Genomic DNA, 62,168 nt, shown 5'->3' with positions numbered 1-62,168 from the left:
TATATATATATATATATATATACACACACTTGATTCCAGATGTCTAGATCCAAGCTGGAATTAAATGGGGGTTTATTTTCTTTTTAAAGGGGTGGTAGTCAACCAACTCCCTGCTGTGTGCCATAGTGACTGCTCTGTAGTTTGAAGGTTCTGAAGTGACAATACAGTTAAGTGTTTTAACAGAGATGGCTTCTCATTTAAAATAGAGGTAATTATGGCACAGTGTAATGTGAACCGTAGTGTTACATGCAGGTAAGCAGTCCAGGAGGTTGCAAAAATTCAGCCAAGGTTTTTTGATAACCTTTGCTCAGTCTGAAATTGGACCTCAGGAGCTAACTTTTGCACTTAGGTCTTGCTCTGTGCAGTTTAAACTGAACCCTAAAAATGCAGTAAATGCAAAACTGTTGTGTAACAACTCTGAAGAAGTGGTTTTTTTGTTGTGGTTTTTTTTTTTTATTTCTGCAAGTTTGTACAAAGCCAAAGTGGGAGCTCATAATATAGCTATGCTGTCTAAAAAAAATGAATCTTTTCCACCTACTAGCATATTTTATCACTATTTGAAACAGCATTTGTGATTTTAGCAATACCTTTAGTTTCTGAAAAATGGGGATCTCACTCTTGTTATGCTTTATAGGAAAGAGGGTATATATTATAAGGAATATAACTGGAATCTGTAAATCCTGACATCTGGTTTATTCAGTCTGGATTGTATGATTTGCTTTGTCATTGTATAAAAAGTATGAGTGTACTGCGCTGTTTGAACTAGGATTTAATGTACACAAACTCAGATTTGACTCTGAGACTTGGCTCTGTGCTTTGCTGTGTGTTGCTTGCACAAATTCTCTCTGCTGTTTCATAAAATGACAGTTCTGTCCCTCAAAAATCTTGGCTGATGTTTTCATCTGATGCTAAAAATTGAGATAATGTGTTTTATCTAATGTATTAAGGGCTTGAACTGGAAAAAATATTATCTGCCAGCTTTTTTTCCCCTATCTCATCTTCAAATGCAAATATCTAGAAATGCAAACTGATTGCTGACACTTGGTAATTGAATTAAATATGAGAGCAAGCTCATCCAACTCTCTCACCGCACTAAACAGTTTAAGGGTTAAACTAAATCTCACTGAATGAAGCTTTTGTGTAGTTTTCTGTAGATATTTTACTAAAAAAGATTGAAATGATGTTGCTTGTTTGCTCAGTGCTCTCCACATGCATAAATTCAAGGAAAAAATGCAGAGATCGGTGCTCTGTCTTAGGAGAGACAGTAACTAAGTATGAAGGTCTAATAATAAAAACATGGTAAAACCACATTTGAAGTAGTTGTTCAAGTAGTCTGGGCCAATCTTTTTGTTAATCGTGAACTTGAAAATATAAGACTTTTTGACCATAAAGTGGTAGTTTTAGTTGGGAGGCAAATTGGTAAAATATTACCAGTTCATTTAGGAGCCCTCTGGTTTATTATTGACCTAAACAGCTTGTTCTAGAAGGACTTGGTGCCAGGACTAAGAAACAGGGAAAATGACCCTGATCAAAATATTTGTTGGCCTTGCTTTTTATGTCATGGACATCTCCTTGCAGATTTGGGGATGTAGTCCTAAAAAAGGAAACACAGGAAAACCGGCAAAAAAGCAGCAACATCCCATCTTTCTTAAACAGATTCATACAGTTTTCTCAGTGAACAGGCCTGGACCGCATTCTGATTAATTCCAAATTTCTCTGTTGGGAGAAGCAGCAAATAAATATTTTTGTTCTACTAATCCAGCTTCAGGAAATGTGTAACTTAAAAATGGAATGGATGTAAGAAATGAAAGCTTTCACACAAGAGCTTAACAAATACGTTGTTCCTAGTTCCCTGCAGCTGCAGAAGGGGACGTGTTCCTCAGGATTTCTGAAGTGGACAAGATCTGGTTCGAAAAGCCTCAATGTAATTTTTTTGGGAACTGAAATAAGTAACTAGCAAACCTGTGTTTATTATCCTAATCTCCGAATTTGCACGCCTTCTCGCTGCTTTCCTGACAGGATGTTTTGGAGGACGGTGTGTCCCTCCCTCGAGGTCAAGGCGGGACAGGGAGTAGATCCTCACCCTGAAGAACTGGAGCCACTTTAAACAATGATGCACCTTTGCAGTGGGACTGTCTGCAGAGAAGAGGGGCATCAGCTACAGCGCTTCCTCGTATTGTTGTGTGCTCAGGAACACGTCACCGCACAAGTCTGAAACCTTCACAAAGTCCACGTTGTAAACTGGAGCGTGCGCAAATCTGGAGTTTATGGAAGCTCAATGTCTTGAAGACCTTTGTACTAAGTGGTTTAAAACTCTACCCTTGCTTCGTAGATAGAGTTTAGCAGGTTGTTTTACTCCATGTGACACACTTGTTTTAAATGTATCGAGATAAAGTGTTGTGGTTTTGGTGGGTTTTGTAAGCTTGGTTTTCTTCCTTTTCTTTTTTCCCTTGGCTCTGCACCCCCAAATGATGGCGCTTAATTTGCATCCTTTGCATCTATATAGACTGACAGGAACTTTATAGTATGATTAGAAGGCTGGGACACTAGGGATTGGGTTTGTTGCTGCTTTGTTGGGTTTGTTTGTTTTTAGAGCTGTGTTTTCTGCTGGAAGTCTGCTCGTGAACTTTATTTTTTGTGGGTCAACTCCCTTCTGCCCTTATGGGGCTGTGAGTCAGTGTTAGGTGAGTGCTGCTGCTGGATTACTTGGATTATTGCTGCTCATTACGGATTACTTGGATTACTGTCACTCATTACGTAGGTTTCCCAATTTGAAGGAGTGCCACTAGTTTAATTTCAGTGGCATGGATGTAACATGTCAAGAACTACTTGACACACGGAATGCAGGAGGTGTCACGCCAGCTAATGAAGATCAGGTTTATTTGCTCACTGGCCTGCACGGTAAATTCTGAAGCAGCAGTTTAATGTTGGGTTGGATTTTTTTCCCCAGGTGTGGCACTCAGTTTACGGGAGTGCTGGTCTAGAAAATTTGTCCTGAAAGTGTTCTCCAAAAAAGGTGAAGCCCATTTGCTGGTGACATAGGACGTACTTTCAGAGGAATGCAAAGGAGCTGGCTTTGTAGGTGAAAATGGAATTCTGAAGGGGTGTGTGTCCGTTGTTCCACGTTGTTGTTTTCCCCCTAAGATCTGAACGTAAATCTAATCTTTGGTTGCAACTGAAAGAGCTGCCAGAAGATCTAGTGCAGCGGTTTAAGTGGTTAGCTCTTTTGGGAGGAGGCTTGGGAATGAATATCAGTTTTCATAAGAGGTTTGATTTTTCGTGTTTAAAAAAGAAAAAAAGCTGCTCTATTCAGGCAATAGACTCTGCTGACCAGAATGCCCTTTAAAACATAATCATTGTTTATACAAAGCTGTAGCTTGCTTTAGGAGAAAAGTTTTAGGTATTGAACCTTGCTAGGAATTTTAGGATTTAACTGCAGAAAGCCAGGTGCCAATTTAAGCTAAATATGTAGAATTCTAACAGAAAAATTACGGAATCAGTAATAGCACCTAGCAGTTCTATCAAGCATTATGATTGTTTTGTAGTTCTAAGCAAACTGGACATAACTTTGGTGCACTAATGGCAGCTGTAAAGCAAATTTCTGTAAGGGGGGTGGAAGATGGAAAAAGGCTAGGAGAGGAAATCACAGGAGGCAGGGTGGGTAGGCTGCTTGGGTTAGAGTTAATTTTCACACATAGTGGTGTGTTGACTACTGTGATGAAAACTTTCTATTAGTACCTTCATGAAGATGGGGAAGAGGGGATTATAGCTGTGACTTTCCTGCGGAGAGTCTTTAATTTTGGTTTTTACAGAAATGAAGAGGAAAATTGTCCGCTGCCAAGCCTTCCTGAATATAAATGTGACAGTGCCTTTCACTTACTGGATTGATACTATGGGTTGGGTTTTATTTAGTTAATTTAGTGGGTTTTTTTAAGCTGAGAAGTGCTTTCTTTCCTCTACTGTTTTGAACAGCACAGCAAATGGAGACGAAAAGGCATGAATTCTCCTTGAGGCTGGAGTTTGCAGAGAGGCCCTTTGGTCTGTGCCTCCTCTTGGCGTGGGTTGCTGAGGATGGACATGGCTGGGGGCAGCGGGACAGCCCACTCAGGAACCTGCAGGTCCCCGAACACCCTTATCCTCGCTGTACAAAGTACCTAAAGTACATGTCCGTGTTCTTCTGTAACCCCTCATCCCAAGCATAGTAGTGGTTTGGATTGATTTAATGCAGGAAGCATTTTTGTGTGTGGATGTAGGGAGTGAGATAAGACCAAGACCCCAGTGTTACCCTGCGGTGAAACTTTATTTTTTGTTATTAATATTAGGACTTTATTTTGTCCTTTGGTTACCTGAAATCTGTTGGAAAGATGCTTTATCCCACTCCCCTCGCATTTACCTATAGGATATTACACTATGAGTGAACATGTTCAAAACAGAACACTTTGGGATATGTTTACGGAGTAATTGATGTTGGGGGTGGGTATTTCCTGATACTTAATGATAGTTTAGAAGAGTTAGTCATCATTGGCCAGGAAATACCAACTGATTAGATCAGGTTCAGTTATCTAAAAGATATTTCGGTGTCCATCTGAAGGTGGTAGGTTGTCAGAGACATTGTATTTGTATTAGCATCTTGTTTTGGTGTTTAATTATAGAATAAGTAGTGGTATGTGGGTTCTGTGTGTTATAAATATGTCATCTTGTAGTTGCTGCCTCTGCTGGCCCAGGTTTTGGGAAGTGGTCAGTTGGTGTTGCATAAAACTCGGCTTAAATTCTGTAACTGTGTAAGAATTGCTTTTGAATTCTCAAATGAAAGAGTACTTGCTACTTCTCATCCTCCCTGGACAACCACAGTTGGTGCCTCTGTAAACTGTACAGTATGACTTCAGTTTGGGATTAAAACTGCATCTTATCAGATTGATCACGTTCCCTTCCACTTTTCAGTGGGGACTTTGTGAATCTTTAGGAAGCATTTTTTTCCCCTCAAGAGTCTTACGAGTTGCTTTATTCCCCAATGATGTTTGCATCAACCTATATTCTTCATTTTACAGACCGACTTGGTGCATGTGTGTGTACATTTTCCATGTCATTGGCAGAAAATTCAAGCGTTGGATTTTCACAGAAGCTCATCAAACTTTTCTCCAAGGTGAATTACCAGTCTTTGATAGGGTTAAGCAGATGCCAAGATAAACTTTAGATCACTATTTAAGAGATCCCGAGAGATAAAATACCGGTAAGGCTGAGTAACGTTTCCTTTTTAATCCCATTCATCCTGCTTAGTTTAGATAAAGATGTGCCTCCTCCTTGCAGGAAAGGGTGCAGATGTGATAAAGCCTTTTGTATGAGCCATTAAACTGGACTGGTAAGATAAACTAGATGTGGAGTGTACAGAAATGGTACGTAATGAACTTTAGCTTTGGTTATCTAGAAACAAAACAACCCCCAAACTGCTGATCATCTCCATAGTAAATATATCTTGTTACTGTATAACTTGTGCATTTTTAATGCTGTTTTTTTCAATATTGCGAACTCTCTCAAGGGCTTGAAATTCCAGATGTAATTTATCACCTCGTGTAACGCTATCTGAAAGCACTTCCCAAATTTTTTTTGTGTGCGAGTATAAATAATGATGGTGTTACTCTTCTGTGGTTAGGTAGTCAGTTTGGAACTTGTCATATCCTTCTCCTAGTTTAAGAAAAAAAAAAAGGAGCAAGCATATGTTGGCAAAAAAATCATTGTTCAATGTTAAGATTGGGCTCTTAATCTTAAAATAAGAATGAGATATTGCATTTAAGGCACCTTACAAAATATTAGATACGGTTACAATGCAAAAATCACCCTGCCAATTACAGCTATACCGTTCTCCTGACTTGAGGCTCTTTAATGCCTTAATGTGCACGTGCAATTGAAAAGGGATGTGATATTTTATGGAAAATACCTAGAAAAAGACATGTGTATATTACAGTGAACTTCTTTTGTCTTGCAACAGTGCGTTTAGTAAGGGTGGTGCATCTTGGTGGATGGCAGCAGCATGTTGCTCCCTACGGTGACGGGGCTGCTGTGTGCTCTCTTTGGTGAAGCAGGCTCTCTGCAGCTGGGTGGTCTCTGATTTTCAGGTGGTTAATTAGTCCCCGCTCTTCTAGGACGTGGGCGTCTTACTACTTGATCTCTCTAAACCCAGTACCAGCTCATACAGGGTTCATGCAGTCACCCAGGGTTTGCAGCCTGCACTTTTAATCCAGAGTACAAGCATTAGCTTGTACTTGACCTGATGCAATAAGTAAGTTTATTTAAGAAAATAAAAATGCAAAGACTGGCATGTACCAATATCAAATAACCCAGATAGTTATGATCAAATATTGTTTGGGGTTTTTTTTTCTGACATTAAAAAACAAAATAAAAGGTATTTGTAAGTATTTGCAGACCCCTTTTCCAGAGACATATAGTGCAGATATTTGCTCCAGTCTTTACTGTCTAGGTAAACCGTACTAACTGAATATTTGTGGGGGGACAAGGTGGGATAAAAACCACCAGTGGCTTTTGTAACTCAGGGCTGAAGTGAGAAAGTCTGGGAATATCTTCCTGGCTGTCTCACTCTTTCTTCTGCCTTTTGGCTTCTTTCCTTTTTCAGGACAGATGAATTTTCTCCAGCTGTAATCTTGTAAAACTGTATATTGAGACTTAACTGTAATTGTAGGCCTCTGTGCTTCCCTCAGGTATTATGCTCCTTTGAACGAGGCTGGAAATTCTTGCTGTCTAAGCTTGTAACTGTCTTATTAGTACACCTAGAGATCCTTTTTTCTCCGCAGTTATTTTTATAGGTGTGTGCTGAAGCGTAAAGTAGCTCTGTCAATCAGACGACAAACTTGGACACCGCAAGCGAAAGCAGGATTCACGAATAAAACTTGATTCAGTTCATAGAACTAAACGTGCTCGGCAGTTTACATCCAGGGGAACTGATTTAGAATGCTTAGTTCTGGACATTACCCTGCTCCTTGCTGGTTTGTTTTTGGCGTGCAGGTTTTGCTAGGCTATGAGTTAGAGCTGGCTCAGCTCTGCACAGGTCTTGAAGGTGCAGAAGGAAATGAGGCGTCTCCTGCAGAGAGCAAGGGTGGTCTGTCCCACAGAGGCGAGTGCTCTGGCTTTGCAGAAAAGGCATCGCGTCGCTGAAGGTCTCACTTAAGTTGTCCCATCCAAGTGGAGGATAAAAACCACCGGTTTCCGTTCTCTGCTATGGAAGGATGGACTTTATGAACATGTTAACTACCAAACAAAAAAATCAGTAGGCTTATATTTTTAATTTTTCTGTAGGCTTATTGTATGTTTTCAATTTACGTCAGTGCTGCTTCTAGTGGAACGTGATAAATAGCACCCGCGGTTAGCTGTGCTGCTTTCTGTAGCAGGAGGACACAACTACTGCTTCTAATAGCGATGTCCCCATGCGCTGTGGCTGTAGTGGTCCCTCCCAGAATACTTGCTTGCGAATCGAGTGTCTCGGAACTGGTGCAGGTGCTACCAAAAGCCGTGAAAAACCAGGCGGCAGATGATGGCTTCGGTCTGCGGGCACCACCGCGCATCCCAGTTGGGCACCTCAGTCGTAGCCCCTATTTTGATCCGAGGCCACGTCTGGTTTGTTTGGGTTTCCCAGAAGCGTTTCGGGGTACCCGACCCAGGACTGAGGCTGCCCGAGCCCGCCCTGCTGCCTGTCGCATCCGCACCCAGCGCCGAGGGGTGTGGGCGGCGAAGACAGTTCGCAGGGAGTGTCTCGGGGGCACGAAGCCCGCGCCGCAGCTGCCTTCCCGCCTCATGCTTTGCCTTCTCGTGCTCTGAATTTCAGAGAATTATATCATCTGGACTTATTCATGTGTAGTGCAGCTGGTCAGGTCTGTGCAGGTAGTAATTGGTGGACTTCTTAAACAAACTTTTTTTTTTTAGTGGTGTTTTGTTTTTTTCTTTCAAATGGTGTCTTAAGTGCTGTGGAACCCAAAATCTTAATTCTATAGATAGAAGTGTTTTGTAGGAGCCTTTTTTTTCCCTCAAATCCTGGATGAGCAAATTCAAATTATTAAGAGGTATTTGTTAGCACTTCTTGCTGAATTAGGTACCATAATACATGAGTCGGTTCTGCTTTCTTTGACCACTTGAGTAATGTGTTTGTTCCCTTAACTAAACTTGTGAACTTCCCCTTTATTTCTTAAAACTGGAATACCACGTCTTTTTACCTTAAGATTTTCTGAGTTTTAAATTTGAGAGATTCTATGAAAGATTGTAAATGAATTATGAGGTGTATTCCGGAAGCTTTTTCCTTTTTAGAATGTGCATCCTAATGTCACCAAGAACATTGTGAAGAAGTGCTTTTCAAGTCCTCTGAATTCATCTCTACCAAAACCTTTAAATTTAGTGAGATTTTAAAATAATGTTTGTAACTGTGCTCACAGTGGGAGTCATTAACCACTTACAGTAGATTCAATAAAATTAGTTACTAGTTGAAACAGTTTGAACCTTTGAAATGTACTGAATAAACACTGGAGGTTTTTACATAATATACATAGTAGATAAATTGGAATATTTCTTTAGTTTGAAGACTTGAGTCTTGCTTGGATTTGCTTTTAAGAATCATGTTCAATAAGCTGACAATGCTATTTATATTCAGATTTCCTACTCAAAATCTCTCTCTTCCATGATACCTATCAATAGTCAGCCACCTTAAAATTCAGGTAAGGTGCTTCTTAGCAGTAGCTGTGCTAATGATGAAGTAATTTCTTGTTACTCATGTTTTAGTCCTTATTTCCTCTTTTTTTTTTTTTCTCTCCTGAGACCTAGGACATAATACGTAGTCAGTGATACTGACACACATTGCCTGCTCCTGTAACCTGTGGGTAACTGTATCTTCAAAAAGCACATTGTTTCTTCTTTTCGCCATTCCCAAGATAATCTTGTGAAGGAGAATTGGAGCCAGAGGACTTGGTTCCGATTTTGCGCCGGGGTGAGCGTGGATTGACGTTACGTCATGTCCATCACCCTCGGGTGCTGAGGTTTTACAGAGGTGCTCGGTCATCTCTCTTGGGAGAGGTGGGAGAAGGGGAGCTTCACATGCTGCAGCTGTTTTAATTTTACCAATATAACCATTTTTATGAGCGACATAATATAGTGATCTGGCAGGAAGTAGAGCCTCCTGCTGCGAACCTCGAGACTCCAGTATTTTAGGAATGCTTTCTAACATACTGTCCAGTGCCAGGAAAATCGGTATGTCAAATATCCCTGTCTTGCATGATCCCCACCCTCCTACCCCTTTAAGAAAAAAAATTTACAAGCTTGCTTTTGATGTCCTGTGAAATGTAAGGTGTTCTTTTTAAAATTTATTAAGATCTTAATTGTTTTATAAGTCTAGGGTGGCTTCCAGAAGAGCACCTTATAGTAAAATGTACAAAAAAACCCCACCTCCTTCTTAGTAGAAAAGTCACTTAACAACAGAGAATATTATGAAAAGTAAAAATATTCTTAGTAGAACAACTCCCTCCCAATTAAAAAAAAAACAAACCCAAACCAAATAAAACCATGAAAAGCCTGGAGTAAAAGCAGTAAAACTGCAAAAAATGGAGAAAATTGTGTGTATGTTCATCTATGAATGTGATCTTCAGCATGGGCAGATTTTAGGCATGTTCGGTGAAGCTGATTTACCTGGTCATTCAAATCTTTTGGGATCTGTTGCCTTATTAGGCAATAAAGCAGGCTGGAACTGGCTTGTCTGTGCAGCTCTGCTGTCCGAGTTTTAACTCATGCTCTTTGAAATACTGAAGTTTTAAAAGATTAATCTCAATTACTCAGGAAGTTACCACTAGATGAGGAATTATAGAAGTTGATTTTAACAAAACCGCACTTGATCTGAACATGTTGCCGAGTCGGTAACCTATATTAGGATTTTTCACTGCAGAAGCGGGACAGGAACGAGGCGGAGCAGCTGCAGGTCTTACAGCCCTTCTCGGAGACAGAAAACACAGAAATGCCGCTTGCAGCAGAGCTGGGTTTGCGGCACGAGACTCGGTTGTCTGGGCTAGCTCCTTAGGCTAGCCCAGCCCTCTGTCAGACACACTCCTGTCTCATCTTCATCCTTACCTCCTGCGTTACAGGGCAGTCACCTACCAGTTAATGTAGTTTATTTTTTTTTTTTCCACGCAGACTTTACTTGGCTTGCCTAGAAAAGATAAATGCAGTAAGGGGTTTGTATGCATCAGTATGTAATATTCAGGGGAATTTGTATCCCCTAACCCTGATTTTCTTCCACAGCCTTCTCTCTTGGTTGCTGTGTTTCCATGAGGATTCAGAGCGCGTGGGCCGTGTGCCTTCAAGTGGGCTGCTTCCTCAGTCTCCCCTTCTTCCTTAATTTTATGTTGCTGAAACTTTACTTGGTGTCTAATTAGTATTTGGGTCTCCTACATATGGCTCTGATCCCCTCCCCTCTCTACAAAACGAGATATTTATAGCAGACCTGCCTAAATTTATTATTCCAGCGGTGATGAAACCAATTTGCGTGCGCGTTGCGATTCCTCCCGCATTGGTGACCAACTGTTGAGTTTTGGCATGTGTTGTGTTCCACAATCCGAGGTAGCCTCAGTTATCTTGGCTTTGTTACAGCAGCCTGTCGCAGTTCAGAGGTCCACAAAAAGCATTTAATTCCAGACTGCAAAGTTATTTTGTCACTTTCATCTTTTAGTTCTTGTTTTGTGAGGGAGAGGGAAGTTAAATGAATAATAAGACAGGCTGAGTGTAGTTCACAGATTCAATACATTTTTAAAATGTTGTGAGTCATGGGAATAAAAGTTTCGATAGTTGTGGTTGTTTTTCATTTTGGGGATTTAGAATCCTGGGTACACTGTATTTTTTTTTTTTCCTATTCTTTCTGCTATAGATTCAGGGTTAAGGAGGTTTTATCTTTTAACACTAGCAAGTCTGCTTCCAGCCAGCATGACTATAATGTTTAATCTTGAGAAGCTTCTAAAATGCAAGTTGACTGACCAAGACAGGTCTCAGCCGTGAGTTAAGGTTGAACACAGAAGGACTAAGTAGGGGAAAGAAAACGAAGACCAAACATGGGAAAAGAAAACCTAGAGTAGCTGTCAGGCATGACATGTGGACTGCAGCCTCTTCTTGTGACAAGAACTCCCAACAGGCAATGTGAATATGAGTGTACCGGAAACTGTTGTCGCTTACTAGCGTTGGCATTGCTCAATCTTAGGACTTGGAAAGGCTAAGAAAGTTCTGTTGTTTTGTATAGTCGGACAGTGTGTACTTCATAAAAATATTTCTATATAATCCCTGTGTAAACGGTGCTGGAGGTCAACTTCCAGTGGTCACATTTCACAACAGAGAGGCGTGGAAAAGGATAACCTGATTTTTGCAAATGTGTCCTCTGTCTTTATAGAGTATTTTTTCAGAGGCATCAAGGGGATGATAGGAATATAAAACTCATTTAAGAACTCTGAACTTGGTGAAATACTTCACCTCTCCTTAACAGGAAAGATGGAGTGACTAAAACTAGGTTGCTCCTACAAATTGTTATTACTTTCACAGCTTGATAAATTTTGTTGGAGAAGCCTTGTTTCTGTGAACTATTGAGCGCCAGTAACAGAAGAACATGTTACTGCATAGATGATTCACCTTTCTGGGTAATATTTGTGAGTTTATCAACTCTGCCTAACCACTGAGAAAATCAGTTTGGCGTAACTCTTACATACGCTTGGTATGAAATTTGAGGAAAGGTGGTTTATGGTTTCCAACAGTACTTTTTAAACCACATAATTCAAATCCCACTAGACGCTTGCATAATTTTACTGTCATGAGGCTAAATTGGCCAAGGAAGCATATGTAGTAACTTTTTCTTCTCCTAATTTCTATGAGCTCTGCGATGCTCCTCTTTCCGAGTAGGCATCCAACTTCTCAAGTCTTGATGCTCGGAAAACTGTGTGATAAAATGCTTTTATGTAGAGAGGAGGGCTTTATATAAATGGTTTCAGCATCTCTGTCTACAGTGGTAAGCTAGGCTGCTACAAATGTCCAAAGAAAGCTCTCATAGGGAAGGGTTCCGTATTTCTTGTCTGAGAGCCCTTTCCTTTTCCAGAAAATAATACAACTGCTGTGCAGGTGATCTCAGGAGGTGAATTTTGTGCTGGGAAGATACAGGACGAACCATAAGCAGAGTAGAAGGGTGGCACTCTGAGATAAGTAGCACCGGACAGACAACCAACTTTTGAAATGAAGTCTGCCCTTTAAGAAGTAACGTGAGGTGTTTGCACCCAGCAAGTGCTAGAAAATGAGTGTAGGGAGACCCTGCCTGTTCTGATGCAGACAGCCTTTGGTTTGTTAGTGCTGTGTTGATGTATGTTTGCAATCAGGTGTAGGGGTGAGGACTGCCCAGGCTGGTGGAGCAACAGTGCGCTTTGAGCGGGCTCCAGAAGTTCTGCCACGTGCACTAGTGTCTTCTGGCCAAGTGAAACATGTGGCTTTGGTAATCTCAAAGGGTCATAGGATGCTTGGACACCCCAGGGGTTGTGGTCAAGATCTGCTCTTGTGGGGCTTGCGGGCAAGAATGGATTATGCGACCTTCTTAGGAGATCTGATTTTCCTAGAGTGGGATAAGCTGACTTTCTATCTCAATTCTGCACCTATGTCAGTGAGTCACGATTTGCATCCCCTGCTCTTAAGTTCCATTCCTGTGAATGTAGTAAATAAGGTGAAGTTTAATGTGCATAGAGGAATTGTATGATAATTGAGAAACATGTAATTGATTCCCTGTGAAAGAAGGTGATGTTCTCCCACTTAATTTTAATGACATTTCTGAATGGCAGTATCCATATTATCAATGTCCTGTACACTACCTATTTTATAAGGGATGGCTGCACATTCTGTAAGGAATAGACTTCTTGTTTTAATCATTTCTGGACTTAGAAGGCAGACGACACTGGTAAGAATAGTGATCTATGAATGGAGCAGTTATGCTGCAGTCACCTGCCAGAATAACTGAGCTTATTCAAGGTGCTGCTTCAATCAGTGGACCCTGTGACTAATCACTGGGGCAGATAACACAGTTATGATTTTCATGGTTGTGTGAATCTGGCAGCACGAAATCCAGTATCCTTTGCGATGAGTCCCAATCACGCCTGCCCCGCTGCTGGGTGCCAGCTGTTACATACATTGCAGGCTTTTTTAGACTAATGCTTTCCTCTTCATCCTGTCTTCTGCTTCCAAGCTCAGTTGCCGCCCAAGTAAGCAGCTGTTTTTTGTGGAAGTAAGGTGATGTTCTCCATACCAAGACAGCAACACGAGGCACATCGTTTTGTCTACCAGCCCTGGGCAGCAGCAGTGTGACTTTCTACTTGCCCGGGCTGTAGAGCTCATACTGCTTCTGTGTCATACTTGTTCAAACTAGGAGTGAAATCTGTGGCTTGCCACTGCGGTCATCCATCGGCAGGCGATAAACGATATGGCAACGGTAGAATCTGAATGTGTTATTCAGAGGAAACTGCTGCCAGTGGTGACTCAGTTGCTTTAATGTGCAGCTTGCTCTGTGCCGTCTCTGGTTTTGAGGAGTGACTGGTGGCTCTGTGCTGTGCTGCACACCCGGAAAGACCGCCGAGGGCTGCGGGATTTTCAGGGTCTGTCTGTGCTGAGCTTGAAGCTATGTTGATTGCTTGGATGAACATGAGTCCCAGTGAGAATGAAGGCAATTTTCCTCGTTGTTTCCTGTTTGACTTTTCTTGTTCCTTTGCCAAGCAGCTTAAAGTCAAGAAGATGACAGCTAATGTGTGATTCAGGAGGCTCCTGCAGCCATGTGGTTTTCCAGCATGTGTTACTTCTGGGCAATACACTTGGTGGCAGGAAGAGAGAGTGCCAAAAAGCTGTGTTGCAGTAGATGGTTGTAGCTGCTTTACTGTGGTGAACAACAGCTGGTTTAGAAAGGTGAGAGAAGTGATGCTTAGGGACGTGGTTTGGTGGTGGACCTGGCATTGCTAGGCTAATGGCTGGACTCGATGATTTTTAAAGGTCTTTTGCGACCCAAGCGGTTCTGTGAGCTGTGGATTTCACAGTTCCAGCCTGGCTGAGGTCAGTCAGTCGGACGGGTGTGCCCGTGAGGGCTGTTGGCGTCGGTGAAGCTGCGGCCTTGCCGCTGCCCTGGGCAGTCCTGCCTGCGCTCCGGGACGGACTCGTGGGCAGCCTTGTCTCCCCTTGGGAGAACGTGACCCGCTCTGCGGCTGTGGGATGCATTTAACTGTCTGAAAGGGAGGGAAGCACGATGGGAGGCATCCTGTTTTGCCTAAGGTTGTGGCAGGAATGAGGGAGGTAATTTCTGTACCAGTAACATATCTATGATTCTAATGTGAAGGCTGCTTTAGGGATCTGTATTCTCTGTACTTGCCTCTGTAGTTCAGTGTATTCTTAATATGGGACTTTCCTCCTGGGTTTGAACAACAGTAACAAGAAAGCCAAGAGCTCCATTTGTTCGAATAATGAATATCTTTGTCTTTTTTTCCCATGGCTTGGCTGACACCTTATTTTAAATAAAGTTAATAGGTGCTCAATTGCAGCACAGTCTGCAATATTTCTGTAGCTCTTACGTGGCCCTAGCTGACAAAATATGCTTTACTGATGGTTTTTTTGAGATGTTTTTGACTTAATTCAGCAGATTTTGCTTGTAATTATCCTTTAATTCTAAGCTTTTGCTGAAATAAAAGGTACTTTTTCATGTTCTCCTGTTTTTTCTTAAATTGACCATTTATTTGCAGATCAGGGCTAAAATAAACACAGCGGTTTAGAATGTTTTAGGTGGGAGGCTGAAGTTCATGAATAATGGTGAAACAGAAGTTTTGTGAATGTGAATATTTAAGGGATTTCGGTATTTGCTGAAGAAGGTAATAGCCTTAGCTCCTTTTATAGATAAACTGGGACCCTAAAAGGCAGCACTAGTATTTCGAGATGCATATCTTAACTTTGTCTTTTGAACCTATGATTGATCAGCTGTTAAAGGGCTCTTGGTTAAACTTCATCTTTCTGGTAGGTATTGTCTTGCTCCACATGGGAACACTTTTGATCTTAATTTCTAGACTCTACAGACAATTTCAGCAGAGATTGTTTATTATTACTTGAAGGTTGTTTTAAACTGTTGGTATTAGGATGCATGTTGTAGCCTCTTCTTAAAATCCATTTTGAGATGCGAGTACAACTTGTAAGGAAAACCTACATGCAAAGGCTTATTCTGGCTTTTAATGCATGTTTGTTTGTAATACTTGTCTGTATTGTAGCAGAAAGTCCATGCTGATCTTGAAAGAGATAATAAAACCTCTTTGCTAACAGTTGGAGTTAATATGGAGAACAGAAAGCTAACAGAAAAAAGTTGAATTAAGACCCCAATATTTTACAACCAGGAAGGTGGTACAGCGAGGCTGAATCCATTATATTCTTAGCCAAAGACTTGGCTTGTGTGCTAAATTATGATAGATTTAATTTTCACTAGAACCTGGGATGCTGATCTGAGTGCTTGCAGTACAGTTAGTAGGTAAAATGGTTTTACTACTTTGGAATAGTCTGTGTCAGGTAACAAAATAAGATAATTTTTTTTCTCCTCTCTCTGTACTAGAGGACATTATATTGGACCAGCTGGTTAACACGTTGTGTGCAGACTGGAATTACGATCTCACTGTGGTGCTGGAAAATCAAGTATTTTGACTAGGTTGTTAAAGAATTGAATGCGTTGCTTCTGTTTCTTGATTAATGTTTTCTTTTAAAAATCTTTGTCATCATGGAGGAATTTTGTAATTATTCATTTATTATTAGGTGAAAAGGGTGGAAACACTCTGTTTGGATGTCTGGAGTTATTTAGAGAAATGTGTTTTTATTGTTAGGTGTACTTAAAGTAGGTTTATATAACCGAACTGTTTTTTCTCTCCATTCAGTCTCATGAGAGAATAAATAAGCAGTTTGGATGTGGTAATTCTCACCGAGCATATAATTGTGGATTTATGATACAATATTGCTGATCAGCAATAACGTGTTACTGATTCTAGTGATCGTAATGAAACTTGGTAACTTCTGTGAAAGGAAATGTTGGAGAGATTACTCTCAGTATTTCAAAAAGTAGCGCCGATGAGATTTTGTAGCAATAGCAGTTAAATTCCTGTCTGCTGCCTCCATAAAGACAAATTTTACTATCCTTATAAGCAAAAGGCTTTAAGTGCCAATTGATAGGAAGAGGGAGTAGGGAGGGAAGCGTGTATCTGTTTATAAGAGCCAATCTGAAAAACTTGATTTGGAGTTCTTCGAAAAAACCTCCAAACCTTCAATGCAGCCTGATTTGTCTTTTTATCCTTTTTTTTTCTTTTTGACCAGCAAAATCTTCCACCCTAAATCCTCTGCATTTCTACTGAGATCCCCCTACCTCGTTACCCCCAGCTGATAATATGCAAACACTGAAATTAGTAAGATAAAAGTTTTGACATAGGCCTGAGAAGCTTCAGGTCTGTTGCCGCGAAGGAGGGAAAATCCAGCTTTGACTGGAGGGGTGGTGAGTTGGTGTGATAGTGTAACAAGTTTGGATTGTGGGGTTGTGCTTTCACCTAAAAATCCTTTGGCTTCTGAGGTGCGGGGAAGAAAGGACGTAAGTTCTCACATGAAACCTTTTTTAGACCATGTTGGAATTGACTTTGTCATATCTCTGTGGTTTTTTCAGCCCATAAGTTTTTTTTGTTTGTTTGTTTTGATTTTGTTTTTTTTAAAATACATATGTGGAGTCAAGGTTATAGCTTTGAGAGTGATTTTGAGAGGGGAATTTTTAAGTACTGTTGCAGAACCTGAGGAAAACAACCTAAGTCACCAAGTCAACGTATTTGTGCTACTGTCACAAGACTCAGTGTTCTGGGAACTGATTCTATGATACCTGATGTTGGGGAATTCTTTGCCACAAATTGCATAGATCAGAACTTTATGAATACTTTTAAAAGATATCTCTTTAGCTGTGTTGCTTTATATAATTTCAAAATCCCTGAGTTAGCGTGCCCCTGAGGCTGTGCTTGCACCTTCTCAAGGCTTCACAGTGCGGACGTGGGAAACGTTTGGCATGATATGAGGTTTTACATGCTGTATGATCATAAGGAATATTACTTTTGTACATGCAGAATTGTACCAGAAAGCTGGAATTGTGTTAGTGTCCCGTTTAGACACCTCTCGTGGGGATTATAGTGACAAATTCCTTAAATATCTTGTGAGTTCTTCTGTGGGTGATTAAACATGTGACTTGTATTAGACTTCAGAGAAGATGCAGAATGTTTTTACAGGTATTTAACTAGTGGAGGAATTCGGAAAACACTGCATCCTATGTGCTTAGAAGAATTTATAGCTTATATCTGACTTTGTTAAGCTAGCTTCCGATTTGATTACATTTGTGTAAAGCAAGCAGATTTGGGAAGTAATCCTGTTAGTGCCCGGTAATGTTTTGCAAGGAGCTATTATGAGAAAAGAGTTACGGAACAACTCAATACTTGCACTGGACACGTGCATGAATGTTAACATTAATTCCTGACACGATAAATAAGAATATTTCTGTGAAGGAGAATTTATTTTCTTAAAAATCAACCACAGTTGTTCTGCTGGGCACTGGAGCAACTTCTCTAAGAAGATTCTGCCTATCTTTAACATGAAAGTGAACTTCTATTGTGTTGCTGCTGTTATTGAGGGATGATCAGCCAATTTTTCCCATACTCTGACAGCTAGAGAAAGTTACCGTATCTTTTCTCTAGGCTTGCTTTCATTATCAAAATCTACCACTTTTCACAAAAGCTTGATGCAAAAGCGTTCACAATTTCCCTTTGAGTTATGGATTATTATTAAAAATGCCTTCTGTGACACCGTCCTCCCCTGCATTGGCTGCAGTCAGAAGTGCGGCTGACTTAGCAGGAGCAAGCTGAAGAAAACGTGCAGATAAAAGGACCTTAATTGTATCTATCCAACCGTTGAAGGATGGAGCGAGTGAAAGTGTCTTGAGCTGCCACATAACAGCTGCCAGGCAGTGACGAAGCAAAGTGCCCGGGCCCACTGCAATAATGGTATAATGAGGAGTCATCTGTCACCTCATGAACGCATGAGCTCATTTCTCCTCACGCGTACCTCGTGGCGGTTGAAGCTAACTTTCGTTTTCTAATTGCGATCGGCTAGCGCACGTGTGGCTCGTTGCCACAGCAATTCAAATTACATGAGCTCTCCGGTATAATATGTGAGCTCACGTGCTGGTTTTCATTGAAATGTCCTGAGCTATAGAAACTTCTGCTTCTGTGGGTTTGGGAAAGGGAGATGCTCACTGGGTGTAGCGAGCCAGCCCTCGCCCGTCCTGGTGTAGCCGGGTGCTTCCAGCTCCGCTGTGAAGCCGTGACAGCTGCAACGCGGCGCTTTGGCCAGTTTGACGTGGTGGTGGAAGGAGAGCAGCTTGTGAGCTGTGCCTGCTCGCAGCCGGGGCTCTGGAGCACAGTAATTACCTCCGACACGGTCCGTGTTGGATCCCGACGAAGAATAGATGGTTAAGGCAGACGTGAAATAAGCTTTCCCAGATGGCTGGACTGGACTGCGTGATTTCCCGAGCGAGACGTTGCGCCTCCACTGTAGTTTTGAAGAGCCTTTGAAGTTTTGATCAAATAATTAAACTTCTTTTTTGTTTAAATCCTTTCCTGTTTTTAGTTTGTAAATCAAACTGTGCAAGTTAATTCTGTGAGAGAAATACTCTTTTATTTTTAAACCTGCACTGCTAGAGAATTCCATTGTTTCTGTGCAATTTCTACAACGTTTTCTAATACTTACTTGCGATACTATGATTTTTGTGGCTCTCCTCACCAGCAGATTGCTTTTCTCAGGTGAAGACCTTTGGTGTATGTAATCTGTCTTTGAACAGAAGCTGTTGATGTAGTCCTAATTACCCTTGTTACCTTTCTGCACCTTCTCATTTCATTTTGGAGGGGTATATCAACCACAAGAACCATGTGGTGCTGAAGCTGAGCCCACTCTGGTTTTAATGCTGCAGCATTTTACGTGTTTTGTTCTGCTTCTCTCACGATAATTCTCGCTACTGTTTGCCTATTCAACATTTTTTGAGGACAAAACATGTGACTTATGATCTTTCCTAGACCATGGCAATAGCCAAATTCATATTCATCATTATTTAGGGTCATTCTCTTACCCTTTCTCCATGTGCTTTTCTCTGCTGGTTTTGTTACAGAATAATTTCTTCTTACGTCTCTAAAATCAATGTGGGTTAATCTGCTCCAGAATATTTTGCATTAGCTGTAAACAGGCACTTAACTATTTGCTTTTGAGAACTTGTATGAATAAAATAAGAATCCCTGTTTCCGGCAGAGCGCCCTATGGTGTAACTCCTCATTCTGCATCCAAGCAAACTGCCATTCTTCTGGATTTTGCCATGTGTGATTTACCTGGTTTCTCTGTTCCCGAATCCTGCTTTGCTGGCAGACTTGGCAGCAATTCTCTCCATTCCCACTGAAGACTTCTCCTTAAGCTGATACAAATTTTTTAGTTTCTTGTTCCAAATGCTTCTGGAATGTGACCCATGCGGACTGGACTTCGACGGCTGCCGTGTGCCGGTGCAGCTGCATCGCTTCTCCAAAATGTTGCAGCTCTCACTTCCGTGTCGAGCATGACACGACGTATATGAAATGCTGCGTTAAAGTTTTGGTCTGAATAATTTGTTTTAATCTTGCTGAAATGGATCTGCCAAGTAATTTGGTTTAGAAGGCGTGCTGAATCCTGAAACAGCGTGCTGCTGGGTCTGTGGCTTGTTTGTATGGTGCTTCGGCTCTCCCTGGAGATCTAGAACCGGAAAAGCAGTCTGTGTGTTTCTGGACTCAGGGTAAGCAGGGAATGATCAAGTCAACAGCACAATGGTATGGCTGATTGATTTGTTTTTGACCTAAGCAGCAGGATTTTGTCATAGGGGGTGCAGTTCCTTGTCTATCCCAACACTGATTGTCTGGTTGTAAAGCACTCGGGTCCTACTGAAGAAACTCCCATGTAAAAAAATTAGATTTGCGACAGATTTACTGATAAAATAAGCTTATTTTACTTGTAAAAGTTATTTTCTTTTGATTTTGAAACTGCATTTCATTTTTGTGAGATTTACTATATTTAATTTTCCACCTTTGGTTCTCAGATTTGGGTGATTAAGGATTATTTTTTTTGTCCAATTTTTCTGCCCTTTTTGTACTTTTACCTAATTTATTTTCTAAATTCAGCGCGTGTTGGTAAAGATACCTTTTAAACCCGAGGTGTTCACATTTGAAAACTATTGAGTTGATTGAGATTTAGCTGCCCTAAATGTAAATGATTCACTTGGAAATGGCATGACTTGGTTAGTTAAAATTCTTCACATGCGTGCAGATGAGCTGCGAAGCAGAATTGCTCAAACTGCTTTCCACAAGGCACAGCTGGTGTTTCTTTAGAAAACTTTTTGCTTGTTTTCAGTTGTTATAGGTAATATAATTCAACTTGCTCTGTATCACTGGAAAACCTGATTTTCAGTGGGGACTGACAGTCGTTGCAGGGTATTTCTAGAGTGAGCCTAGAAGAGAAGGGGATTAGTTCCTTGTACCTCTGCACTTAAGCATTTTAATGTATTGTATAAGATTGTTAGTTTGAGTTTACAGTCGCCGTGGAGTCTGGTGAATTGGCACGTTTGCTTTAGAATAGTTATTGATGGAGAAAATGAGACTTTCCTTGATTTGCTGAACTTCACAGGTTGGGGAGAGATGAGTGATTTCTCTTAAAACTGCTACAAAGAGCGTTGCGTGTCTTTAGGAATAACTTCTGCCTTGCAGCGATCAAATCTGTATTCTTCTGACAGTTGAAGAGTCTGAGTGTGGTTGCCGGGCTGGCATTGCTGTTACTGTTGTGGAATACTGAATATGGTGTTAAATTGCTGCAGTCTGGGGATATTTATGTTTGAAGAGCCTGGTGTGTTTTACACAGTTCTAATTTTTAGGTAGCTGAATGTTTTAGCCATGTAGTTGTTAATGGGTGTATTGGAGCACAGTTCACAATTTCATTTCCTGGTATTTCATAAGGTATCTGCAATTTTTTAACTGTTTTTTTGCCAGTAAGATGTTGCTGTCGTATCATTTCTTCTTCACCCTCATCCGTGGTACAGATAGAATTGTCAAGTGCTCTGGAAGCAGCTGTCGAGTGCTCACGTGGTGCCTTAGCTCAGGTGTGAGGTGGCAAGAAATCAGACGGATTTGAGAGGATGGCCAGCACCTCACATCTTACGATGACAGTGCACACCGTTTCTAAGAACTCTGTCAGAGAAATTTATTTTGTCGTTACTGATCTGACCTCTTTCACCTTATATAAAGAGTTTAAGGTTGCAGTTTCGGATGTATTTTCAAAGTATGATCTAAGTATTACTGCTGGAAGGTGAGTTTTCTACAGCTGTTGTGCCTGTTTCAGTGGTCTTTTTGTTCCATATCCAACACTTTATTTTTCTGCAACAAGGAAAATCCCTTTAATTGGATCTCAACGACAATATAATATATTTATTGGCTCAGCAAATGAATGCTTCACCTTTATGTGTATTTTGACGTCTTAGAATGCTTATGTGTAGAATCATGTTATTAGATGATAATTGGGTAATGAAAGGGTAAATGGGTTGGAAAACCTTGTGGTGAATAATGTGGTTAGTCATCCCGAATTGCGTAAGCGGGACTGTTTCAGTGAGCATGCTCCTATGGTTTCATGCCATCGTTTGCTTCAGTGTGACAGTGCTGGATTTAATTAGATTTTATGGGATCTAGACTTACAAAAAGGCTCAAAGTTCTGCATTCAAAACCTGACACATGGAGTGACCTTTTCTTCCTTAGACGATAAGGGTACTCTGTGTTCTTGTGCTGGTGAATAATTGCAGAGGAGCCGTTGCAGGGCAATTCAGCAAGTTTTGGCTAACCTTTACAGTAGGCTTGGAGAGATAGGGCATTACATGGTTTTGTACTGTGTGAGTGGGAGAGGCGGGGAGACCGTTTGTTTAGCAGCAATGCTTAATAAGGATTTTTTCAGAGAAGTAAAACTCCATTCTGGCAGCTTCATAATAGACAGGGACAGACTATTTACCTTGGCAGCAGTCGACTTGCTTCCCTAGCTTGCCTCTTTCTTATAAATGAAACGTACTTACCTTGTTATCTTAAATTTAGAGATTTGAACTGTGCATTAGAAAGCAAGCCAGATCCAAATGTTTTGAACTGCTGCTTTATATTCGTGCTTGTACTGTAGATAAGCCTGCCAAAACCAAATTTCATCCCAAGAAAATGACTTGAAACAAGCATATTTCCTCACTGATGTCCTAGTGTCCTGGCTACAGCCAAGATTTACAATTATGTTGAAGTGTCAGCAGTGAACTGAATTTTGTAGGAAAAAGCAATGTGGAACACTCTCCTGAAAGATGGAAGTGCAGGCTGTTTGCATGTCCTGGCATGGACGCTTGTGGATTTTGTAATAGAATTCAACTGCTGATAAAGCTAAAATGTTAGACATGAGTCTTTGGACAGGTGTGACCAGGTGGCACTTGATACAAGAACTCAAAGCCATGGAGTTTTCTGAGGACACAGATCTTCACGGCTGTGCTGAGGAATGTTTTTGGAGTGTTTTCCTAGTAAAGTAGGTCAGGCAAACACTTTTTTCAAGGAGATTAAGATGATTTGCATGTCCTCTTAGGTCTGAAGTATCAGGTAACTTTGGCAGGAAAACCCCATCCTTATTCAGAAAGCTTTGATGTCAAGAAATGCCTGACATTTCTCAGGCGAAAAACATTAGAGATGGGTGAGCTTGTTGCTCTGGGTTTTTGGGCTCTGTTGGGCTTGGCCCTTCTTTTTTTTTTTTTCTTTTTTTCCCCATTTGTAAGATTAGGTGCATTTTGCTGTGAAAGAGCATGCTGGAGCTGGTCGTTGTGTGGCTGCTCCTACCTCACCTGTGTGTGGCCAGCAGGCAACAGAGGTACGAGTGAAACTTCTTTTTTCATGTGTAAGCTCCGGCAAAGCAATGAAGCCCCAAATTTGCATCATCATCAGCTCCCACCCGATCTAAGTTCTGTTAACGTGAGGGCTTACCCAGCTCTCACCAAAGGGTATATTACAGGCTTGTGCTCACTGAAGGGTAAAAGTGAACACATTGGTACAGCAGAGCAGCTAACAAGACATGAATTAACATGCTGGTTTATCTTGCGGTGATTTGTTCTGCAGCCATAACCAGATGATGCATGAGGCAACGAAGCCAAGAGTGCTTCAACGGGCACTTCTCTCCGCGAGAACGTCGTTTCTGTGCTGCCCCTGAGCTCTCAGGGAACCGATAGGAGTTAAAATGACACGTTTTTCAGGTGGGCAGAAGAATAATGATGCCAAAGCTCTCCTTAAGTTGGCTTTGGAGCTGTGTTCTCAAAATATCCCAGAAAAAGTCAATTTATGAATTTTATAATTTTATAAAAATAAATGGCAGCATAAATTTCTAAGCTCACTATGTGAGTAACCTTTGTCTTTTTTATGCCTTTGGTGGATGCTTGTATGGTGCTTTAGGAACTGGTCTAATGTTTAGTCTAATGTTATAATCTCGTGGATTGCAGAAGTGGTGGAGGTTTGTGGGTTTTTTTTCTTTCTTTCTTTCTTTCCCAAGGGGTGTGACCATTCAGATGTCGACCCACCTGCCCTTAGCTGCGTAGTAGAAATACTCTTGAAATGTAACAGAACCCGAAGTGGCTCTGTTTCCATTTTTCTCCAGAAGATCTCAGTGGTTTTGGCCTTTGTTACTGGTTTCTCTCTGATATAATGCTACATTTTGTGATTTAGTAAGGTTTTGATTATCTCATCTCAACTCTTCACCAGGTTTCAAATACTGTTTCTCCATTGTCCCCTCTCTGGGCCCTAGCTGGATTTAGGAATCTTAAAGTGAAAAGGAAGTAGCATATTTGGTGGTTTGTTTGTTTTTTCTTTGTGTATGTGTTAAAATACTTTTAATTGCAGGACAAAAAACCAGTTGCTAAATATAGAAAAATCAGGAACAGTTAACTTTTTCAGACTATATAATGCCAAGACAGGATATAAGACTTGTTGGGAGATGCTGTCAGTTTAGTAGAAAAGACCCTGCAGGTCCTTGCTGCCTGGGTTGGTGTCTCTGGTTGCGTCGGCAGGCATGTGCTTGTGTGGGAATGGGAACTGCTCTGAGAAGAATTCAAGTAGAAAATGCTCACTCAGGTTTTTTGTTTTGTTTTCTCTAGAGCTCCTGTGCAGGGACTTTGAGCTCCAGGCAAAATTACTCATAATTTCAGCACTTACTTGAGGCAATTCGAGTGTTTCTCTCCTGAATCCTCGAATACGCAGCTTGTGTGCACAGTTTTACTTAAAGCGTTCTCATTAAATGGCAATTCTAGTTGTATTAGGCTAATGCACACATTACAAACAAATTAGGTGTTTGTGGGGCAAACCACTTTGAAACTTATTCAAAACAGTCTGAAATCTCAGAAAATCCGAGTGTGGCAGTTGGACTGCCAGGCCAGAATTAATTTTGCTCTTCGACAGCATTTCTATTAAATAGAATAAGCTATTTTTAAACCGCTTGTTGCCAGCATGACCTCAAAATTAGAACATGGAGGAAAATGGGTTTGGTTTTCCTTGAACGGGAAGTACTTTTGGGCAACATGCCACTTCAGTTTCTCATAGGAAGTGCAGTTGAGGAATTCTTATTCTCATCCTTGCCTATGGAGTGAGATTCCTGGTCAGAATACATCTCCAATAAGGTACCAGTCCCATGGGCAACAACAGCGCTTCCTGGGAGAAGTCCAAGGAAATGCTCACAGGAGCAAACGTTAGAATAGGGCAATTAGACACGGTCTCACAGGGGGCACGGAGGCTGCCTTCTGGTCTCAGTTCTTGTTTCATTACTTACTGAAGCTTTTGAGATTCAGAGTCACCTTGAAAAATTATCCACAGGTTGCTTTTACATGTTTGGAAGTTTGAGATTTCTGTTAAACGCTTTTTTTTTTTTTTTTTTTTTTTTTCCCAATTTGTCGTCCTGAGGATACCGGCAGACAAACCTTACACTGCGTTTTTTTGTATCGGTTTGCCCGAGGTGATTTAAGGGTTTCCCCCCTTGAAATTCTGATTCCATTACACTTAAGTAGACTCTTCCGTCAGCAGTTTGTAGAGCAAGATACATAATTAATACTGCTCTAATGCCTCTCGAAGCCTTAATGGATGATAGAAGCCTTGCACCTCCTCCTAAAACTTCCAGAACTGCCTTTGCGCATTGAAAGATTTTTTTAAAATGGCTTTTAGCTTGTAAAATAAAGAAACTGTGTTTGTAGAGGAGTTCAGTGGTAAGGAATGTGCATGGATTTTATTTTGTGTGCGTGTTCTAGTCTCTAAATCCTACCAAGAAAATTTAAGACAGGATTTTAAGTTCCTAGTTTTGTCAGGCATTTTGTGGCTTGGTAACGCTGCTTGGTAACTAGATAAATGAGATTGGGAATCCCCAGGCAACTTCCTATCCCTGTTCTTGCACTGTTTGTTAGACGTTGAGGCTCTTCTAGGTATGTGCTCTTCCAGGGACGGTTGTCTCACCTTCACCGTCCATCTCAACCCTTTGCTCAGTTAGCAAAAGAGATTTGGGTTGCTTGGAGCGCCGCACCGTACCGCTTTCAAATGCTCACCAAGCAGGGTTGCTTGGAGCGCAGGTGTTTGTTGGAAAGGTGGAGTTTGGCCTGGTTGTTTGCCAATGTCAAAATACTTCTGGAATTATCTCTCATGCTGATAGAATGCCCCGCGATGCTGCGAGAGCAGGCAGCATTGCCTTCATTTGCCACGGAACTCGTGCGCGCGAGTAACACGCTCGTTCCTGCTTCTAACAAGTACTGACATCACCGTACTTGAGTTTCCCAGTTCTAGTGATATAGTGGTTTCTTTATCCACAGGTAGACCTTTCAATTATTCCTTATTTTACAATATTGCTTTTAATAGATTATGGAAAGGCGAAAGATTCTAGAGGAATGGCCAAGGCCATAGCCCTAAGGCACAGTGGGCACTGACCTGCTAGAGGAGGCAAGCTGTGGTTACTGGAGGAGGGTTTGGGGAGCCAGTGGTTACTTGGAATGGCTTAAGTGCGTCTTGAGATACCAAACAATTTAATATTTGTTATGTGGCTGAGCAAAGTTAGTCATGGTTGGCGGTGGGTTTTTTTTGTAATGCATTCAATATCTGACTTTTGTTCAGCTTTGAAATTATTGTGTTTGGAACTTGAGCTTCCTAAATGTCAGATACCACAAGCATGGACATATTGGGTTTTCTCACCTATGCTGAATGATTTTAGCTGGAAGACACTGGTCCTTTTCAGTGTTTAATATAGTGTTTAAACTGCTTTTAAAGCTACTTTCATTCAAAGGCTGCCTATTGATACCCATAAACGTCTATGTTCTGTAGCTTGCTTAATCTAATGAGAAATAAGCATATATAATCCAGTTAGATTTTTGTTGCCTTGCGTTCTGCAGCATCTTCTTTTCTATCCAGTGAGATGTCATGGTTGTACTAAGGCTTCTTTTTCAGGAAAGTGGAGCAGTGATCTCAAGAAGCCTTTCAGCATGTTTTCTATATTCCCCACCTTGTATCTTGTGAGATACTACTTCTGTAGCTGAATATCGAGTCTTTCTATGAGTAGTGCTTTCTCTGATAACTTCTTGGCTAATTGTAGTTTGAATCTAGTAAAGGTGAACATGTCTGAAATATAGATTGGTTTGGATATAGGAATTGACTGTGCCCACCAATAACAGCATGGACCTGTATCACCTGTGCTTAAAGAACAGCACAAGAACTTAATTTTAGGAGCACTCTTAGGGCTGTGAATCCTCGCCTTGCATGGGTGCCTTGGAAGCTTGTTCCTACTGGTGTGCTGCTTGGTTGCTCTAGGTAGGTGTTTAAATTTGGGGAGGCAGGATTTCACGCGCATCGCTCTTCAGAGCTTCTCTGGCAGCTATTTTAGGTAGCCTTATGCTCAGAGTAATAGTTATTCCTGGGTCTAATGCTTCAGTTGCTGTGAAAGATATGAAACAAGTAATGTGGATTTGTGTTTTCCACCGTGAAGAGAGTATCTATCTTTCTCTGAATCTATGTCCAGAATATTTTCTTTTTACAGGTACTTCCATTCATTTTTGCAGAAGCTCAGATTTTTCCCAGGGACACTTGTCATTATAGCAGTTGACCCAAAGTGGCTAAATGTGTGTTTTGGTGCCCATTGGCAGGATTTTTATTTTTTTTTCTTCTTCCAGGACGTGAAAATCTGAGAAATGAACAAATTACGGCAAAGCTTTAGGAGAAAGAAAGATGTCTACGTCCCAGAGGCCAGCAGGCCTCATCAGTGGCAGACTGATGAAGAAGGCGTTCGTACCGGCAAGTGTAGCTTCCCTGTTAAGGTAAGAGTTTCTGCCTTTCTTTCGGATATCCGCGAGGTACTCTTACCATGAATTATTATTTGGGGTTTTTTGGCAAGCATAAGCCAGCGGCATGCTTCATTACACACTGACCTATTTTACCGTCAGCTCTCATTGCAAAGGATGTGGCTTTTTTCAAAGCCAGATGACTCATGTAACAAATGCCTTGGAAAATCGCTTGTCTGAGATATCCTACGCTATTATCTCGTTCAAATAAATCATGTAGCTAGGCAGAGGAGTAATATGGTATTTGTCTTCATTTTTCTGGAAGAGCAGAAACGATAGACCTCTTGGATTGCATGGAAGGGTACTCGGTTCTCTCTGTGAAAAACAGAGTTACGGTTACAGTTTGACTTGTATGGTTAAAGGAATCCTTCCTCCCTTTTGATAATTGAAAGCATTGCCAAGTAACACCTGTGCTTGAGGTCATAAGCACTTGCTATCTTCTGAGCTATGTTTTTTTGTGTGTGTATATTGCAGGCTATTAATGCACGTGAAACTTAAGTTACCTGTCTGAATTCTGAGAACTCATTCCAGATTATCAGAGTATTATAAATAAGTGTTTTCTTTTGTGTCATCATTTCTCCTTCCCCTTTATTTAGGAATATTATTTTAATATTTTTGTATAACATTAATACTTAAATACAATAATAAAAATAGATATGAAATTTAAGGTGTCTTGCTGCATAGGCTCCCCTTGTAATCAGCTTTCATCCTCAAGGCACGCTAATTCTAACTGTACAATAGATTGTAAACAGGTAAAACTTACAGAAAGTCAACAGATTAAATACTGATACACGAGGAAAGCAGTCTATGATTCTGACATCTAGGGACCTTTTATTAATTTTTATCTATATTATAGTTAAAGAAGTTTTGTCCGGTAGTTAAGCAGATAATGTTGCTATGTGAAACGCTTGAAACTGACGGTTACATATTTTTGTAAAGTTATGGGAATGTGCAGGTACACAGAAATCTGAGATAACTTTCACACTAGGTCCGTGCCCTGCTTTACCCTGCTGTAGTTGCTTGTGTGTGCTTTTGCATAGGCTGAAGTGTATATAACATTTCTAGTTTGTTATGGTAGCTCGCTTACTTGATTTTGTCTTGTGTTAGTTTTCGGCTAGAAGGAAGGAACTGCAATCCAGCACTAAACAGAGATGGTGTTTTGCCAGAGCTTTGAAAGTGAGTAACTGCTTTGTGGAAGCTCAGACTTAGATTAAGGTTTCGCATTGTTTAGGAGACAAAGGAGCTGTTAGTGTGAGTGTGGTTATTTTTTAATAATTTACCCATTGCACAGGTTGAAAAGCAAAATACTTAATTTCTAGACATGCAGTTTTCCTCAAACTTTTGCAATCCATTACTGAACACAAAGGGTGTGAATCGCTTCTTGCTCTTTAAAAACTGACTTTTTTTTAAACTCTCAGTCAGGACTTGCACTTATAATGACAAATGCTTCCGGTATTTAAATGAAGCATTCATCTATTCTGGGCACATGTACTCAAAGTCAGAAAAAAGGTTTTGGGCTATTCTATGCTGAAAAGGCATAGAAATGGATGAGTTTTCACGTCCTGTCATCATACTGGGACTTATTCACCCTAATTTGCCTGCGCTATATTGTAATTCATGGAATTAATTTAATTTGTGCTTTGGAAAAAAATTTTCCAAAGTAAGAGCATCTTTACATATGTTTCCTGGTTTGGTTGGAGCGGTAGACTATTACTACTTAAAGACTTTGCAATTAGTTGAAAACTTAAAATCAGAACAATTTGACATTAAGAGGTGTTTTAGCATATTCGATTAGAATATACCTTCCAAAATACTGTGCCTTGAGATGGGCAGCAGGGGAAATTTTTATTAAGCTTGGCATGCAAAGTGGGTGTTAACTGGTGTTTAATAGATACAGACAGGAAGTATGCCATTGTGAGTGAACGAGATAAACCAGATGTAGAGTCATCGACTTAGTGGGTGGTACTATATTTTGCTCCCAAAAAGAATAGAACTTTGTGCTATTGAAGGAGAATATCCTGTCACGCTGCTCTTGGGTATTATTTGGAAATTCAGACACTGCAGGAAAAGTATGCTGTCTCCTATGTCCTTAAATATCTGACAGGGCAACTTTTCTTCCTGATGCCTCTCAACGGAGCAAAATAAACTGAGATATTTTGGGAAAAATGGTTAGTGAATAGGAGGGCATTCAAATCTGAAACATGGTGAAAGTATTTTCATTTTCTTAAAGTTCCTAAATGGGACTTCCAGGGCGACCCATTGCCTGTAGTGTTGCTGCTCAACCACAGTTCAGTCTGTTTCAGAGGAGGGGGGATCAGTCTGTCCTTGCTCTTTATGGTCTGCCGTGCTCACGCTTTAAAAATCATGAGCCATAGTTCTTCAGGGGTCAAAGCACAGCTAAGTGAGAAGACTCGAGTCTGGCTTTTCACAGAATCACAGAATTGCCTCGATTGGAAAAGATCTTTAAGATCATCCAGTCCAACCAAAAACCTAATACTGACAGGTCCTTGACTTAAACCATATCCCAACCAGAGTGTCTGCCCAACTCTTAAATAACTCCAGAGATGAGGACTCCACCACTGCCCTGGGTAACCTCTTCCAATGCCTGATAACCCCTTCAGTAACGAAATTCTTTCTGATTTCCACTCTAAACTTCTCTTGGTGCAACTTGAGGCCAATTCCTCTTGTCCCATCACTTGTTACTGGGTTGAAGAGACCGATCCCCACTTCTCTACAACCTTCTTTCAAGTAGTTGTAGAGACTGATAAGGTCTCCCCTCAGCCCTCTGTTCTCCAGGCTAAACAACCTCTGTTCCCTCAGCTGCTCCTCCTGAGACTTGTTCTCCAGACCCTTCACCAGCTTTGATGCCCTTTGGACACGCTCCAGCACCTTGAGGTCCTTGCACCGGGGGGCCCAAAACTGAACACAGGACTTGAGGTGTGGCAGGGATGGTGGAGATTGTACCTGTATGGCTCATGAAGACCTCTTAACACGGCTCTATAGTTATCTTTAAGGCTTTCTGCATGAAAATAAAATACATGAAACTAATGTAGTAGCAGCTGTGTTGAGGGCTTTGTTTCTTCTAATGCTGGCTATTTTATTTAGGTAACAATCTTAACGTTCTTTTTTGAGGTGGAGAAGACTGGTGCAGATGTAGACTAGGGAATGCGTGTCTGCTCTCAGTTTCCCTTTTACAAGAGAAAGGTTAGGAAATTTTGATGGATGAAAGATATGTCGCTCTCAAAGTATTGTCAAGTCATTGTTTTTTTAAAAAATGTTACCTTTAGGCATTTATATTTTGCCCAGAGTTGGAGTGTTAGAGTACTAGGGCAGAATTATCCTTTTCTAGATGTGACAGAAAGTGTGGCAGCGCTTTGAAAGTCGTGTGGCAAGTAAGATTTCGTCCTGCCTCCAGGCTCCTTTCTCTTACTGTTGGGCAGGGACTCCAGTAGCTGCTGTTCACTCATTTTGAGGGTGCTGTACTGCAGATAGATTTAATACTATTGGAAGGTTTTCTACCTTGGCGCGGTTCTTGAAGCTCTGCTCCGTGCTACATCGCCAGCTGATCCTGTTGTTGATTGAAGACCAGAAGCGTGCTGTTGGATTTGGAGCAAATCCGATGTGTCTATGGATTATCATCGTTTCGGTAGAAAAGACGCTCTGTGGAAAGTATTGGCAAAATTCCGATTACATTGTTACTTTAAAATTTAGAGGTGAATTTGATGCGCAGTCTGTTCTCATAACATTGGAGGTTGTGGTAATCCTGGGCACGTTCTGTTACATTTAGGCAATAGCACCTTTTTGTTTGGTTGTTTAACAGCCTGTGTTTTTCCACTGTTGGAGTGACTGTGTTGCATGTAACAGCTACCGATCGTATTTTCTCAGTTATCATGGTGCGTGCAGGATGTATTTACAGAGGGCTCTTCACTGTCTTGGAAATTGAGCCACACCTGAGGTGGCAATCTGACATGTTCAGCAGCTACTGACTTCCCCGCAGCGCTTTTCTGCCTAAACTGCTTTGAATCCCCTAAAGTTGCGTGGAAAGAAGAGCCAGGATGCTGGACCGCGTGACTAAATGCATTTTTTTCTGCACTCTGCTGCTTCAGCGGAGAGACAGTTGCCTGTCTGCCAGCAAAGGTACGAAAAGGATGTTAAATTTGTGTTTAGACAAGTGCGACTTGCAGACTTGTGTCATTCCGCTGGCAACGTGATGGTGTTGCTCTCTGAACTTTTGCGGTGCGGAGGCACAATGCATCGCAGTTTTTAAGGATGTGCTCAGAGTTGCCCCGTTACTGAATGCAGAGCTCTTACAGCTGCTGGAAAAATCTGCACAGAAGTATACTTTTTAGGGGTGAATTCTCTTCTGCTGTCCTAACAAACTAAAAAGTGACGGCTGTGTTTCAGTAGTGAATCCTCTCTGAGAGACCTGCCGGATACATGTAAAGTATAAGACAGAGACATTTATATTTAAAACTATTCAGAAGTAGCTTGTTCCGCTAGACATTGCAACTGTGCTTATCAGTGCTGTAATTTATTTTTGCGCAACCTTTATACGTCATAATTGCAAAAAAAATGAAATTCATCGACATACGCATTTCCCAACTTGCTTTCTTGCTCCAGACGCTACCTCACTGAGAACATGCAGCTGTTCTGTGTTTTAATGGCTAAAATATTTGACACTAAGGCTTCTTTTGTCTGAAATGCCTTTTCGAGTGTCCCTCTGGGTAAGTAGTTTTTATTCATACAAATGCACTTTAGAGTAGCTGGCCTGTGAAATTTATATCAGAAAAATTAGGTCATTTCCCCCTACTTAACAGAACTAAACAAACCAAACATTTGCAACTTCTTGGTGGTTCTAACCAACCGGACATGTGAAACAGAATAATAACAACTGATTCCAACCTGTGTTCTAGAAGATGCAAGAGTCACAAATATCTTGGATTAATTTAATTAGTTTTAGTTTGTCATTTTCATGGTTTTTGTTGTCAGTATCTTGACCTTAATGCATCCAAGGATACGGTTGCCTGTACCCTGCAAGTTTACTTGCATTTTTTTATTTATTCCAACTGGAAGACTGAAGACATTAGTGAAAAAAGTTCACATGCAAGAGTAAACAAACCACATTTGCCTTTTTGAATTTGAAGTCCAGTATTTGCTGCTGAGTCCCTGGCGTCATGTGAGTCAGCCTTTCCACTGAATCTTGATTTCTCTGTGAGTGCTGCACAACAAGAATTGGCTTTTCAGAGTAAAAAAAAGTCTCTTCAACTGCTTCCTATCTAGCCATTGGTTTGGTGGGAGATTTTTGGAGGACTCCTCGTTGCTCTGTATTCAAGCAGACATGGAGGAAAAGAGAAGTTTGAAATAATAGTAGCTGTGAAAGAGTTTACCAGCATGTTGATGCTGAAGTGCCTTTAAGTTAGACATGTGATATTTTTGACTGTGAAAGCTTATGATGCTTGAGTGGTCTTTGGAAAACTATGTTAAGTATTTTTTAAGAAGTTAATGTGGCAAATCTGCTGATTTCTGAAGCGTTGCACAGCCTTACACGTTAAACACTACAAATCCCTACCTCTTAAGGCATGAACTGATGTTAGCGACGAACAGCCACCATTGCTGTTGGCTGAAAACCCAGCAGCAAGCAAAGGTAGATTTTTAAAATTTAAGATCACAAGAAAAAAGCTTGAAGACAGCTAATTATAAAACAATGGTAATTGTAACAGAAGGTGTGAAACTTGCTTCCAGTGTATTCCCATGCATTTTAGTCACGACTAAAAGGAACATAACGCAATCCCTAATCTTTAAACTTTTCCACACCTGTGTCCAACCCTCACTTTTGTTTGAATAGACTTGCAAACTGGAAGTTTTATGTGAAGATTCTTACTCAATTTTAAAATCCTCTGGCCAAGGTCAAATTTGTAAATTATTTAGTAAACTTCAGATTGTTTAAAGATGTGATTATTAGTGCTTGAAGCCATAAAAATGGTTTAGATGTCCTTGCAGAAGTATCTCTTTTGAATGTAATTTAGGTGTTGGAAATAAAAAAAGTTTTTGTTGGATTATACTTTTTAACTCTGGGTATTTTGCTTTTTAAAATTAGGGAATTTCTGGTGTCATAAACAGAAAGCAGATTTTTTGCAGGACTTGAATAAAAGGTAAAACATGCACCTGTTTATAAAACTTTGTGCTACCAACACGATTTTATTTTATTTTATTAAATAAAATATTAAAAATTGTTTACTAATGCTGAATTCCTGGAGAAGCAGGACTTAAACATCAGGGCAAACACTTGAAAACCTGACAGTACACATGCAAAGCTGTAAAGGGGCTAGGAGAAATAGTGGGTTTAAGCCTCATTAAGGGAAATTCAGAATAGGTATTAAGAGCAACTCATCTAAACCACATCCCTTGAACAGTGAGACACATCAGCTGCAGAGTAGAAGGTCTGCCCATCGATCTCCAGTTACAGAAAAGTCATAGTTCTTCAAGGCGCTGATGTCTCTGATGTAGATTTGGAAGTAGATCCTGCCTTGAGGCAAGTGCTGTCCTACATAACCTCGGTTCCTTCTCTGCCTTGTTTTAGGGATTTGTGACAATGTGAAGAATATAGCATTTGTGTCTCCTGTAGCAAGTTTTACTGCTTTATCTTCTAAAATCCTAAATGGAAATGTTTGTTATTCCCCCGTGGTGGTTGTTTCTGTTCACGCTGATAAAGATGACGTGAGGAGCAGTAAGTGAAATGCACACTGTGGCTCCTCGGTGGGTGTGATGTGAAGAGGCAGGGGGAACTCCTGCTATAGATACTGCTTTGGTTTTAGAATTAGATTCTTTTGACCCACACTATTCAGAGACATTTAGCACTCAGGCTGTCACAGCTCCTGTTTTGGAGGGGTTTAACAGGTCCATGAGACATTTCTGGTGACCTAAGGAAGGGTAAGAAGCTGGATCCTAAGGGCATGTGTAGCATCGGAACCAACCTGTACCTTTGACCAAGCAGAATTAAGCTGTTTGTTTGTTGATGCTCAGTCCTGGAGGGTCTGTTGTCTTGTGCTTGGGCAGCACTGTCTAAGCAAACATCTGTTTCAAACTAATAAATTAAAAAAGCAGGAGCACGGTTGTGGGAGTAGGGAGAAATAAAGTATTGAATACTGGAATGTAAATCTTACAGAAGTCAGTGGAAAAGTAGCTCATCTTTAAGACGTATCCAGGCTTTCTGGATTTAAGCTTATGTCTAGTTGCAAGACAGTGTTTCACTGTGAAGCCGTGGGGCTCAGGCTTTAATTCTTGAGCAATACCAATTCCAGAAGCATATCTGCACATGCCAAGTAGTCAGTCTTACTGTTACAAATAATACCTCAGCTGGAGAGAGAATAGTACTTAGGGGAAGAAAGAGGAATGTCACTGCCTCTAGGAGAAATACCAAGGAAATGGTGTTGTGCTGTCTGTGGCAGTAGGTTCCCTAGCTTGGGACACCTTGGCTAAGACTTGCAGTAAACTCATTTCCTGCGTCTGTCTACTTTCAAATGCAATCTGCAGCACTCAGTCTGTTACTGCAAATAAAGCAGCGCATGTGAACATCTGCTGATCGAGGGGGAACCGTGTAGCTGCGTCTGTTTGGAAGAGAAGACTGTAGCGGCGCGTTACCAGCCTTGAACAAACACAACCGGCTCGAGTTGTCCAGGTCAAAGGAGTTCTGGTGAAGGATCTTTCTTTTTGCCAGCTGTTATTTTTGAACTTCGAGATTTTGAAAACTGAGCCAGCCAAGCGTTTGTGAAAGAAATTAAAACAAGGAAGAAGATTAGGGCAGTATTTCTTGTACTAGGACACGGACAGTAGATCTGTTTTGTTTCTGACCAGCAGCGTTTCAGCCCTTAATGCTTTCTTAGGAGCGATTTCAATAGCTTGTATTTGGGTGAAGGCTTCACCAAAAACACTTGATATGGTAACTTCAGTTGTTTATTTTTAGAAGAAGTTGGAAAAAGTTTAAAATGTTGAAAAAGAGTAAGGTTTCTCAGATGTTTTTGAAGTTCTAAGGGCATTTTGCTACGTGCCAGTTTAATTTGTCCCTGTGTTGAATTCTTTCTGTTTGTCTTGAGATTGATACCGAGTGTCATCATCTGTGGAAGAGCATAAAGCCCAGAGGTGAAGAGGGAAAGTTTTTTGGGTTTTTTTTGTTGTTGTTGTTAATGATATTTTGTGCCATCATATAATTTTTTTCCCCTGAAAATCTTAACAAAAGCAATACTTCTATTTAAAAATGTTTGTGTTCCAATAGCTCCTGGAAGTATTTTATCTGGTTTAGAGCTTTTATGCTATTTTCCTTGTGGACTCTGCCCACGAGGATTTTAGCTTTCGGTAAAAGCACTGGTGGTTAATTTCTGGTGTAACGATTAAATCTCTCTTACAGAACATCTTATGGCTGAGAATTGCTGATGTCATGACTATCGTTCAATGGTTGCTATGGAAATCAAGTAGGAAGACATTCAATATTAATACCGCGTTCCTCCTATGTGCACTTTGATGATGGAAAAGTACTCGCTTTCTCTGGGCACGCTGGCTGCGGTGATCCTTGTGACAAGGAGTGCTCTTTGCAAACGTGTCCAGGGTACCCCCTTCCTTAACATTCTGCGAAGTCGTCAGCTGCCGTGATGTTGGCTTCTGCAGTCCACATCGATTTTGTGCACCCAGTTAATTATCTGTCTCGGCCCTTGAGTGTGTTTGTGGTTACGGGTCATACCGGATTGGCGTGGGATTTTACTTCTATAGGACGAGTAGCTGCCCAGGGACTTGACAGTATGTTTCTTCTTCTTTAGTTTGAAAGGGAAGTTCCTTTCAGAGATCTTGAAAGATTGTGTCTTGAAGTGTGGGAATTGTGTATCTGCTTTACAAAGTGGTTTCCATGCAATCTCTTTCCTGTGACGGGGCAACAGTTTGGTTTATTTTTGTTAAGTTCTGAATTCTGGTGTTTAGCTTTAGAACCGTTTGGGGTTATAAGGAGCAGACCGTGTCTTAATCTAACTAGCAGCTCTATTTTTTGCCTCTATTAAATTTTGAAATGACATTTCATAAAATGCTGTTACAGTAATGAGTTGTGCTAATATTTTGAATTTAAGGTTAGGTTATGATTTCATTTCAGTTTAACCCTTTTGATTAAGGGTACTAGAAAAGGTCTGTAGCAGAGCTGTTTGCTGAGTTTCTTGAAGAAATATTTCTGTCTTTGATAATTACCTGTTAAAAATCAGAAAATTATTGTAGCAGTGGTTAATAAGTACAAGAGCCATGTATATATCTGCTGTCTGTGTAGTGGTGGTGGTGGTGGTGGGGAGAAGTTTTTAGAAATAAGCTTGAAGACTTTGAAGGGGACCTGCTGCTTAAGGACACTGCTGAAAGCAAGGCCACAGCATTCTGATTACACGGTTGAAAATAGTTTCTGCAAGAAGGAAACTTTACAATAATTGCTATCTATAAGGGATTAATACACCACCACCCCAGGAAAAAAAAAAACACAACAAAACAAAACAACAGAAAAGGAAGGATTTTGAAACTTTGTGTAAAATGTACAAGGCCACTGATAGTGATGGTGCAGAGCTTCTGCAAAAATGGTGCAATGGGAAGAACAAGTCGGGGGATGTTTTTTTGACGAAGGGCTTAAAGTGTAAGTGCAAACAAAGCACCTTTTGTCCTCTGTGTCATAAAGAAGTATTGTGTGGCAGTGTAATTTCTTTTATAATTCAGAATTGATTGATGCTCAGTGAGGTCTGCGGATTGTACCCTTTTGGTGTGGGTAGATGCACTTGATACGTGCAATAATGTCCCCATTCACTGGAGTGGAAGCAGGACTGAGAACTGCAGCTGAATTTGCTGTCCCTAGCAGCAGCGGCAGGACTGATTGCTGGAAGTCAGAGCATGGGACCTGAACAGAGGTTTGGCAACACGGGGAGGGGGGAAATGGTTGTCTGTTTTGGAGCGTGACATGAGGCGATATTTACCCTGCTCCGTTTCTCCCCTTTCCGAGCGAAAGGCAGGTTGCCAGGTGTGGGAACGGAATGGTTTGGATCTTTGGGAAGATTTAGCCTGCACAGGCACAGATAGCTCAGGAAATCTGACAGTTGTCCTCTATTTGTGTGATACTTCATGGTCATGTGAATTTAGTTGGCTCCTTCCACACACGTATCTCTTCTTTCTGCTCTGCTAAACCTCAGCCTTGTTCTCGTCTATACCCCTCCCATTTTGAAGAGAGGTTGACAAGCTTTCTGAAGTTCAGTAAACCCTGTTACAAATACCCACAAACAGAGGCTTTCTGTATCTCTGAAACTTCCAGAACTGAAGACCCATCCACGATAGCTGCTAGTATAAATATATACTTCCAGACACATAGTAAACACATCTTTAGTTGCTACTATTTGTGTATTTTTAGGATTAAAATTTTCTAGTTAGCGTGTGTTCTGGAGAAATGAAGATCTTGTGCAAATGTTCAGCAAGCTCAGCTGAGGGAGAGCAGTTGCTGTTTTGGCAGCTCCGGCATTCAGCCTCACAGAGCTCGTTTTGAAAAAGCTTTAAAGTGTCAGATCTCTTTTATTTACCTTGTAGTTTCTATGCAATTTATTTTTCAAGCTGTTCTCCAGCTGTGAGGGCTGGTTTAAATGAAATTCTTGCAGGACTGTTCCATCCAGATTTACTCTATTCTAAAAATGCCACATAGTGAGATTTAATGTTAAAGCCCTCTGTCATTTAAGATCTTTTAAATCTTTCAGCAGTTTAATGATATGTAGAGTCGCCTTTCTTGGAACATCTTGGCTTGCATGAAAAAAACCTTTGCTTTGAAATTTCGATTAAATCTTTAAAACAGTCAGACTTGGTCAATTTAGTTGAATCTGTTATGTTATTCTGATAGTGCTTCAAGTGGTGCTAAAGAGTGAAATCATTTTTGTCCATCTCGTTAAGTATGGTCTCCTAGCTAGTGAAACAAAAACTAGGAGATGTCAGGTAACTCCTGACAGACTGTCGTGATGGAGTGGGACTTCTCAACAGGTTATTAAACCTCGGTTTACCACTGCATTAAGTGACACAGGTATTGATTCTGAGATTTTTGAAACCATCTCTTTGCTCTCTAGCTAATCTAGAGTACAAATGCTAAATTGCAGACAATTATTACAATGCTGCGTCAATTGGGGTAAGCTGCTTTGATCTACACCTCTTATTACAAAACTTCAGAAAGCTGCAGTAATTTCTACAGTGTTCTTAAAGAGTAAAGTGCTTTGAATAAGGGTATGAATGTTTCTGAGAGAACATTTCTTTCCTCTGTCAAAAAGAACTATGATTGGAAAACTTGGAGATTTTTATTTTTTTTTCATTTTCTTTCCCAGGATGCAAAATGAAATTATCCACAGTACCACAAGTACTACGCTCTGATGTCTTTCTTGAAATTGCTTTCTTTATACGCTATTATTATTCTGGGTTATTAATTTAAAAGCTTTGAAACTTGCAGTTTCTATTCACTGTTGTTTTGCTGGTTTTTTTAAAGCAGTGCTTGGGAAGATGAATATACAGAAAAAAATGATTTTTTTTTTTAAACCTTTAGTGAGAATGATGAATGTTTCACCATCCAAGCAAGAGCCTGGTGTAGTAATGAAGATAAACAATTTTGATTTGCATTTTAAAAAAAATAAAAGGGCTAGGGAGGGGAGGGAAAATAAGAAGGATGCTTTCTGTTTGCAACATTGAAATCTCTTGTATTTGCATATAACATTCAAGTATGTTTGGTTACCTTACTGTGTAGTATAATTCATTTTTTGATACTGAACATACTTATCATTATTTTAAAATTATTTATTCACAAGCATCTCTATCATATTTAGGATTTTCATGCTATACCAGCAAAAAGAGAGGGACTAAAGCTCATGCTGAGTAAACAGGAAAATAGTGTTCTGCTTTTTCAATTTATTTTTAATTCCTCCCACCAGGTAAGGAAAGTCTGTTTTTCCCTCAGAATGTCTAGATGTATTATGCTTTTCTGCTGGCGCTGGTGCCCCGTATAAAGGCCAAGTCAAGCCTCCAAACACAGGCCTCAGAAGAAGGCTGCAAAGTGCTGTTCGTGGCTGTCGCCTCAGCTGTGCCAGCATGATTTCAGAGCTGGAGGTTTTTAAAGCCAGGGAGTTCGAGGAGCTGCCGTTAAGCTTTTCTCCCCCTCCTCTCTTTCCTGCAGTACCTGGGGCACGTCGAAGTGGATGAGTCCAGAGGGATGCACATCTGCGAAGACGCGGTGAAGAGACTGAAATCTGTATGTATGTTTGTTCCCTGGAGAGAGTTGGCTCTGGGGCTGGGAGCATTGCTGGAGGAGCTCTGCGCGGCGGCAGCGTCCCAGCGAAAGGCTGAACTTGTGACCCACGTTAGGAGAACAGTTGGCCGGTTTTTGAGAGCACTGCCGCGGCGAGGGGGACGTGCTAATCAGACGATGAGAGGGAGAGAGTTACAACTGTTCTTTCTGCTCGCAGAAACTATTTGCAAAACAAATGTGTAAAAATCCTCTGTGACCTTTCAGGCTAAGTTGGGACCCACATGGGACATCAACCATTGTATTTTAACAGTTCTTTCTCCCTCTCTCTCTTTTCCTCTCCCCCTCTCTCTCCCTCTGTTGCCTGCCACTTTAATAGTGACTTAATTCACTGTTATTTTGCAAAATATTACTCGATTCAGGCTGCTTTTTTTCTAATGCACTGCAACATTGTAGTCATGCATGAAATAATCTGGCTTGCATCTGCTGCAAGTGGCCTGAAGGCTGCCTAATTCTGATTTGTCATGAAGCGGGCTGCTCTTAGCTTGGCTTCTGTGAACGTTTGCTCCTGGAAATGGCACTCGTTCAAAGCTCTTTGTATTTCTGTGGCTCATTTGAAGAGGTCTTGTCATCTCTTTCCTGCAGTAGTAATATCACAAAATCCTGCGGAAACAGCAAACTCCAGAAAGGCAGCAACCAGCCTATCGAGGAACTTTGCCTGAAACAGCATTTAAGAGAGCAGAAGGAGAAAGGACATTGAAATTCAAAGTTTGGATAGGCATAGGGAACTGCAATACTTTTCATCGCTTCTCTTGTGTCTTAGCTCTATGCATTCTTCAGCGATGCCTTTAGCAGAAGAAACTCTCGTATCCTTGCAGCTCCGCAAAAGTACTGGAAGTACATGAAACACTTCAGCTGCGCCTTTGCTAACTTAAGGTATCTGCTGTTGGACATCACTTTTTTTTTTTCCTCGCACCGTGTAAGAACTGAGACGGCTTCCACGGGAACCTGTTCTCCCCTTCCATCCTAGCACACAGCAGAGGATTATAGGTTATCTTTTCTGCCTTCTGTTGTGCCATAAAGTTTTTGAATTGGTTTAGTGTTCTGATTAAAATCAAGTCTTTTCGTTCTTTTCTCTCTCGGCTAACGTATAGCAACCTGTTAAAGCCGCATCCCATCTGTTCCCATTCAGTGCAACAGTGATTGGTGATTGATTTTTATCAAAAAGGGCTGCACAAAATATAAATGAGTTTCTTTTATTCTGTGGATTTAATTTACGTAGCTAGAAGTGCAAGTACTGCCCACATAATGAATTGCATCCGTTTTTGTTCTGTCAGAATACTTTCTGTGAGCACACCAGATATCACTGCAGTATCATCCTATGGTTCTATGATCTCCTTCATGCAGCTTCTCTCATTCTCTTCCCTGGGGAGCTATGCTGTGAAGCAGTTGTTCTGTGACTATTTTTTTAAACACTTTAAGCCCACAAGCCAGTTAAGTGTCGCTAAGCTAGTAAATAATGAGGCACAGTAAAAGCATAGCACTCAGTTTCTTCTGCAATCTCAGTAACCCCAGGATTGTGATTCTTGATCACCTGAATTCTTGATTCACGTGTCAGACTTGGATATCCAACTTTGAAAGTTCATTCTCTGGAAGTAAATTTCATTTCCCTATTCTGTGCTATGTCACTATTCCAAATTATGGACAGCATCCACGTACCTGCTTTCGTAAATTCAATGTTTTTCTTCAGAGAACTTTGATTTCTTCTGTCACTTGAAGTTGTTGTCTCTATACAGATTGGACGTAAGCGCACATCTCTCGGGGCTGCCGTTTGCATTGTCTCCTTTCTATTCAGTGCTGGAAGTTGAGAAGCAGACGTGGGATTCTCTTTGGGCCCCAAGAGGAGCACTCAGATTGCTGAAGCCACTTTGTCCCCTTTAGTTGCTCGACTCCATCAGATCCAAGGTTCATTCGGAGCAGTTCACTGTGAGCTGACCCTGCCTCCACCCCCAGCACATCGGTCTTAAACTGGGGGCGTTTCTTTAGGACTCTGCTAATTACTGGAAGCTCTTTCCTGTACAGTATGCTCTCTTAATTAGCGAAAGCCAAGCGGCTGGATGATGTTGCAGCACGCAAGGAATGTGATAAGAAAACAGTCTGTTCTTTTGGTAGTCACTTGCTTTCACAGTACTTTGTTATTCTGATGGGCTTTGTCTTGGTCTTGAAAGAATTACAGGTTTGAGCTGCAGCGCTCAAACTGAAAGACTGGCTGCAGGGAAATTGGACTTCGCTTCTCATTTGGTTAAATGACATCGAAATGTATGTGGCGAGTTTTAATCTTTAATGTTTTCTCTGCAGTTAAGGTGGAAGTTTTCTAAATCCAGTCAAAAATTAGACAGAACTGTTGAAATACTTGCTTTATAGCTTCTAAAAATCAAGTTCTGTCTCCTTATTTTAATAGATTATTTCTTTCCTCTCTCAATTCTTGTTCTCCAACAGTTCACACTTGATTTGGAGGCCTGAAGCCTGTTCTTTTTTAGGGTTGACTAATAGATTTTAAAACACTTTATGGGATTTGTCAAGAAGAATATAGGCCATTATTAATCTTGGGTTTAGGGATAGCTTAATTTCTGCTCTGCTTTTTGAAAGAAAAGATGGAAACAAATCCTTCTGCCTCTTTATTGTGGGAAAATAACGTTTCAAGTTTTGGTATTGTTTTGTTTTTTTTCATTACCTGCTTGTTTAATGTGGTGTAATTGGTTTTGAGCATTACATTTTGCAGAACTTGAAACCAGATGATGGTGACCATTTTATTCAGGCGTTGTTTAATTGACAGCTGAGTAGAAGTTACTTTTAGCCAGAGAATCCGTCATCTATACTGTATTCTGGTTTTGCAGTTTTATAGCCCTGAAATTGCACACCAACAATCCTATAATGCACAGTTTATAATATTGTTTAGAATGAATGAAGACAAAATTATATCTTCATTTTCTGTCTGATGAAGTGACAGTCTCATTAATAGATCAGAAACCCATGTGCTCAGCTCTCAATCTGCTATTAACACAGGTTTATATTACCCACAGAGCTCGCATTTTTCCCTTAGTAGGATATTACCGATGGAGCTCACATTGTTCTCTCAGTAGAGAAACTTTACTAACTGTGTGTGCATTTCATATCTGGTAGGGTCTGTCTGTTTGGACCCTAAGCTCCAAATGACTTCTTCAGAACCATTTCACTGAGTTTAAAATACTTAGTGCAAACTGGAGAATAACTTTGTAAGGGCCCTGTAAGTCTATTTGACTACGGTACGGGAACAGCGTATAAAGACAAAAGTATACTCTCTCATGTCATGTTTTGATTTTAAGTCAGCTTTAGTGGGTAGTATTGGTTTCTAACTTGCCACTTTTTGTTTTAAATGATGCATTTGTTTTAATATATGTTCTTGTTTTAGCAGGTAAAGAGACATAATTTAATACTTTAAAACATGCATTAGTTATCTCTAAACTACTTTAACTTAGTGTTGTTTAAAACCCATTTTGCATGATGCCTTTTCCATTAACCTTGACTAGTTTATTAAAAAAAATAATCTTATTTAACAAGCATTTTGCTGAGAGCAAAATTAACCATCACCTAAAAATGAGGTAGCTTCTGGTGAATCTCTTTAGCTTTTGCTATCTTTAAAAAGCTCTTACTTAGTGTAATGCAACAGTCATTGCTCAACTTGGCAGCAGCATCCAACCCCTTCTCATTATGTGTGCAACACTGTGATTAATCCATTAGTTCCCCTCCTAGTGTTCAGCATATCCTGTCCAAATACATAACCATTCCTGCATCTAAAAATTGGTAAGCTTTTCAGCTGACTGAACTTTATATGTTACTTACATAGTGTCTGAGTTGGCACACATACGTTAGGGATACTCGTCAAAAAGCCCCGTGGAAGGACGTCGGGCAGAGGCACGCAGCCACGGCGGCCAGGAAATGCAGAGTCGAGGTTGACACTCCCTCCCTAAGCTTTGTGCTTCCTGGCGCTCGTTGGCTTGCGTCAGAACCAGAGCTTTGTCTTATGTATGACATTGTTTATCAATCAGTTCTTGAGACACCGCCTCAGGATATTTGTAAGAATATTTTTCGTGTCATTGTCGGCAATCAACAGGTTGGAATTGCAGGGTGTTAGTTTGGGGTCAGAGGCTGTCGCAGAGATGCTCACCGTCTCATCTGCAGTTCTCCACCTCCTTCCCGGTACTGCTATTCCATGGCTTTCTTGCAAGTGACACAATTTGGAAAGAGAGGAAAGATTGGGAACCGCGATACGCTTCGTGCCAGCTTCCCTGAAACGCAGAGCAGTGTGTGGCTGTGCTCCCAGAGCACCAGACCTGGCGAAGTGAGCTCTCGGGAGATTGGACCAGACCTTGCAATTTTCTTTTCACAGTCTGGGAGGAAAATAAAGCCAGTAAACTGAAGCACGTGCAAAGATGCTTAAGATCTTTGCCTTTGCCTTTTCCTTCGTGTGAGTTGAGCAAAACCGGTAATAATCGCTTCCAGACTGAAGAACTTCAGGGAGTTGTAATTCAGCTCTTGGTATCTTTGCACTTATCTGTCCCTGCCTGAGCTGACTCTTCAGCCTGGCAGTTCAGAGTTGTAGAATGAATATCTAGTATTTGTTTTAAATATTATGTAAAGCCTTGGGAAGCTTCCAAGAGAGTGAGAGAGGAAGGGGTCTCAAGTTAGGATGAAATCCCTGTCTGTTCAGAGGAAGCTGCATAAGATGTGAAGTCTAACAGTAGCACGTAAACCAAAAAACAAATAAATGAAATAAAATGAAGCAGCGTTTAAGCCGGCTTTATGCCAGCCATATCTGCTTTTCCAGCTTGCAAAGCATTTGCTTTGGGAAAGACTGATCAATACAAAGCAAACTTGACTGTAATTCTGGAGTTAGACCTTTTGCATTTCACAAGAGCCCACCGTACAGTACTTTAATTGTTTAACCACCATGTCTGCTGCCAGGTTTGGTTCATAACCTAACTAAAAGGGACTAAACAAGGGAGAGTGAAAGTAAAATAACCACTTTGCATGAAATTGGGGCTGAGGTTCTCTTCTTTCCACCAATTTCAGGGCAATAGCTTATTAGAATTGTGTGTGTGCCCTTTGATCTGCATTTTCATGGGATTATTTTCACGTTTGCCTGTCGCACCTTCTCATGGATAACTCTAAAACCCCCTTCCTTTCCCTCCAAACCCTATTCTTGTGTGTGCTTGTTGGTTTGAAACCCTGGGACATTTTAGCTACCTACAGTAATAGCGCTCGACTTGTCCCCCCTGTTCCTCCAGGAAAGGAAGTTCTTCAAAGGCTTCTTTGGAAAAGTAAGTTTAATGCCTTGTTTGTGCTTGCACTATAAGGAGTTACATCCCTGGTATAGCACTGCCATAAAATCAGGATGTTTGAGAGTCCCCTGATCCATTGCAGAATATTTGATTCTAAAACAGACTTGGAAATATGTTGATCGACCAAAGAACAAAAAGCAACCTGAAATACAAACTGAAACCCGCATGGACTGTATTGGAAACACAGAGTTATCACGCGATTTGGTCTTCTTGGGAAAAAAAAAAAAAAGAGAATTTTCCTTTAAAACCCTTAAACTTGTGCCAGCCTACGTCACCTGGGCAAATAGCTACAGAGCAGCTGGGGTCTGTGCCTTGTACGTGCTTCATGATCAGCTCCCGGGCACCGGGAACCGACTTGCCGGTGTCAGCGCTGGGAGCAAGCAGGGTGCCCATGCCTGCCGGCTCGCCAGCCTGCCTTTTCTGAGCACAACTCAAAGGTCTAGGAAGATGAGAGCAGGCACTTTACCTGCTCTCTTTTTCTTGTTGCAACTCAACTCTGTAACTGAAAAATTCACTTTCTATCATTGACTCTTCTTTTCATGAGGACGGCGTCTTTAGACGCGAAGGGAGGCAGCTCTGTCTTTATTAAGAACGTGCTGTACTTATGGCTCAAGGGGTTTTAGAGCTCTCTCACTTTTACCTCTCATCTCTTCCCTACCTCTGTGTTTAAAGTTCCTATAAAACATTTTAATTTAGGTTTCATAGGGAGATAATCTAAGATACAGCTTCTGAAGTGTCTTGTTATAAAATGAATCTCTAGAAACTTCCATACCTATAAAAGTCTTTTAGAGCAGATTGTTCTCTGGTCACAAATCTGGTTTGGATTTGCTTGGGGAGTAAATAATTTTTTTTCAGCTGCTGCTTTTTCACCTTTCACTCAGATACTGATGCATGTCACATGGGGACAGCTGTTTCCCCAATTCAGATTTCTTTCTGTGCTCTGGGAATGCGTACATCTAAAGGGTAGTGACTGTGAAGTAAGAGGCTCTCTCTCCCTCTCTCTCTTTTTTTTCTCTTTCTTTATTTTTTTATTTTAGGGTCAAAATACCATAGGTGGGAGATCTGTCAGATTAATTAGATCAATCCTGTGCACAAATGAAATTTCAGAGCTGGAGTCCAGGATGACTGGAGTCAAGATATGCCATTTGCTTTACAACCAAAAATCCTAAATGCTACTTACAATTTGTTTTAAACAAACAGGAAGAAAACCACCTTAACCTGATTGGTTATTTTAGTTTTCTTTCTGCTTGTTGGCATTAACTTATATTAGGGTGCATAAGAAAGCAAAGATGTAAAAGGACAGATATTTGCATAGCACTTAAAATTCTGTCTTTGACTTCTGAAATTATCTATTGAACATGCAAGCTCCCCTGTTAAATTTTCATTTCTTTTTAACAAGTCTACTGCTTTACCACAGCCTTGTAGAATCGCTTTGTTTTTTATAATTTTTTTTTGTGAAGATGGATCTACTTCTGCTTCAGCCTGTGAAGTTTCATTAAATACCACGGAAACCGCTTGGATCCATGATGTTTAGATATATCCCCACCGCAGCCGTGTGGCCCTGCCTTTGTTGCAGCTTTGGCCTGCACCGGCAGCCTAAATACAGGGTAAAACTGCAAAAGAAGGGACAGCTGGTCCCTTATTAATAATTGAGAAATACTAATAACTCTAATATCTCTTGACTGTCTCATCTATCATTTCTCCGCAGATGACTTGCCTTGGGATTAATATAATATCCCGAGCTGCTTAAAGCACACCAGCAGCTTTCGAAAATTCAGTCTGGACGGGTTTGCTGCTTTCCCTGTCCATATTTTTCTCCCCCTAAAAGGTAAATCTGGCAGGTTTGTGTCCAGAAATGTTGAAAATATTTTCAACTTTAAATAAAAATGAGGTATCTGTTGATAGCTCTGTTAGGCTTCTGCAGATTTATCTTGTGTGGCGTATGCAACGTAACCAAATTACCCGCCTTTTTTAGGCCAGCTCTTAGTATTTGAAAACTGAAGCTTTTCTGTTCTAATGAATTGCAGTACAGATTGGGTGATCTTTCTCATGTGGTGCTTCCACCGAGCACAAGTGTTTCTCATTGTGCAATGTGTTATACAGAGTCTGAAATGAAAAATTTTCTTTATGTATACCTCAGACTCCAGATACATCTTACAGCTGTTTGTAAGTCTCAGGACAGAATAAAATAGGCAGAAAGACTAGAAACAACGTACAAGTATTTAAAAAATGCATTATTGGGCAACTTTGATTCTGCTCTGGGATCCTTAAAACTTTATTTACCACCTTGCAATATAGCTCCTACTTATCTCCCTGTACCTATTGCTTTTAACAGGTAAATTGTCACGACCCACACTGTTGATTAGGAAATGGGCATTTTTGATTTAATCCACTTAATTTTCTTTATTTTTTTACTGGGTGCCCATCTCTAGGGCATTGCCAGCTTGTTGGAGAGGTTTCCCTCATCTCCAGCCCACAGTGGTTCTGCTTTGTCTCCTGGCTTCATCATCTGTCAGGACGGGTGCCTCGCCCGCTCTCCTGGAGGCCTCGGAGGACTCTGAAATCAGCCCAGATAACGAATATTGAGGCGGATTACTGACCTTCTAAGAAGTGCTGAGCAGCGAGGTTTCTATCAGGGCTGACTCAGCGCTGATGGATCGGGCTCCCAGGAGCCGGTGCCCACGTGGCTCTCCTCCAGCAGTGCTGTCATCCCAAAGCTCTCGAATACGAAGACAAGCTACTGATAGGGATGTCTACGTGAGTCCCTCAGCAGCAGCATTTAAGACCACACTGTTCCAGTGGATATTGGCCATTTTCATGCTTTTGTTTGGAATCACTTATACCTTTCAGTATTTATTGCACGAACTGGTTCCTGCACTGGAATTCACTTCCCATGTAGCATCTTGCATCCAAACTGATCTTTGTCTGGTGTGTGCCAGGTGTGCAAATGCTCGTGTTTCTCCTTCGTAGTTATGATACACTTGGCAGTATCCTACCTGTAATGGAGTAGTACTTTGATTTGTACATCCAATATAAATGGATTTGGAGCAGTATGTTCCTTCACACATCAGTTGTAGGTGCAGATAGTGGAGAATCACAGAATCTCTTTGGTTGGAAGAGACCTTTAAGATCATAGAGTTCAATGATTACCCTAGCACTGCCAGGTCACCACTAAACCATGTCCCTAAGCATCACATCAACATGTTGGTTTAATACCTACAAGGATGGTGAATCCACCACTGTGCTGGGCAGCCTATTCTGATGCCCAACGATCCTTTCAGTGAAGAACTTCCTCCTAATATCCCACCTAAACCTGCCCTGGCACAACTCGCAGCTCTTTCCTCTAGTCCTATCACTGGCTACTAAGGAGAAAAGGCTGACCCTTTCCACTCTCCAAACCCCTTTCAGGTAGTTGTAGAGAGCCATAAGGTCTCCCCTCAGCCTCCTTTTCTCCAGGCTTAACAATCCCAGTTCCTTCAGCTGCTCCTCATAGGACTTGTGTTCCAGACCCTTCATGAGCCTTATTGCCCTCTTCTGGACACACTCCAGCACCTCAGTGTCCTTCTTGCAGTGAGGGGCCCGGAACTGGACGCGGTACTTGAGGTGCAGCGTAACGAGTGCGGAGTACAGGGGGACAATCACTGCTCTGGTCCCGCTGGCCACACCATTCCTAATACAAGCCAGGATGCTGTTGGCTGCCTTGGCCACCTCGGCCCACTGCTGGCTCATGTTCAGCTGACTGTCAGCCAGCACCCCCAGGACCTTTTCCGATGTGCAGTGTTCCAACCCCACATCACCAAGTCTGCAGACCTCCGTGGGGTTGTTACGGCCCAAGTGCAGGACCCGATTCAGTAGATGGGGAGATCAGATGTTGCCCAACGGTAGTTGCTGGGGGTTTGGGATACAGACTGTGAGGACATAGCCCTTCTTAACTGCTGCACCCACCATAAGTCTAGAAGAAGGAACTGGGAAATAAAGGTGTGTTTTGTTTTTCTCTGGGTGTAGCAAACCCATGTTTGTTTGTCTTGCATGAGAAACCTTATGTTTCCAGTGGTGGGAGAGGAGGACTTAGCCCTTCAGCCTTTATGTTGTATTCTGAGAAACAGAGTTCCCGGTTTTCACTATTTTAAAATCCTCATTTGGTAAAATAGCAGGTGGGGAGTAGCTTTGCTCAAGTTCAGTGCTGCTTTACAAGGTACCCAGCTGACTTGACCCTGAGACAAACTTCAGGAGCTGTTCACTGTTTCTGCAGAAACAAGGATTTTATTGTTTGCTGGGGAAAGACACGTATCTCCGTTTCTAATGATGGTAATCCAAACCGAACAGTTACCTGCAGGCATTGTCTTGTCTTGATTCTATTTGCTTGAAGTAACGATTTTACAACTATTAACAGCTTACAAGAAACTGGTACTCCTTTTTTAAAACAGGAGTTTTAAAGAAGACAGACCTCTGTTTGGGGGATTAATAAGGACTTTTAGGCTGTGGAAGCTAGCTAAGCATTGCAAAAATAAACTATATTTTTGTGGATGTCAAGATATAATGTCTTTTAAGGCCAAAAGTTAGAAGTGGCATTTAAATGCTGCAGTGTTTTCTAGTACTTAAATTTACCATCATGTGTACCATGTACTTTTGTGAATTGTACTCTTTCCATCAGGCATTCCAGAATCTAACAGTTTTACTTTAAACCTTCTTGGGGGACATCCAGCAGGCTGGATGGACGTTTAGAAACTTGCTTCTGCAAGCACTTCTCCGTAGCTTGCTTTCACACTGTGCTTGTTTTCTCTCTTTTCTCTTTTAATCCTCTTCCGTGCAAACCATTCTCTGCTCTCACCAAGCTTTTTGAAAATGCTTAGGGTGTCATTGCTGCTTCCAAAATTGGGACAGATAGTTCCTCCCCCAAAACAAACAGAAGTTCTGCCAGGCCCGTTTTCTTCACACTTGATGCTTTCCCTGAGAGTGAAACCAATGTGACATAATAGGAGACTCTTGACTCCAAGATATTTCATCCTTACAGCATTATAATCGCTGTTGCAGACTTGGAACATGTGGTAGCTTATGCCAGAATGTGTCCTTGCTCCATTATTTGCCATATGAATATAAATTATATACATCTGGGATGAAATATTAAATAAAAAATAAAAAATTCATTGCGATCCTTGCATGAGGCTGCTAGCTGGTACCCCCTCATCTTTTTTTGTTGTTGCTCTCTTTGCTCCCTGCAATGGTCTGTGGTGGGTGGCATTAGTGGCCACAAACCATGTAAACCCAGTGCTTCAAAAAAACATTACGGGGAGAACATTTTATTAGCTGACTTAAAGCGCGTGGCTTGTGAGTTGAAGTAACACTTCAAAAAGAAAAAAAGATTATTTCTTTAGTAGTAGTTCTCTGTAGCAACCAGTAAAATTATGTTGACATCTTCTACCTATTTTGTGCTTAATGAATTGGTGTCAGAAGAATATTGTGTCAAGTGTTTATGCCGCTTTCTGTAATTTTCCCTTAAAAAGTAAACAGTCGAGAAAGAACCCGTAGTTTCAATGGCTCCCGAAGCCTTCCTGTGTTTCCCCCTCTTACTTACTCTTGCCTTGCGGCAGCTCAAAGTTCCCACAGTCAGATCTTGGCTGGAAGCCAGACGGCCCCCCCCCCCGCCGCACACCATTGCTTCGTCAGGATACACACCGAAGGGTTCAGAAATCATTATTTCTTTTTATTAATTTTTTTTTCCTACCTCTCTTGCACGAGGTGACATTTAGCTCTTAAGAAAAGTGAGCGAAACGTGTTTGGATGGTCAATCTGGGCATTAAGCTCGTAGCACCGTAACTGATGATTTTGGGGTGCTTTTGACACGGGTTTAAGGTGATGATATGATTCTGCCACGTGACTGTTGGGGCAGAGGGTAGGGCTGGTGGAAATACGAGGTAAGGATCTTCCTGTGTTGAAACTTGCGCTAAAGAAGCTACCTGTGGTGTAACTCCTTATGAAATAGTGTCTTCTGACTCTTTAGTGGAATTCTTCACCCACTTGGTCAGTCTTGAATTCTTTCCTGTCAGTGGATGTACACCTCATATTTTGCCTCCACCTGTCCTGTGCCCTCTCCCCATCCCCACGACGTTGCTGTTTCTGAAATGCTGGCTTTGGCTTGGTTTTCTGAATGTTTTGCAACTTGGATTGAGTATCTGGCTTTGGGCACCTTACTGACAGTGGACTTCACCTACACTTAATGTTATGGCTCTTGGAAAGGGGAAGCGGGTGGCACTCTGGTGATGTTGACATAAAACTGTTGGTTTTTTCTTTCCTTTTTTTTTTTCTTCTTCTTTTCAAAAGTCTGGGAAGAAAGCCGTTAAAGCGGTCCTATGGGTTTCGGCAGATGGACTCAGAGTTGTGGATGAGAAAACAAAGGTTAGATTTCATGGACAAAAATTTTAAAACTCTCGATAATGACGTGTGTGCTGTAACTTTAAATGGATGCCAATCTTCATGTTGATGCAAATGCTAGTATTTGAAAGGAAGACTGAAGTTTAATTGTTTTTGGCTTTGTAAACATATGTGTGCACGCTAATTTTTTTTCCCCCAGTTTATTCCACTCTACTCTCAAGACGTATTTCATAAAATGTGACAGGTAGCACAAGCTTGGAATACTTTTGTTGTGTTTGGTGGAAGACTTTCCTGTGAAGTTCTGTTGACACTGAACGTGAAGAGTCCCTTCTTGTTCCGCACCACTGCAGAAGGCTGCAATAGTAATACATTAGCAAACTCACGTTAATCACTGTAATTTTCAGTGCTTCCAAATCCTAGAGTGGCTCAGAATGAACAAGAGCCAGCTTCCAAAAATGCAATGCAGAGGGGGTGTTGTACCTTCAGACCCAAGCTAAGCAGTAACCAAGCATCAAATATCTAAGCTGTTGGTCTGAAGCGGAAAAGGAATGTAGCCCTGGCATTCTTCTAGATTGCTTTACTTTTTTTTATTATTATTGTGAAATAGCACAATATGTACCACCGAGGGGCCTGTGGGCAATAGCAAACAATTCTTGGTTTTCTCTAGATGCAGGCAGTTAGAAATGAGAGCTTTAGGCTTGCCTCTAAGCATACTAGTATTTTTAAAAGAGGACGTGGCTATCGGAACAATTTCTCCTCTCAGCTGGAAATTAATTTGCTTTAGGTTTGTGTCATTTAACCCTTATTTTGTCAACCTAAAAGATGATTTCTGCAAGCCAATACTGAGAAGCAGGCAGAGATAGCTCATATCTTCCCACGGTAGAGCAGCCCATCGGACCCGTGCTCTGTGGTTAGACTTCTCCAGGGCTGCCCTTAGGGTGTGGGTCACCAGTGCTATAGTTATTGTCTCTTAAGAATTAGTTTCTAAGAAAACCATACTCATGTAGGTGAACTCAGTCTGATGACCGCCTCCTTTAAAAATAATATGTGCATTATTTTTCAAAATGTTTCTGCATATATTTAATATTTTACAATGGAATTTTAATAAGCTGCGCAGACCCTGGAGGTAATTAAAAGTAGAAGACTTAAAAAGAGCATATACTATTGCCTCCTGGTGGTTGAATACATTAGCACAGATGCCAAGCGCCAAGCACCAACCAACAGAAACAATTTTGAAAAAAATATTGAGGAAAAAAAAAAGCAAAGAAGACGGCACAGTTCTCAAACTATACTATTTCCTTTTTAGAAATCCTTCTCCCATCAGTCTTTGGGAACAAATCAGGGGTGTCTGATGCTGCCAGTGCTGCTGGTGCTTTTCCGTGGCATCCCTGCTTGGCTAGCTGGCAGGTCAGCTTCTGCTTCTCATGTGGCAGCTTTTAGACCTTTTCACACTTGCAGACCTCTCCCAGAAGTTTCAGCATTGTGTTTTAACCACATTAAAGACTTTTTTTTCTTTCTTTTTGGTCGCAAGCCTACTGGAGCTGCTGTAAAAATTAAATAAAACAGAAATGCGAGCTCCGTAGTCTAGAAGAGAGATCTCAGGAATGGTTTTATGTCCTTAAATACTTGAGTGGTGCCTGGGCACGCTTCTACTAAAGGTGGCTGGTGGGAAATAATGTCATCTGTCCTTTTTTTTTCAAACTGAGAGGAGATTCTGAATGGTGAGTTCATTGATAGATGATTATCGTCACATCAGGTTATCATCTTTCTGCTGTAACTCATCTTCTTGCAGCTAACACTGAAATGAATTGGTCAAGTGTTTCTCTGTATTTTCTCATGTTTCTTTTATTGGGGGGGGGATTTTTTTCCCCCTCTAGGATCTTATAGTTGATCAGACAATAGAGAAGGTTTCTTTCTGCGCACCAGACAGGAACTTTGACCGGGCATTCTCGTACATCTGTCGAGACGGCACAACGCGACGCTGGATATGCCACTGCTTCATGGCTGTAAAGGACACGGTAAGTTTAATGTGGTGTGTGTCCGGCTCTTCGAGCTTCTAGCTGGAAGTTACACTTGGGGAGAAAAGTTACTGCCTAGAATACTGCGATAAGTTTTGACTTCAGCTAAAATGTTGTTTAGTCCTTGAAAATTATTTTAGTTCTAATTCTTTCTGTCTGAATTATTTGCCGTCCCTCCATGGTGTCGTCTTGTGGAGAGAAACGGTGCCCAGCATGTGTATAACAGGAATGCAGTCAGCCTCAGATATCTCTAGCAGAAGGGAACTGCTCTTCTAAAAATAGACAGAAGATATTCTCATCTGAAAATGTATACAGCCAAAAACTGAGACAGCAATGACAGTTTTTCCAGGATAAAACCATAGTGAGTAAATACAGACTGGTTATGAATGCAGCCTCTTGTATGCGAATGTTATCTTGAATGGAAAGTCATCTGAATGTTAAGGGATGGAGCTAAACTGAATTAAATTAGTGTCCCATTTGCGTCTAAGTGACAGAGATTTCTCCAGTAGAAGATTTGAATGTAAGTCACCTCTATCAGTCCCTTGTTGTGTAGACCTAAGTAAGTGATTTAAGTCCTTGATCTGGCATTTTCCTCTTTCTGCTTTTTGTTGAATCTCACCTATGTTGTGCAAAGGGCTTGAAACCTCATGCAAATTCATTGCATGAACCGCACATAGCTGCATGTTCAGAGCAATTGTACTTGACAATTTATCATTTTTCTTTGAAGAGAAACAATGGAATTGGAAATTCCTAGTTAAACTTAGATTAGAGCTGGAGCGTTTCTACTTCCCTCTGTGAGTAACAGGTCAATTCACTCGACTGATTGTAATAGATGAGTTGAGCTACTGGTAGCAGTTGCGCCTCTGACTCAACTGCAGCCGCTGTATCAGCTGGATTGCAGACTTCCTCCGACTTGAATTTCCTTTCCTTATTGCTATTATTGGATAGTGGATCCTTTTGACCTCCCTGGTTAATACTGGAAGTGCTTTTTGGAAGGCGTTCTTAATCCTAACTTGTGCATTTGGTCAGAGCTAGTCAGAGGTGTAAGTGGTCACCACCGTGCTTTTAATTTTCACCCTCACACGCCACAGTAGTGTCTCCTTGAGCCCTCTGTAAACTTTCTCCATCTGAGAATAGCACTTATCTGTCCTTCAGGACTTATACCTGCTTAGGATGGCTTTGTGCACAGATGTATCCAGGGGCAAGGGATCAGGGCAGGCACGTTATCGCGCTGGCATCTTAGCGGCAGTCGAACTAAACCGATTATCTGACAAATCTCTTTCATTTCTGGGTGGCCTTCTTGAATGCCACTTGTGCTTTAGTAGTTGGGAGTCTTTATATACCGGGTTTAATTTTAGAGATGTACGAAAGGTGGCCAATTACCGTGGTTCTCTTTAATGCCATAATTAGATTCCGCTCGTAAAGGCAGGTTGTCGCTTCGCGATGCTCGAAGCACGCGTATGTTTCTGTTCCGGTTACCGTGTGACGCAATGCTGTCTCGTACAGGGGGAAAGGTTGAGTCACGCCGTGGGCTGTGCGTTTGCAGCGTGCCTGGAGCGGAAGCAGAAGCGAGAGAAGGAGTGCGGAGTGACTGCCACCTTCGATGCCAGCAGAACCACGTTCACCAGGGAGGGGTCATTCAGGGTCACTACCGCTACCGAACAAGCTGAGAGAGATGAAATTATGAGACAGACGCCGGATGCTAAAGGTACGGCGGTGCGACTTCAGCAACCATCCACGGTGGGCAAAGCCAGCACTGAGGTGAACTGGAGCTCGTGCAAGGACTGAGGCATAACGCCCTTGCGGTGTTCCCTCTCCTGAGCCTTACTGTGTACAAATGGTATTCCCAGGCGCTCGTCACTTCACAAGATGAAAAACGCTCCCAAGATTTACTCGTAGTGCCTGTTCCCACATCTCCTCTAGAAAAAGTACAAGTGGCTTCATGTGTGAAAGCCGCTCCTGCGTCGTGTTGTCAGCCTGCTTTGTGGCAGAGAACACCGTAGCTATCATACTAAAAGGCCTGATTAGAAAAACGTGATAAAAAATATAACAAGTTTGCCAGAAATTTTTGGAGTCTAAAGCGAAATGAACAGAAAATGATATGCACTTTTCTTAGAAAATAATGTATTTTTGTTTTGATTTTTTTTAAGGCAAGTTACAAAGTGTATGTATAGACTTACACTGCATGAGGGAAGAACAGATCATCACAGTGTGCTTCCTAAAAAAAAAACAAACCACGTCCCCTCCCTATAAAACACGTAACTGTTGCACTGTTAATTGCTTTCAAATCTAGAAACTAATTGGTTTGAGAGGAGCTAGTTTTTATTTCTCAGCCATTTAAAGCACCATTTAGAGCATTCTGAAATTCAAGTGAAAGCAGAACTTCGTGTACAAGTTTTATTTGCCAGTAGTGGAGTTCTACAGCTACCAAAAATATTATGAATATTGTTCATAGCCCTCTTTACAGGGGCCTTGAACTTCTGTTTCAGAGGATTCTACCGCAAGCTTTATGCTGCTGCTCGATTGCAAAACTTTAATCTTCGTTTTCATCATCCATCTGCTTCTTCCCATACGTTAGTTTTAGAATGTGCTAAATGAAGCTTAAACACAAGGCCTTTGTTACTTGAGGGCATGAGTCAAAGTCTTGACCCAATGAAGGTGTGTGAAATCCTTTCCAAGAAAGACTGATTAGAAAAGTTTCACTTGAACGAGCAGCTGCAACTCATGGGTACTGAAGCTTGCAAGACAACTTAATTAGTTCCTCCTACCAGCTTCTCAGAAATCTCTAGTGTGACCCCTCTCTTTACCGGACTTCTGGTTACTCCGTTGATGTGTCAGCAACAAAAGTCACTATTTTTCCTAAAACACTTGGAAAGCAGCATCAGTAAAGTAAGAGCTCGCACTGGGATGGTGAGGTACTTCCCCTTCTCCCGCCGCGTTCACAAGCCGTGGGTGTAACGTGTTTCCTGGAGGAGCTGCAGCCTGACCTGCGCTGCTGCCTTTGGCCTGCCCAAGCTTGCGCCGTCTGTTTGGCTACTGCTGCTGATTCTGCAGGGCCGGGCGGGTGGCTTTTCAAAGGACGTCCTCGAGCTGGGTTCTGTTCCCCGCTGCTGCCACCCTAAGACACTTTATTAATACAGTTTGTAGTATATTTTGGCTGTAGTTCTGTGTGAGGCAAAGTAAAGTCTCAAACATGCGATAATGCTTTTCAGCCCTGCTTGTAAAGGAATTGCAAGTCTTTCCAGAACTGGGGTCTTGGGAATAGCTAGCAAGAATACATATATAAGGCCATAATTTCTAGGAAGTCTAGCCTTAGTAAGCTTTGCTTTGCAGACTGGGTGCATGTAAAGTGACGTGGTGCAGGTATACAGAAATGATTTTTCTGCTGTGGCGTAAGAAACTTGTTTGGAAGAGTGCTAGTTATGCAAATCCCTGCAATTTCTCCTTTCAAAACCAACGGGAGCAGGGGCAGGCAGTTGAACGCTACTTTGCTTTACTCTTCTAACCTCATCCTATTTCCTCCAGCAGTTGAAACAGAAGCGAAAACAGTAGCACCAGGTGCTGCACCAAACAATACTGCCCCTTCTTCTGGCTCACCAACCTCTCCTACTGCTGAAGCTACTGCCTCTCTGGAGAAAGAAATGAGCAATCCGCATGCTATTCCACGGAGGCACGCCCCTATAGAACAGCTTGCCAGGCAAGGGTCTTTCCGGGGCTTCCCTGCCCTTAGCCAAAAGATGTCTCCTTTTAAACGCCAGCTGTCTTTGCGAATAAATGAGCTGCCTTCAACGGTGCAAAGGAAGACTGATTTCCCCATGAAAAACTCAGGTAAAACCAACTGGCTCCGATGAAATGTTACCTTAAATTGTCTCTTCTTCCTTTCCTTCTCTGTGGCTTCAAACAACTCCTCCTTTTCTCGTAAATCCTTCTTCCCGCCTCATGTGGCTCATTTCTCATGAACAAACATCACCAACATCAGAAAGCTGCTGCTTTGGGGATAGGCGAGGATTTCAAATGCGATATTCACTTGCAGAAGACAAACAGTTCTAACCACTGTCTGAAATGTTGGAGCACAGCTTGAAGTGCTCCAGGAATGGGTGTTGGTGAATTAGTGGGTGCTGGCTCTTCCCTCTGAGTCACTGAACCAGTTCCTCCACTTCAGTGCCAGAGCATCCTGAGAGACAAAACCCTTCAAGGGCTTAACCTCCCTTGCCATGGGATCGCGTGATGCTCTTCTGCAGTCCGTCCTTCTGCCTGTCTGAATTCTTCTTTTTAAGGGCAAGGAAATGGCTTTTCACCTTGCATTAGAAGAAGCTTTGCTCTTTTAGGTGGTAAAGCTGGCTGTACCGGTGACGTGGTAGAGTTTTCACGTGATGGCAGTGGGGTTTTCTCCTCATCCTTACATAAACTCCCAGGGTGCTCAGTCCCTTGGGCAGTGCCCTAGAACCTGCTTAGCTAGGTTATCCTGCAGGCCAGCTGTACTCTCACTTGGCAACAGAGCTGGTTTTAGGGTTCTAAGCTTTTAAAGGTAAAGTTACTGTGGCAAAGGCAAAACTAACAAAAATACTGTGTCTGATTTCTCTTATAATCCTTATTTGGTGACCCATGCTTTAAGACCAGCACTGAGGTTTACAGTTTTACTCAGTTGTTACATGTTGACTCAGTTTTACAGTAATAGTGCACTGCTCGCTAGTGCTACTCACTGAGCATTCTACAATCTCAATTTTTCATCATTCAGAGCATTTCTGATGCATGTTCTCTTGTTGTGTCACTGCCAGTGCTGCTTACTGTCTCACCACATGCGCTGTATTTGGAATACTCCTCAAATAATCAATTTTCGGGCATGCCTCCCCCTGAATTTTAGATACAGTGCATGTTGTGTTCAGACATCTGCTTTTGTTATATTATTTGTGCTTAATTATGCCTGCTCGTGTCAGTTCTGTGCGCTGAAGGGCTGATGACCAGTACTTTTGAAAAGCAGTGCAATTAGGAATAATGAGAACATCTGGTAAGTTGGCAGTTTTACTCCAGATGTTACTTTATCCACATTATGCTAATACTTGGTTTAAAACCGAGTGCCTGTTTTATCTGAGCATGCATTTTGCTTTTTGTGATTCTACCACAGGAGCTAGAGATTTCAGCTACTGCTGAACTGGAGCAATGAACATTCTAACTTGGGGCTTCACTCGCCTCTGTGCATTGCTGTCAGCACGTTTAAACTTCTTCATCTAGTTACTGGGGAAGTACGTTGTTGGAACACTTAGATCTATCATGAGTATTTTCATTTCACAGAGTGCCAAATCTTTGATATGTTTAGCACTTTAATACTGAGAGATTTAAATCTCTACTAAAGCTATAGAAACCCCTTTTATTTTCTGAAATGGACATCCTCTTGCATTAATACAGAGAAGCAGTAATAACGGACTTCAAATCTGGAAAGCTGATCTCCGCACCCTCTTGACTTAGCGACAAAATGTCCTAATGTCATGTTCTATTTCAGGTCAGCTCTTCAACACTGATTTTTTCTTAAGAAAAAAAAAGCTGTCATGCAAATCATTAGCAGGAACATCTAGGACATAAGGGAACTAATTACCTTTCAGTCTCAACGTTGGTATTTGTAAACTGTTTCTGTATCCTTTAAGCTTCCAATTTAATGCATTTTGTTTACATTTTAGTCCCCGAAGTAGAAGGGGAAACGGACAGCATTAGTGCCCTGTGCTCTCAGATCACCAGTGCTTTCAGCACACCATCAGAAGATCCTTTCTCTTCGGCCCCCATGACCAAACCAGTGACAGTAGTCGCACCACAGTCTCCTGCCTTCCAAGGTTTGTGACTTCTTTGCGTGCCCGTGGTCGTGCTGGATGAGACTTGAATGCTTTCCGGTAACATGTGGTCTTAATTTCTTGTGCAAGGCCTGTTATCGGTATTTTGGAGAAATGCATCTGGCTTTATTCATCTTATCTGTTTAGTTTTTCTGTGGTTTTGTTTTTAACAAAAAGTTCACACACCTACCACACGATAGTTACCTGTAAAAGGGACTGGCTTTGAGAGAATGGCTGTTTTAACATTCTGCCTCCTAAACTGGAAAAAAATTCACCAAATGTGTGTCCCGGGAACCACAATCCCACAAGGGAAGAGCTTTTGTGCCACCAAGATTACTGTTTTTCACACAAACTCTTAGATTAGGTTGTGGACAGATGCCAACTGTAGAGCTCATGGCAGCTTCTGATCTTCATTTCACTGATACACTTTTATACAAGTTGTGTGAAAAAAAAGAACCTCTCCGTGTTAAATGTAGTTATTGTTACTTTGCGTCTCAAATCTGTTCTTCTTTTGAATCTAAAATTAATCCCACAGTAACTTCTGGTGAGCCATATCTCCTCTTTAAAACCCAACAAATTTAACTGCAGTCAGTCATCAGAACTCGAGGCCTCATCGAATACATAAAAATCCACCATCCCACAGTTCTGTTAACAAGCGCTGGCTTGGCGAAATGGAATTCGCTAGCTTTAGTGACTGTCAGCCCGATTTGGCGGATTTACACAAACTGCTGTCATGTGGAAGTGTCTAAAACTGTTGTATGTTGGTAGTTACGACATGGTCTACTAATATTCCTGTCACGTGCATGCTTTGCATGAATTAATTCCACTGATGTTGTCTGCTCCCATTTTAGTTAATGGCACTGCCGCTGCCTTCTGTGTGCTTGCTGCTAAACCATCCCAGGCTGCTGTAGTGTCCACAGCTATGCCCGTTCGTGAAACCAATCCTTGGGCTCATGCTCCTGCTGCTAATACTGGAGCTGCAGCCGTGGTTGCGGGTAAGACTGGAAGCAGAGCCGATGCACTTGCTCTGAGAACTTGGATCAAAAACCGTAATTGAGCCCTTGAGACGATTGTCAGTGGCACTTAATGGCAAGTGGAAGGAACAGTAACAAAAGCTGGAAGTAGTTGCCTTTCGCGTGAGTGGATGGAGGGAAGCGATGAACTCGCTGGTTGTGGGTCTATAAGCTGAACCGAGTCTTATTTTGGCAGTATTTTAGACAGTCCAGTGCTTAAATAGGAAGTAATGAAATCGTGTGTATTTGGGGACGAAGGGGAAAGAAACTTTGTGTGCTCTAAATAATTTTTTCTGAGTTCTTTCTGCTAATGTACGTAAGGAGAGATTAAGCTGATTGCTTGATGGCTTTAGAGGTTCATTTCTTTTGTTCAGTAAGTTTGGTCTGGCCCTCCAGGCTTTGTCTGTAGTTACAGGCAATGTCAGGTGGTACTTTAAATGCCCGTCACCCAGATGGACACGTGCTACGAGCAAACCGACACCATTTCCTGGTGTGAGCTCAACTCAAAAATTCAAGAACCGTTGCTAGTGAAATAGTAGGTTCTACTTGGCCTTGTAAGAGTCCAGTGTCTTCCCCACAAGAGTCCTTAAAAGCTCTGCCTCCAGCAGTCCCCACTGTAAAAAAAAACAACAGTAAATGATCTGTAGAAGGTGCTTAACTACATCAAGCTGACTGAAGGCTCCCAAGCCAGTAATGGTTTTCCACTTCTCCAAAACACCAGAGAAGAGCAGCAGAGCCATCTCTAGCATTCCTGGTTGGTTTTCTCATCACACTGGAAACCTGGCAAGACCCTTTTGAGAATTTGAAATTGGAGGAAGGGTGAAACCAGAACTCAGCCTGGGGGAAGATAGATAGTTTGGGAACTGGGAAGAATGGAAATTATTGTGATTGATTGATTTATTTATTTATTTATTTAGTCATTGAGGATAAATGAGTTAAAAATCAGAGCCGATTTTATAGATGAAAAATCTAAAATGTTAAGTGTTGAACATTGCAAAAGAGGTTGAGAGGTTAACAGCCTGAGTTTTGTATGAAAAGAGTATTGTGAGGGTGAGGGAGGTGGAAGAATAATATAAAGGACTTATATTAAGTACAGTTTGTGTATCATATACAGTAATATTCATAGATATCATAGTGAGTACTCACACTTCAGTGTACATGGGACAGAAAAATGAATGTTGTCTTGAACTCCCAGTACCATTACATTGCTGTCTTTTAGAGGGTAAAGCCTTAATTTAGGGAATAAGCAAGTCTTAAGAACCAGTGTCTTACAGCTTTGTCCTGAGCTGTATGCTCCAAAACTGACACTCCCCAGTTAGAAGAATGAGTGGTTCTGGACTAGGTCTGCTCTGAGTGCAGGCAGCGGCAGTCCTGCATGCCCTGAAGTCTCAGATGCCTGCTCTGAAGAAAAAAAGATACAAAAAGCTGCATTTTAGTGAAGAAGCTTTTCTCTGTCCCTTCCTTGACCAATGTCTTTTCTAACAATACAGTGCAGTAGATGCACAAAGACTCTTCCCCTGCTGGTAGCGGTCTTTCAGCCATGGGAGAGGAGGCCAGTTTGGTGTTGTGCACATCCTCCAGCCTTTCTAACTAACTGACGAAAAGGCAAGGAGTGGAAATATTTGTGACTTTCCCCATGTTTCCCTTCCCAGGCACAGAATGGAGCAGCACCTCCTCGGGTGCAGCCTCGCCAAGTCTCTTCCAAGGAAATCACAGACGTACTCCCTCGGAGGCAGACCGCTGGTTGGAAGAGGTCTCCAAGACTGTCAGAGCCCAACAGCAGCCA

At 41.4% G+C, this 62,168-nt stretch overlaps 1 protein-coding gene across 1 annotated transcript; it reads left to right on the top strand.

Moving 5' to 3' along the window:
* Positions 1-27,355: 27,355 nt before the first annotated feature.
* On the top strand, positions 27,356-62,161 carry NUMB (numb homolog (Drosophila); the record flags this gene model as incomplete). The annotated part of the gene is made up of 9 exons (XM_009876675.1): positions 27,356-27,481; positions 39,708-39,782; positions 51,479-51,553; positions 53,407-53,547; positions 55,054-55,255; positions 57,076-57,375; positions 59,223-59,372; positions 60,221-60,364; positions 62,035-62,161. Coding segments are annotated over exons 1-9 (1,340 nt in total), but the record flags the coding sequence as incomplete, so codon positions are not given.
* Between the last annotated feature and the right edge of the window lie 7 nt (positions 62,162-62,168).

The sequence above is a fragment of the Apaloderma vittatum genome, unplaced genomic scaffold (assembly GCF_000703405.1).
Source record: "Apaloderma vittatum isolate BGI_N311 unplaced genomic scaffold, ASM70340v1 scaffold7049, whole genome shotgun sequence".
NCBI lineage: Eukaryota > Metazoa > Chordata > Aves > Trogoniformes > Trogonidae > Apaloderma > Apaloderma vittatum.
Note: the sequence above shows the minus strand (reverse complement) of the source record. Positions and strands in the feature narration are given on the sequence as shown.